General features: G+C 35.0%; 7 protein-coding genes across 13 annotated transcripts in view; 3 read left to right on the plus strand and 4 right to left on the minus strand.

Moving 5' to 3' along the window:
* Window positions 1-2439, minus strand: part of LOC125222742 (telomere repeat-binding protein 4-like) — a 4362-nt gene extending 1923 nt beyond the window's left edge. For 2 of the 3 annotated variants that reach the window (XM_048125522.1, XM_048125519.1), the window contains exons 1-6: window positions 2251-2439; window positions 1474-1627; window positions 541-1387; window positions 265-435; window positions 108-155; window positions 1-16 (exon numbers count right to left, since the gene is read on the minus strand). The exon at window positions 1-16 is cut by the window's left edge and continues 64 nt beyond it. In XM_048125522.1, the coding sequence (XP_047981479.1) occupies window positions 1-16; window positions 108-155; window positions 265-435; window positions 541-1387; window positions 1474-1554 (1163 nt within the window). In that variant the 5' untranslated portion in view covers window positions 1555-1627; window positions 2251-2439. The remainder of the gene's footprint in view (window positions 17-107; window positions 156-264; window positions 436-540; window positions 1388-1473; window positions 1628-2250) is intronic. The other variant, XM_048125520.1, reaches the window with a different exon arrangement.
* A 15991-nt stretch (window positions 2440-18430) lies between these two features.
* Window positions 18431-21628, plus strand: LOC125218902 (protein CfxQ-like). Of its 4 annotated transcripts, none has more exons than XM_048120702.1 (9): window positions 18431-18552; window positions 19030-19169; window positions 19296-19406; window positions 19510-19608; window positions 19705-19815; window positions 19920-20223; window positions 20309-20448; window positions 20553-21136; window positions 21459-21628. In XM_048120702.1, the coding sequence occupies exons 2-8, from the start codon at window positions 19041-19043 to the stop codon at window positions 21087-21089; spliced, it is 1431 nt and encodes a 476-aa protein (XP_047976659.1). In that variant the 5' UTR covers window positions 18431-18552; window positions 19030-19040; the 3' UTR covers window positions 21090-21136; window positions 21459-21628. The 4 variants fall into 4 exon arrangements, with proteins under 4 accessions (XP_047976659.1, XP_047976658.1, XP_047976656.1 ...); XM_048120701.1 differs by lacking the exon at window positions 21459-21628 and adding an exon at window positions 21271-21380; XM_048120699.1 differs by lacking the exon at window positions 21459-21628 and having other exon boundaries at window positions 20553-21380.
* A 10560-nt stretch (window positions 21629-32188) lies between these two features.
* On the plus strand, window positions 32189-35645 carry LOC125223078 (serine/threonine protein phosphatase 2A 57 kDa regulatory subunit B' kappa isoform-like). The gene is made up of 2 exons (XM_048126045.1): window positions 32189-33981; window positions 34954-35645. The coding sequence occupies exons 1-2, from the start codon at window positions 32860-32862 to the stop codon at window positions 35290-35292; spliced, it is 1461 nt and encodes a 486-aa protein (XP_047982002.1). The 5' UTR covers window positions 32189-32859; the 3' UTR covers window positions 35293-35645.
* A 714-nt stretch (window positions 35646-36359) lies between these two features.
* Window positions 36360-38653, minus strand: LOC125219055 (photosynthetic NDH subunit of subcomplex B 3, chloroplastic). The gene is made up of 6 exons (XM_048120917.1): window positions 38420-38653; window positions 38100-38201; window positions 37713-37766; window positions 37193-37255; window positions 36915-36977; window positions 36360-36636 (listed from the first exon to the last, which is right to left on the minus strand). The coding sequence occupies exons 1-6, from the start codon at window positions 38627-38629 to the stop codon at window positions 36604-36606; spliced, it is 525 nt and encodes a 174-aa protein (XP_047976874.1). The 5' UTR covers window positions 38630-38653; the 3' UTR covers window positions 36360-36603.
* Window positions 38654-39976: 1323 nt separating this feature from the next.
* On the plus strand, window positions 39977-45260 carry LOC125223373 (T-complex protein 1 subunit eta). The gene is made up of 14 exons (XM_048126496.1): window positions 39977-40128; window positions 41079-41339; window positions 41584-41709; window positions 41820-42023; window positions 42512-42681; window positions 42773-42908; window positions 43118-43234; window positions 43472-43591; window positions 43675-43773; window positions 43860-43949; window positions 44271-44358; window positions 44512-44600; window positions 44693-44767; window positions 44950-45260. The coding sequence occupies exons 1-14, from the start codon at window positions 40114-40116 to the stop codon at window positions 45037-45039; spliced, it is 1680 nt and encodes a 559-aa protein (XP_047982453.1). The 5' UTR covers window positions 39977-40113; the 3' UTR covers window positions 45040-45260.
* A 3238-nt stretch (window positions 45261-48498) lies between these two features.
* On the minus strand, window positions 48499-54152 carry LOC125218021. Its single transcript, XM_048119614.1, has 5 exons — window positions 54041-54152; window positions 52509-52779; window positions 52332-52424; window positions 51297-51353; window positions 48499-49008 (listed from the first exon to the last, which is right to left on the minus strand). The coding sequence occupies exons 2-5, from the start codon at window positions 52619-52621 to the stop codon at window positions 48627-48629; spliced, it is 645 nt and encodes a 214-aa protein (XP_047975571.1). The 5' UTR covers window positions 52622-52779; window positions 54041-54152; the 3' UTR covers window positions 48499-48626.
* Window positions 54153-55301: 1149 nt separating this feature from the next.
* LOC125224494 lies at window positions 55302-60569 on the minus strand. 2 transcript variants are annotated; one of them, XM_048127900.1, is made up of 4 exons: window positions 60094-60569; window positions 58965-59240; window positions 58510-58605; window positions 55302-55824 (listed from the first exon to the last, which is right to left on the minus strand). In XM_048127900.1, exons 2-4 carry the CDS (start codon window positions 59075-59077, stop codon window positions 55470-55472), a joined length of 564 nt encoding a protein of 187 aa, XP_047983857.1. In that variant the 5' UTR covers window positions 59078-59240; window positions 60094-60569; the 3' UTR covers window positions 55302-55469. The 2 variants fall into 2 exon arrangements, with proteins under 2 accessions (XP_047983857.1, XP_047983856.1); XM_048127899.1 differs by lacking the exon at window positions 60094-60569 and having other exon boundaries at window positions 58965-59620.
* Window positions 60570-60948: the final 379 nt, after the last annotated feature.

A 60948-nucleotide genomic window follows, 5' to 3' on the forward strand; every position in this document is an offset into this window, starting at 1 on the left:
TTAATGCTAAATGTCACTGGAGGAAAATTATAACAAATGCCTCTGAGAATTTTTTGCACAAAATAAAATTTTAAAGCTAAATCTCAGCACATAAGAAAAAAATGTACCTTGAGGATCCTTTGCTTTTGTGTGACCTTTAACTGAAGCTCCACTAGCTGCATAGTTACAACATCATTAAGAAATCTGGTTATATAGAAATTGTCTAATACGCAATAGCACATAGGAAAAAGGACTATCAAGTTATACCCAAAATATTCATTTCACCTCTCATACCTTTCTCAGGCAAATTGTAGATGCTATCACTACTCTCCTCTCGATCAATTGTAACACCAAAGCTACGATCAAACAATTTCCTTTTCTTGAGGGGTGCTTGTTGACATCTTTCCCGTGTATACATGCTCTTTCTATATCGATAAAATGATTTCATTCCTTCACCTGCAGATAAAACAAAAAAAATTAGGATGGTTATCATATATAAATCAACTGTAATATGTGCTGGTTTCACCATCAATCGCATATAGTCACGCAACTTTTACTTACAAGTGTTATAAAGTTCGTGATCCATCTGCTTGGGAGCTGCTTTCCAGCATTTGGACGCCATCATCTTCCTCATTCTATGGCGTACACTACGAGGTTGAGGCCTCAAGGGCCTACTCTTGGTGCTAGACTTCTTGCACCTAAAAGAATTTTCGTCATCATCTCTAGACCCTAACTTTACATTGTTGTAACTATTCTTCAACAAAGCATCAGGTTTCGAGTCTCTGTACAAGGGGAACTTTACACTACTCTCTGGGTTAGACAGAATATAAGTATTCACATATTCACCGATTGGATCATTTACAGTCGATGTGTTAGCCATTGATAAGTGACCTATCTGATTTTTGTCATCCTGTGATTGCACTTCCGATCCACTTTCCACTTTGCTGTTAAGACTCTCACCAATGCAATTGGAACTTTCAATTTTACATGGACCATTTTCATCCAGACTCTTGTCCTCGGAACTCCCTAGCTTTATATCACAATGGAGTTTCTGTTGGAAATCAGAACTTGCACGTACAGCAGTCTGTTCGACAACCTGATCATTTTCTGCTTGAGGAATACCATTACAGTTGAATAAGAGATTACCCTCCTCAACCGAAATTTTTGGAACAAATGCACTCTCAGCGCAACTTCCATGGTCAAAGCTTTCCGATTTCAGAGCTTTATCGTCTTTCGGCTGCACTTTCTCATTTCTGCCTCTGGAACTGCCAGGCTGGGATTTCACTTCTGCTACATTACTAGAAGCAGAACTTTCATTCTCCAGTAACAACTTGCCAGCTACAGCTGCAAGCAATTCGAAGGCACAGAGTTGGCTGTCCTCAACCGTTTTCTTGCGTGGGCCTCTCTTCTGAGAAGACATACAAAAATTAGGTTCTTGGATACACGGTGAAATATACGGATGGCAGAAAATAGATAATTCAGAAACTTGGTTACCCTAATAGATCTAGGAGCTCTGGGAATAACAGGACCTCGGTAGCCGTTGAATCCATACTCCAGTCTCCTTTTCAGCACCATAACTCAGCAGCAGCGTAATATGGAATTTCAAATGAAATGAAGCTACACTGTAATATCAACCACAATCTTGAATCTACAAAACATCAATCAGAGATATGATTAGTGCACAGCCACAGGAAGTGAGATACAGCAAAAGAGAAAAGAAGAAAACTTTTAAAATGAAGATGATATGATCTCTGACATTCAGAAGCTCCAATAAATGTAGATGACACAAAACCCAATTCAAAACCCTCATATCATCATTAAAAACTAAAGTTTCTTAAAAAGTCAATCCAAACGAAAAAAAAAGGCCTGAATTCCTATGATCCTTCTTCTCCATCGTCACAGGATACAATTAATTCACCAAGTTTCCATTCCACAAAAATGATCAAATTTTGAAATTCATCAGATCCTATTGTTCGATCACGGAGTCTGATCAACGATCAGACAACCTCCAATAACAAAACACACGAAATCAACAAAATGCAAAATCATGGAATTACATTAATCAATTTATGAAAAGTCTCAACTTTCTTCGTTACTTCAAATCAAAGCAACGGAATTTCAAAAACTAGGATCAGATCTCCGTAGGATCAACTCAACTCAAACCAACAAATATGTCACTTCAAACAAACTTAAACCCCGAAATCAGAACACCCACCAAATTCCAAACCAATCCCCACCAGAAACAAAGCAAAAACACATAACCATAATTACCTGAAAAAAAACGCTTGATTGATCCGGCAGAGAAATGTAGGTGTGTTTTGATTCTGTTTTGCACATGAAAGAATCCAACGAGAATTTCGAATTTACGTCACGCAGTTAAACTGGAATTAATTCAAATTTTCTATACAGAGAAGGAAAAAAATACGTGCGTGGACAAGAAAAGAAAATGAAAAAACAAGACAAGAATAAAACCTCATGGGTTTTGGTTTGGGAGAAGAAGAAACGACGCAACAACCGGATGGGCCAGTGGCAGGGGCAGAATTGTCCGGTAATATTAATTATCTCAATCTGGTTGTATTTGTGGGCAGGAAGGAGCACTGGATCGGCTTCGGTGGGACCCACCCCGGCTAACTCTCTTACCACCACATGTCTCTACAACTATAAGATAGAGTAAAAAAATGGATAGAATAAAATGTGCCACTTCCTTGGAGTTGGATGAACAACCATATTTATTTATTTATTTAAAAAGCCTCTTTTATTTTAGCCCCATCGATCTTCATCTATGAAATTGTTTATACTTTATAACATAATTTTGATATTTTTTACTTCCATCTATTCCACAGTAATAGAGGCATTTCTTTTCGCCACAGAAATTAAGAAAAATTGTGTCAGGTGAGTTAAGTAAAGAGAGAGTAAGTGGAAAATGAAAAAAGTAGAGAGATAAAAAGAGAAAAGAGTAAGAGAGAGTAAAGTAGGTGTGGAAAAATGTGTTAACTTTTACTAAAAAGAGAAATGACTCTATTACTATGGAACGTACCAAAATGACAAAATGACTCTGTTACTATTGAACGGAGGGAGTACTATTGTTACGTGCTGCAAAATTTTATCATGGCATGTTTCTGAATTTATTAACATAATGTGTAAAAATATGAAAATTAAAAATATAATTGGCTGAATGTATTAAATGAAGCCATTTAAATAGTCGAATGTTTTGTCCCCATGATATTTTTCATTTGTAAGAAGCATACATAATTTTTTCAAAATCATAAACTATAGGACATTGAAAAAAAAAAGTAAAAGTTATTACCTAATCAGCCATTTTTTTAAATAGCAGAAGATACTAAAACTTGATCAAACTTAATGATTTTGTAGGACATTTAATCTAGTTATAATAGTTGTTATTTTTGTGTATAAGAACCGTTATTTCTATACTGTTGATTTCTAGTTTCTACTGTATATACTATAAATATTGATTTTTAAATGATTATCACTTTTATTTATATCAAGACCTTGCACATTTTAGAGCAAGTATATCTTTGGGAAGGTAGGTTCCGTGTCTCAACTCTCAAGATCTGTTTGCGCATCATTTTCGTAAAATTAAATCTCATATGCTTGATGGAATTATGATTGAATATTATTCTTCTTTTTGTTCTCAAAAAAATAGCCATGATTTTTTAAGAGCCACGAATTAAAAAATATAATCATCTTTTGTCTATAGTAATAGAATCGCTATAATGCATTACTCACCATGAGATCATTGAGATGTACTAGTATTCTTCCCATTATATAGTGTGCGATATTTTTAGGAGAAATATAATTTTATATAGTTAATAATTTAGATAAGAATATTCCTTTGAAAGAGTAGTAGGCCAATGGTTACCGAAAGGGTTACAAAAATGAAAATTAAAGCTAGTATGCCACGTGGTGGTGGTGTATTTGTTTGGACATTGGGGTAATTTAAGATGTACACAATTTACGTGTGTTTTGAATACTTTGATTTTGTCATAAGAGTAAGTCAAACGCTAAAATTTACTAGTACTATAAATTGGAATGTGAACACGATATATGACATATTATTACGATAAAAGAACTTGCATTTAGGCATTCAAGTTTTTATTCGCATGTTTATCTATAAATATTTAATGCGAACAGTTATTTATAAATCCTAACTGAGTGATGATCGAGAGCTGCAAGATGAAATAAATTTTGAAAATTTAAAATTTAAAAGAATTGCAAATTTGTTGTATCATAAGTATATAAAAAGTGTGATAAAGGAAATTTACTATGCCATCGAGTGTGATTTGATTAGGTACTCCATCCGTCCCATTAAATATGTAACATTTGGGAATCGACATTCATTTTTTTTAGTGTTGTTTTGTGAATTAATAAAAAGAGAGTAAAGTAATAGTCTAATAGAGATGAAAAAGTATAGATAGAAATATTTCCATTTTAGGAAACATTTTATTTTTAATGTGACTAAAAAAGAAAAAGTTTCATTTTTAATGGGACAGAAGGAGTATTTATTTGTACAAGTTAATACTCCTACTACCTCCAATCGATGAATATGTACCTATTAATTACTCATAATCGAATTTACATAATATGACATAAAATACAATATTTGGTTTTGATAAGTGTGGAAATTTTTTCAAATTGCAATGTTCATGCATCACAAATTAGTTCTTTTTAAATTTCAGTTGCTTGTCGTCAATTATCCTCTATTGCATGCAGTTCAATTGCTGTAATATCGTACTCCTACTCTCATAGTCATAGATAATATAGGTAATTAAGTGTGTGATTTTAGTCATAAACATCGGTAAACGGTATTTTATCATCTTAACTTTTCAAATTTGACCTACCAAAGTATTTGAATTTAACACGTTAAATACGTTGGGTTGTTACACATTTGATTGGGGGTCAAAATAGGGATACTTTGAATTTTATTTTTGTGTAATCTTCTGGAAATTTTATTCGCATGTTTTACTTATAGGAGGGTGCATGGAAGCTGTGAAAAGTATATTTAATTACTTCTTACAAGCTAGGAAGCGAGGTAGTTATTTGAATTGAATGACTGTGCAATTGTCTTGATTAAATATTAGTAGTTCTATTTAGATAGTAGGAGTAACTAAAATTTAGTTAGATAGTAATGACGACCCAAATTTAGGTACACAGCTATGAATGCAATAAATAAGTGGATGGCTAGACAAGGATTAATTACAGTACACCATCGTCAAAATGAAAATCCAAAATGGCGACAAAATAACACTATGCGAACGTGGAGCCGAACCCATCTATTGCGTTGCTTTACTCATTAATCTGAATATGATCATTACATAAGTAGCGAGACGGCTAGCGAATAACGGGTAATTATTGCACATAGTTATTCATAAATGTTGAATATACTGCAGAATAATCTAGAAGATATGAAGAGATCATAATAAAAATTTATAGAATCAGCTATTTTAGGAGTATTATTTTCTTTATTTTCTTCCGTTGTAAATACATCTCCTACTCCTATATAATGAGGGAATTAGCGTGTAATTCATCATTCAGAAATAAATGAAATCCCAATTCAGTAGAATCAACATGGTATCAAGAGCAGTTTTCGATCCTCAATAAGAAAAAGAGGATTCTCGAACTCAGAAAAAATTCATCATCATTCATACCTTCCTCAAACCTTTCAGCCAAGATCAGGGCAAACATCCATCCCTGTTTCTCAACCTTCAACCTACAAAAACTAAGCCAAAATCAAGTGTAGCCCAAACATTCTCAAAAAATGGCTAAAACTGTCGAATAGATCCATCTAGGCATCAAACTCGATGGAACCAACTTCCCAACCTGGTCAAAACTCATGCGAATCAACATAGGTAGCCAGGAGAAACTCCACCACATCGAAGGGAATGAGGATCCACCAAAGTACGACGATTCAAAGTTCAAAGAGTGGCAAGCCGCAGATTTCACCGTGTTTTCGTGGATTATCCTGAAAATGGAACCACGGCTTGTCACACAATTTGCCCAACACCAAACGACGAAAGCCCTATGGAAGAGCCTCGTCACTACGTTTGGAGTACGGGCAGATCCGATGCAGGTGTACGACCTGGACACCAAATTGGGCAAAGTGGTTCAGGGGAACCGGACTCTTGAAGAATACTGGACGGATCTCCAAGACTTGTGGGTGAATATTGAATCCCGCAAGCCCTGTCCCTATACCTGTTGCGAAAAAGGGCCAGTTATATGAAAACGAGACCAAGAAGTTGTAGGAGTACTGATAAGGCTAATTTCATGCATCGGTAATGTGCGAAAAATGTTATAATTTGCTGGGTCTAACACGTTTCCTAAGCCAGGTGTGTGAAGAAAATCGCTAGATCAAGGAAGTAATGAAGGAGATGGTCTAGCGAGAGAAAGGAACGGAATGAGCAGGATTTCCAAGGAAAATTGGCGTGACAGAGGAGTTTACAGCTGAGGGCAACAAAGTCATTATCTATACCTCGCTGGGCCCACTCAAACGCCTGTATATAGAGAAGAGCATGCAACGCAAAGAAAAAAAGGGGGCCGGCTACATAGTTTTTTTACTCTTCTTAGCTCACACACTTTACACACACACTTGGGAATGGATCTGGGGTAATCGTGATCGGGAGGGTACTTTCTAGAAGATTTCGTGCTTGGCAACACCGTCCTAGTGAGGGCGAAGATACAATCACCTTTAATTTCAGTTGTTTTTGCTAGTTTTCACCGTCGAACTTCACTTTTGGGAGTCGACCTTGATGTTGATGATGTTTAATTGTTTATCGTTCGTGGATTTGCGTTTAGCTGTTTAATTTCAAGTCATTTTGCATAGATCTCTCTGTTGTTAGTTTATTCCTTCAATTGCTATGTCGATCTCTGTTTATTTTGATGTTGAGGTGTTTGATGTGGAATTTGGTGACAGATCTGTGGTTGTTTGAGTATTCGGAGTTCTTACTTTTAAAATCTGACGTGATGGAGAGTTTCTTATGTTTGGTTTTCATGTCGGACGCTTGGATCCGGAGTGGATTTAGCGTCTGAGGTTGGATTTGGCGTGTGGAAAGACAGTAGTTCGATAGATTTGTTTCATTTCCTCTTGGTTTCTATTTTACTTCGTCTAGGGTATGCAGATCTGCTGATCGATCCCTACTTCCCTATACTAGGTTTAGTAAAGTGGTTGAGGGTTTTTGAAAGAAAAAGTGCTCTGTGTGTCCGACGACCGGGATTCCTCGCGACCCACGAGTTCCTAGACCGAGTGATCTGGTGGACTTGCTGGATCCAGGGAACCTGCTATTTTCTTATTTGAACAGAAATAACACACAAAAATAAACCTTTCAAGTACCAATTTTTGAGGGGATTGGACGACCGCTATGACGGACTCCGCAAGGAAGTGCTCAAGGAGACGCCAGAGCCGACCGCCGAGTCAGCTTTAGGCATTGTGAAACAGGAAGAAGGCTGCACGCAAATCTGAAAGCCGGAGTTGAACCCAACAGGCATCGGGTCAGGTTTCGGGGTCCGATATGACGGCTCATCGGCGCCACCATCCCAACTCCACCGCCAAAAACCGTCGGCGTTCCCACCATCGCTGCCGCACAGAGCATCTCAGTCATCCAATCGGGGGCCCTCCTTCAACAAAACCAAAATCGACAAATCGAAATTGATTTGCTCACACTGCGGAATGTCCATACACACCAAGGAGACTTGTTTCCATCTGGTAGGATTCCCGGACTTGTGGGAAGACGAACACAAGGGAAAATCAATGGCGAGAGGACGAGCTGTTGTCGGGCAGGAGAATGAACCACGATGAGAAAACCCACCGGCGGGCAACCAGGAGGTCGCCTATGCTGGAGGTGTGGGCGGACGATAAGAGGAGACACCGAGTACGGCTGGCTGGTGGGCTGGGCAGGCGACGACCTCCCGTGCAGAGGAGGCAACGGCTAGAGCTTCATTTGTGAATGGCAGTTCTCACGAAGGTAAAGGGTTTGGGCATTTTGTCCCAAACCCTTCTTCTTTACAAAATTTGCTATATTCACCCCATGTTTTGCCTGCCACCCCCAGACTTGCACATATTTAGAAAATGACCCCCCACAATTGACTAAATGTAGTTCCAGCCCTGATTATTTGCAGAATAAGCCCAGAAAAAATTACTCGATGATAGTGCTTGTAGTAATCATTTTCCTGTGTTAGAAAATGACTCTGAATCTGATATTGCTATGTCATGTCAAGTTGTGAGTGATGTTAGTCGGAAAAAAGATAAAGAGTGGATCTTTGATTGTGGGGCGACTGATACAATGACGTATGATAAAAATGATATTGCAAGTTTACATAAGTCTAGACGGACCCATGTAGAGACAGCAAGTGGGGAAATATCTAATGTAGAGGGTGCTAGTACTGTCCAAATATCTCCCACTCTAAAGGTGTCAAATTGCCTCTAGTGCTATCTCTCACCCAAAAATTGATGTCTATCAGTCATGTTACTTGGGAACTCAATTGTACGCTTCTGATGCATCCCATGTTTTGTTTTCTGCAGGATATCCAGACGGGAGCGATTATTGGGCGTGGCACTGAACGCCACGGGTTTTACTATGTGGATGAGGTGGCTCAAACTGGCAGGGCAATGCTGGCTAACAGAACTACACAACGAGAGACGTGGTTGTGGCATAGGCGGTTAGGGCATCCATCATTCAGTTATCTGCAAATTTTATTTCTTCACTTTGCTAAACATCATTTTATTAGTTGCGAGACTTGTGTTTTGACGAAAAGCCACAGACATTCTTTTAAACACAGTGATACTAGAGTTGACTCTGTTTTTTCTTTAATTCATTCTGATGTTTGGGGTCCTTCTCCTGCTGTTGGGGGTAACGAAATAGGGTATTTTGTTTTATTCATTGATGATTGCACACGGATGACATGGGTGTATTTTCTTAAAAATAAATCTGATGTTTTCTCCAAATTCACTGAATTTTACACCATGATTCAAACCCAGTTTCAGACAAAAATCAAGATTCTCAGATCTGACAATGGGGGGAATATATTACTACCCACATGAAACAGTTTTTTGTTGAAAAAGGCCTTATACATCAAACATCTTGTGCTTATACCCCCGAACAAAATGGTGTTGTCGAGCGAAAAAACAGAGTTGTCTTAGAAATGACTAGGGCGCTTCTTCTTGAATCAAAAGTCCCAAAGTATTTTTGGCCAGAAGCTGTAGCCACATCTATTTATTTGTTGAATCACCTTCCTACCCGGATCTTAAACCTTAAATCCCCAATCTTTGAATTATCCACCCTTACCAAAGTTCCTACAGCCCTTTCCCTCTTTCCTCGTGTTTTTGGAAGTTCTGTGTTTGTCCATATTCCTAAGCATGAGCGTTCTAAATTATCCCCATGTGCAATTAAATGTGTTTTCCTTGGGTATGTGATAAATCAACAAGGATATAGGTGTTACGATCCAAAAAATTGGCAAAAGAAAATCCAATTTCGGTAAGACTTGATCTGAATCGTAGTTCAGATTCAAGTTGGTTCAGTGAGGGAAAGAAACCAGAAGACTCTGTTGACCCGTCTAGTTGGTTACCTATGTCCTTTCCTATGCCAAACAATCATACTCCTACTGCGGTTCCACCAGAGTCAGTGGATACTGTCGCCAAGCGGGCCTCACCTACATATGTACCTGTGGAACCAAGTGCAATGTCTGACGCTCCCACGGTATCCGAGGTAAATGTTACTAACCCTGGAGATAATTCTGTTACATCTAACCTGGTGACACAGAATCAAATGCTATAGATGGGGACACCGTAGATATATCATGCCACCACGGAGTAATCGTGGGATCCCACCCAAACGATACTCCCCTGAGAAGAACAGCACCCAGTCTCGATACTCAGTTGGAAGTGTAGCCAGGGCTAACTTAACAAAAATGGCTTGAGCCTTCGAGGAGGCACTTTACGAGGAAGAGGAAATCTCACAGACAGTGGAGCAAGCTTGGAAGAGTAAGCACTGGAGAGAAGCAATGAAACTTGAAATGAAAGCATTAGCTTGAAACAACACATGGGAAAAATGCCAACTTCCTGAAGAAAAGAGACCAGTGGGATGTAGGTGGGTGTTCACAATCAAACGAAGACCGGATGACAACATTGAAAGATATAAAGCTCGTCTCGTTGCAAAAGGGTATACTCAGACTTACGGAGTAGATTACTCTGAAACATTCTCCCCAGTAGCAAAGATGAACACCGTGCGAGTCCTATTGTCCATCGCAGAAAACAAGGATTGGCCGCTACACCAACTTGATGTGACCAATGCCTTTCTCCATGGTCAGTTACAGAAAGAAGTGTACATGGAGGTTCCCCCAGGTTTTTCGGGAGAATTCGGCAATGGAGAAGTATGTAAGCTAAAGAAAACCCTCTATGGACTCAAGCAGTCTTCAAAAGCTTGGTTCGGGAGATTCACTGAAGTGATGAAGAAATATGACTACTGTCAAAGCTGTGCTGATCACACACTGTTTACCAAGAGGAATGGAGAAAAACTTACGTGCTTGATAATTTATGTGGACGATATGATCATCACTTGAGATGATTTGGAGGAGATAGAAAGGTTGAAAGTAAATTTGGCTTCATCGATATGAAAGACTTGGGAAACCTGAAGCATTTCCTGGGAGTTGAAGTGTTAAGATCACCACAAGGCATCTTCATCAACCAGAAGAAGTACATCTTGGATCTACTGGCAGAGGCATGGATGATAGACTGCAAGCCTGCAGAAACCCCCATATCTCAGAATCATGGCCTTCAGATAACCGAAGGAGCACCTTTGGTGGATCGCGGAAGATATCAACGTCTAGTTGGGAAGTTGATCTATTTGTCACATACCAGACCAGATATAGCATATGATGTGAGTGTGGTAAGTCAAATCATGCACCGACCACAAGTTGACCATCTTGAGGCAGCAGTGAGAATCGTGAGGTATTTGAAGGGATCCTTTGATCACGGAATTATGTTCAGGAAAAATAACCACTTGGAAATTCATGGCTACTCAGATGCGGATTGGGCAGGAAATCCGATCGATAGACGATCAACAGCTGGATATTTCACCTTTGTCGGTGGAAATTTAGTTACTTGGAAGAGCAAGAAAGAAAAGGTAGTTGCATTATCTAGTGTAGAAGCAGAATTCAGAGGAATTAAAAGTGGATTAACTGAAGTCTTATGGTTGAGAAGACTAATGAAGGAACTGAGATTGGTGTCACAGAAGACTTGTCAACTCTTTTGCGACAATAAAGCAGCGAACAGTATTTCAGAAAATCCGGTTCAACACAACAGAACCAAGCACGTGGAAGTTGACCGACATTTCATTAAAGAAAATATCGAAGCTGGAATTGTAGCATTCCCGTTCGTGAAATCGGAAGATCAACTTGCAGACATCCTAAAAAAAGCAGTGGGCACCAAAAGTTTTCTGAATGTTCTTAGCAAGTTAAGTATCGGGAATCCCGTCACTTAACTTGAGGGGGAGTGTTGAATATACTGCAGAATAATCTAGAAGATATGAAGAGATCATAATGAAGATTTATAGAATCAACTATTTTAGGAGTATCATTTTCTTTATTTTCTTCCATTGTAAATACATCTCCTACTCCTATATAATGAGGGAATTAGTGTGTAATTCATCATTCAGAAATAAATGAAATCCCAATTCAGTAGAATCAACAATAAACTCATCTTCCGGCCGCATCCGAAAATGAATCGGTATGTCAATAAGAAGTACTCCCTCCGTCCGCGAATAAGAGTCCCGTTTTTTTCATTTTAGTCCGTCCGCGAATAAGAGTCCCAGTTCACTTTTACCATAAATGGTAATAGGGTCCCACCTTCCACCAACTCATTCCACTCACATTTAATTTAAAACTAATATGTACAAGTGAGACTCCTATTCCACTAACTTTTTCCCACCCACTTTTCTTAACATTTCTTAAAACCCGTGCCGCCCATGAATGGGACTCCTAATGACAGACGGACTAAGTAGTACGAATTGTTAAGCAGCTGAATCAAAAGAAAGAATAGATTAGTTGTCGTCTTAAATAAAATATGTATAAATTTTAATTTTAATTTTAATTTTAATTTTAATATTTTTGTATGGTTGATTGCTTTGTGTTGACTTGACTTGAATATTTGGATTATATGATGTAAACCTGATATGATTATGTGTTATTTGATATTGATGGTATACCATGATATAGATATATAATTGGTGCAATGGATATTTTTGGCATATGGCATTGGAATTACATTTATTATTTGATTAAAGAGGATCTGTGACGGTCTTGCACTGGATCTGAAATTTTAGACGACCTACGGGTCTAATATAGAGGGACCTAGTCCAATTACAGAGGGACCTTTGGGTCATAGAGAAATTCCGCGCAAATACTAGTATAATAAATGTAACAAGCATATACATTTGGGTATAAAATTGTTTGTGATATTTGATGTTTATGGTTATAGGGGAGTGTTATATTGTTAACTCAATACTTAATTGCTAACTACAATTAAATAATAGCCATTAGATATTCAAATTAAGAGCCTAAATCATTAGCCCCGGAATGTCAATATGATAAAAAAAACGTCAATAAGGGTATTAAGGTCAATTTACAACAAATTAGTTGTAACTATCTTTTGAAAAATATCTCATAACTTTAAAACACATATAACCTTCTCGATTTAAATTATTTTTTCGCACAACATATATCAAATTAAAGATAATTTCATAAGTATTCTAACGAGATCTCACTTGCATATGTTACGATGTCAAAATTTGAAAAAAAATTAAAAAAAATTCAATTTTTTCGTACAGCAACAAATGTCAAACATGATATATAAAATATGTCAATATAATACATGTAGAATGTCAATATAAGCTACCTGTTAACATTCTTAAAGCATTGTGTTGATGTTCTCAAAGCATTGTGTTGATATATTCGAAGCACTATATTGACATTTTCATCCAAAAACCCTAATTTGGTAGTTTTTTTTATCTTTTTTTATTTAATTAATAAAAACAAAAATTATACGTGTCAAATTGTAGACCACAAGTTTTACAAAATCCTATGGTCTTAAATTAGTTGTAGTTAACAATTAAATGATGAGTTGGCAATTGATCACTCCCCTATGGATATATGTATAGATTTAGAATTTTTGTAATTATAATATTTGGATGTTAGATATATTAATAAGTGATTTCTTTACTTACAAAATTTGTATATATTAATATACATATAAATTTTGTAATTATAGTAATTTTGTAATTATAGTACTTCCTCCGTTCTATAGTAATGGAGGCAAAACTTTTTGGAACGAAGATTAAAAAAAATTATGTTAGCTGAGTTAAGAGCATCAACATTGGTGCCCCGTCCGTCCGTGCCAGCGGCGGGGACACCGCTCGTCCGCCAATGCAGCTTGTCCGTCCTTGCCAGCGGCAGGACGGTGCTCTTAGCTAAGAGCACGTCTGTGCCGCTGAGCAGCTCGACGTGGCAAACTGTGATTGGCCAACGGCTTAGCCATTGGAATTTTTTTTAATTCTTTTTTAAAAAATTTGAATTTAATTTAAAAAATCATTTTTAAATAAAAAAAAATATTTTCCCACTTCCCAATAAATTATATCCGTTTTCTACACACTATTTTTCAAATTTTCCCTAAAATTCACATTTTCATCTATAGATATTCTCACTTCAAAATTAAAGATTATGTAATTTTTAATTTGTAGAATTTTAATTATATAATTTTTATTTTTTAGAATTTTAATTATGTATTATTTTTTAGGGTTTTATTGATATAATTTTTATTTTTTAGGATTTTAATTATGTAACTTTTATTTTAAATGTATTTTTATATTGTAGAAATGTTTTTAGTAATTTAAGTATTTAAATTGAATAATAGAATGGTGAGACCTTTGAGCTTGTCCTTGCGGAAGAGCACGGATGTGAGTGTTGTGTTCTTGCCTAAGGACAAGGAGTAAAAGTGGGTTCGGGTCCACCTCCGTGTTCTTATTTAAGAGCATGGATGGGGATGCTTCTAAGTAAAGAGAAAATAAAGCGGAAAATTAAAAAGGTAGAGAGATGAAGAGAAAAAAGTAAGAGAGAGTAAAGTAGGTGTGGAAAAATGTTTTGACTTTTAAAAATGACTCTATTACTATGAAATGTATTAAAATGATAAAATGACTCTATTACTGTGGAACGGAGAGAATAGTATTTGGATGTTGATACAACCGATTAATAATTAGAGACGAGGGATGGGAGTTCGAGACTTGAGAATCCAACGACGTCAATTGAGTGAGAGGGTTAAAAAGGTTACTGAGAGCGACGGCGGCTGTGGGGCCCAACGTTGAAACGAATGGCTGACGAACTGTTCATTATCAATAAGCAAATCTATGTAACCGGCGCTCCCGGTCAACACCTCTTTATGGGCTTCAATTGGGCTTATGAGGCCCATGTACAGTCTGCAACACTTCCACTTATATTATTTGATCTCAATTTCATAGTCACAGCGGCATATAGCATAACTAGATTGATTAAACGTATATGCTGATTTACCAACTCATCATTTTCCCGTTTGAATGTGTCTAAATCAAACGTCATGTTAACTAAGGCATGGCCTTAAAATCTTTTTGCATCGTTAAAGTTAGAAAGATTCAAGAAACTATCACTACCCCAGTCTTCCATTTAAATAATCATTTTGGCAGTCTTCCATTTAAATAATCATTTTGGCTTGGCACTAATTTTAAGAAATTATCTAACTTTATATAACATGATGAACGTAAAAAGCTAGTGAAATCTGAATTATACTTTTAGTATTTTATATTAGTTTTATAGTAGTTGAGTGAAAAAAGTTAGTAAAATGTGTGATCGAAGAAAAAAGAAAATGGACTTTAAATCGTTAATTATCCAAAGTGGAAAATTAGAACTTTAAATTGTGGATGGTTCAAACTCATTTTTCAATTATTTACATCAATCTCAAACTCATTTTGGAGTGTATGTCATATTTAAAGGAAATTTGACTTCAACTAGTACTATTTACAATATACTCAAATGCACAAAAAAATATTTTTTAATATTCACGTACTTTTTAAACTTTTTAATCATACCATACATACTTATTTCCATTACACATTAATCCCATGAACACTAATAATAATCTACATAAATTTAATAATGAACACTAATAATAATCTATATAAATTTAATAATTAATTATAATTTTCTTATTAATATATTTATGTAATAAATAGAATACTTTATATGTAAAAAATTACACTAAGTTGAAAATTAAAATACACTAAACATGCTATAACAAAATTAAAACATAAATTGAAGCACATTTAAAAATATCACAATTCCAAAAAATATATCACAATGTGCATATAAATAAAAATTCAAGACTCGAAATTTGTGTATTGTACCCACAAATGAACAACTAGCGCATTTCGAAGTTCCAAACGAACATTTTTATTTTTAATTGCTTCATATCAGATCAAATACTTGTCGGAGACTCACAATAAGCATCACATGGAATTCAATTTTCTGATTAAAAAAGTAAGACTCAGATTTTGCATTGTTCTTAAACTTTGTCTTCATTTAAACCTCCGGCGACAACGCGCGCCGCTTCATTGATCTGGCGATGAAGTGGTTCATCTTTACCTCGCAATTTTGGGGAAATGAAAATGTTTGGCGTAAAAATGTAATCTTGCTTCATTTCTGGATCTCCCATATACAAAAACCACCAATTCACTAAGATTTCATTTTGCCCAATTCCTTGATGAATAGTACGGGCCTTGCTGTTTTCTAGGGCCTTGCTGTTTTCTAGGGCTTGCAAGAAATAATTCTTACACTGAACAACAGCAAATGCCCAGAATTGGGCTCAATTCTTACTATAACGTGAAAACTTAACACATCCTTAGGGTGTGTTTGGTTCATATAATAGCATTTCTTAAGAAATTGTGTTGAGCAAGAAATGATAGACTTTTTCAAGTTACAAAAACTATATCTCTTGTTTGGTTTCACATTATCATTTCTTGATTTTTAGTATATGTTGTTTGGTATCTATGATACTTAAAAAGTGAGATAGTGAAATGACATTTTTACTCTCTCATTTATTTTTGTATTTACACTAATATCCTCCGATAACCTAATACTACATCCTAATTAGATGGACTCACCCAATTTTGTCACCCAAGCCGCCACAGCTTGCAAAGTGATGATGTCTTCACTGGTTCCAAATCTCTGGGCATTATGACCTACCAATTGTAAGTAAAATTAGTTTTTGTAGTATTCTGTTTTTGTAAATGTGTTCAAATAAATACACTCCCATATGATCTAAAGGCTAATTTTCATGCTCCCAAATTTTACTCTTCTCCCATCACAAGTACCTTTTATTTTCCTACGTAAGAGCATCCACAATAGCGGCTAGCCCACCGGCTAGCCGATTCGCGTCGCTAGCCGGTCGGCTAGCTGAACTATTGGAATCGGTCAGCGCAAAATCGGCGAAGAAATCGGCGTGGGCTAGCCGATTTGAGGGCGCTGGCCGATGCGCTGGCCGCCATTGTGGCGTGCCGATCGGCCAGCGCTATTTTTAAATTTTTTTTTTATTTTTGAAAAAATATATAAACGCGATTTAGTTTCATTTTATCCGGTTGCATTTTTTTTAAATAGGCACACAGACGACGGGTTAGGCCAAATACAAAATTAAGACCTAAAAACAGCGAGACCTCTATTCGGCTAGCGGCAAACTATAACGGATTCAAGGCATACTAACATTTTTTAATGTATTTTTTTAATAAATTAGCGAGGAGTCGAGTGGGGCGGTGACTCGTGTGTGGAAGCCCGGATTTTTTTTTTATTATGTAATTTTTTTGATTTTTAGTTGATGTACTTTTTTTATTTAAATAAAATTAACGAATTTTTCCCGTATATGTGTCGTAAATTTAATTCCGTAATTTAATCGTAAATTTTATTCCGTAAATGTAGTTGTTTTTGAATTATTTTTATTGCGGCTGGCCTATGGCTGGCCTAAGACTAGCCTATTTGAGTAAAATGTTGATATGACAGGTGGATTTTTAGTAGTGATGACGTGGCAGGAAGAGAGAGTGGCTGGCCTATAGCTGGTCTATGACTGACCTATTCTTATTGTGGATGCTCTAATTGAGAATTCATCTCTCCAGAAGTTGATGGCAGCGCATACAAAGTATAGCAGTCAAATAAGTTCTCATTTTTGCTTCCATGCACAACAAGGTTTCTGCGAAATAATTGAAAATAATATTTACAACCCTTCAAGGGTAGCGATAAGTAAATAATACAACACCCAAAATCAGAAAGCAACTGTCAATGAAAGAGTTTCCGATGGATATGGCCGCCCTTGCTGGATTGAGTGACCTTTCTCATTGCAGAACCGTGGGAAAATCCGATGCGAAGGAAGAGAGATAGAATTGATCTGGGTTGAAAATAGGCAAATTTGGGGTTATCTAGGTAAGTTCCTACCTATGAATTCCTTAACTCACCTGTGCAGAGACGCAGAACCACCGATTTGGAGAGATTGGGTATCTAAAGAAATAACTTATTTTTGCCAGGCCTTGGCCAAATACTAGGGCCATATAGAAATGGAAAGTAACCAACCAAACATATAATAGTTGAAGATAAGGCCCAATTAGAGGCTCTAAATGACCAACCAAACACTCCCCAATGATTTGGTTTTAAAATTTAATGGCAAAAAAATTGAGAATGTGTTAAGACAATAAATACAACATTCCAAATTATCCAGCCTATCTCGATCATTATTGGGCAATTATTGATAAAAATAAATGATCACGCTAAAATAACATAACCAGCGTGACAACGGAATACAGAGGCATAGACATTTATTACAACATATTCACCATTATATATATATATATATATATATATATATGTATATATTCGATTTAACTTTCACGATGACAGCAAAATTCAGCCTAGATTTAGTGATTCTATTTTCTACGAGTAAGTATTCAATACTTACTAGATAATTTCTTTTATGTAAAATAAAAACAAAAAGAGACCACCATTCAAAGTATCGATCAAATGAAAGTGAAAGTTACACCATCTACTCCATAAATGAGTTTTGGTGTAGAAATCTTCTTCAATCATATACTAAACTCAAACTCATTTTTGGTGTTTTTTGTGAAACAACACCAAATATGGTGTTAGTGCAAAAATTTTGTTTAACAAAAATCTAAAAATGGTGTAAATTTTAAATTTGATGTAAATGATTGGAGTAAAACTACTTTTTAATGTGAGTATATTAGAAAAATGGGTTTGAGTTTGGTGTAAATGGTTGGAGATGTCTTATAGACATAGTAGCACCAAAAATATGTAAAAATCTGGTATAATTAAAATAGAAAAATTGGAGTATATATATCCCAATTTTTGTTCCAGTAGAGAAAGAATCAAGGTCAGAGAGAATACCAGATCATCTCCCAGGCGACGGGACAGCAGATAATTGTTGTGTAGCCCGTCGTCGCCAGAGTATAGGGATTAGATCGAGGGTTTCTCGAGCTCAAATTTAAGGTTCGATCATTTTTTGCTTCTTGTTTCTCACATTTTTGTCGAATCTTCTTCATTCAATCGATTATTTCGCCCCATTACATTTCATTTCCCATGTTGCTTTAGCTATATGCCAACCAGCTCCGGAATTCGGTTCGGTTTATGCAATTATTTTGGCTGAAATTCCTGTAAAGTTAGTAGAAATATCCTTTAGATATCATATTCTTAGGCTTCATTTTTTAAAGGCAACTACTTTTTAAATCAATCTGGAAAATTGGACACTTGCTTCTGAATTTCAATCGGTTAGGACTTAGCTGCATTGTGTGTTTTCCAGTAGTAGTAGCTATTTGGGTACGTTTGAACCTTAGAGTACATGGAAAATTTCAGAGTTTTGTGTGGCTTGAAACAATGGGGATTTCCACTGTTTATGCCATGGAATAATATGAATTTGTGCTTCATTTATAATCAATCTGTAGATATTTTCACTGAAATCAATCATAGTGGTGCAGAAAATGAAGGACCAACGGCCCAGATCTTTGAAGCCTGCCACAATCCATGGCTTTGCGCAGTCTGGAGATGTCAGTGCATTCCAGAGGTTGCTTCACAACAACCCTTCCCTTCTCAATGACCGGAACCCCGTGGTATGATCCACATATCTCTTTCTATCCTTCCACGTTTTGTATTCATTATGCCAGAAAGTATTTTGCTTATTCAGCTAAAGTGTATTTTTATTGTTAAGCTGAAGTCTTTTAATTTATGGCATATAGATGGCACAGACACCCCTTCATGTTTCTGCTGGTTACAACAATATTGAGATTATAAAACTTCTTCTCGATTGGCGAGGACCTGAGAAAGTGGAAATGGAGGCCATGAATATGGTACATTACGAGTATTTAAATTAGCATTGCTTTTGTATTTTCTTCAAGAAACAAAACATTTTTATTGACTTGCTTATGCACCTTCATCTTATTAATCGGAAAGTATGGAGAAACTCCATTGCATATGGCAGCAAAGAATGGGTGTAATGAGGCTGCAAGGTTGCTCCTTGCTCGTGGTGCTGCTGTTGAGGCAAAGGCAAATGTGAGTTGTGGCTTCTTTAAGTTGTCTTTTGCAACTCTTATTTTGTCTCAGGTTTTTAATGTCTTCTCACCTCATCTGGTCCAATTTATCTGGCAGAACGGAATGACTCCTTTACATCTAGCTGTCTGGCACTCGCTTCGAGCTGAAGATTTCTCAACTGTTAATACATTGCTAGAGTATAAAGCCAATTGCAGTGCTGAAGATAATGTATGATCTGTTTGATAAGTTTATTCTATGGACTCTTTTGAATTTATTCCATTCTTGATTGTATCCTCTTGGTTGATGCTTACTCTAAATACCCTCAAGTGCAGGAGGGAATGACTCCTTTGAATCATCTGTCACACGGATCAGGTAATGATAAATTGCGGGATCTCCTCATACGACATCTTGAAGAACAGAGAAAACAAAAAGCCATTGAAGCATGCAGCGAGACCAAAGCCAAGATGGATGCACTTGAAATTGAATTATCAAATATAGTGGGCCTAGATGCGCTGAAGCTACAGCTACGGAAATGGGCAAAGGGGATGCTTTTAGATGAGAGGCGACGATCCCTTGGACTCAAAATTGGAGCCAGAAGACTGCCTCATATGGCCTTTCTCGGAAATCCTGGAACAGGTAGTGAACTGTTCTCTGGAATTACTCCTTACTTTTTTTTTATTTGTTTGGTATGCCAATTGATCTTATTGATATTCTCTTACAGGTAAAACTATGGTAGCCCGAGTTTTAGGGAAACTACTGCACATGGTGGGAGTACTTCCAACAGATAAAGTAACAGAAGTGCAAAGAACAGATTTGGTTGGAGAATTTGTTGGGCATACAGGGCCAAAGACAAGAAGAAAGGTAAAACCTTCTAGAAAATTTGTACTTTTTCATAAAAATAAGTAGCCATCTGTATTTCAACTATCTTCGCTTCTTAAGAATTCTAACTAGGTGCACTTTTACAGATTCAAGAAGCCGAGGGTGGTATTCTCTTTGTAGATGAAGCATATCGCCTGATACCAACGCAAAAGTCAGATGACAAAGATTACGGATTAGAAGCATTGGAGGAGATCATGTCTGTCATGGACACTGGAAAAGTGGTTGTCATATTTGCTGGGTATAGCGAACCCATGAAGCGTGTAATAGCTTCAAATGAGGGCTTCTGCAGAAGGGTGACAAAATTTTTCCACTTTGATGACTTCAATAGTGAAGATTTGGCCAGGATCCTTCATCTTAAAATGTGCAATCAGGGTGACAGTAGTCTTTTGTATGGATTTAAGTTACATCCTTCGTGTAGTGTAGATGCCATCCAAGCGATGATTGAACTGGAAACGAGTGAAAAACAGCGTAGAGAGATGAATGGAGGTCTAGTAGGTCCGATGCTGGTAAATGCTAGAGAGAATCTGGATTTGAGGATTGATTTTGAATGTATAGACACAGAGTCTTTGCTTACCATCACCTTGGAGGATTTGTCAGCGGGGCTTCGGTTGTTGACGCGTTGAGTGACGAGAAGTAGGAGCTGTTCATTCTTTGTCTACTATCTCAGCAGGTAGACCTTACATATTGGTTTATTTTCTGTACTTTGGTTTTGTTTTCATGAGTATTAACTCAATTTGTAATTCATGTTCATTCATCTGACTAACTCTCATTGATTCATTTTTTATTGATTTGTATGTTATTAAGTCTTAATGCATCACTGGAACTATTCGACTATACCATATCTAAGAGGTCATTGTTTCATGGCAATGTAAGAACTTTCTCTTGTTGAAATGAAGTTTCTCTTTGTTAATTCATATAGTACAGTCTGAACATGAAATTACAAAGAAGTTCCGTTGACAATTCACACGGTCCGTTTGATATGTTCTATGTAGAATAGTGGCTTCTACACGGGCTGCGTCTTTTCATCTGGACAGAATAGTAGCCTCCATGTGAGCCGCATGGTTCGCTCGCGGTCCATGTGAATTTTTCTGGATTGATAGAGTCATTCCACGCGGCATGTGTGTCTTGTTTAACAACTTGTGTGGCTCGTGTAACTTGTTTTTGGGTGAAATTTCGTTTAAGGACATGTGCACAGCTTCTCGACAATTCTTTTACGTTCCAAACTTCATCATTTGTCCATTTGGCTCGATCATGGCCTACAAGAGCAAACTTTATACTAAAATGAGTTTCAAAATCGCTAAAAAGGTAAAACCTACTATTTGATTCACATCGATAGCCGAGGAATTAAAATATACTAATGTGCATATTTCTAGAAACGAACTATAACCAATTATTGTAAATGAAGTTTGTGGGGTTTTAATATTCGTCAATATTTTGAACTAGTATAACACAGCCCAGCCCAGCTCACAACTGTCTTGAACAACTTTTACCAAAAACATAAATGCTGGTGTAGTAAAGATTGTATTTCACTTCTTCATCGTCTCCCCTCACTCCATCATAAATTTGCGGCAAAAGTAAAGATTTATTCACATCATGAAATTCGCATTCCTTAATGTCTACAGCCTAACAATACTTCGTCAGTGATTCAAGTGTTGTGCATGCATATTTATGTTCATTAAATGTGGACAAAACAATGTAATCTTCTTGGAATATGTGTTCCACGATCGGATGGTATGTGTCAGTGCTTAGCTTATTACTAATTTTTAGTTATTTATCTAAAACTAAAATCATTCATTGTTTATAAATATGTATCATTTGCTAGCTTATAATTCATTCCTCATTGTCATGTCCAATTGCATCACGGATTCTTTGCAAAAGGAAGAATTTTTCTCGATATGGTTATTACTCTTTACCTATGGTAGTACATTTATTTGAGATTAATTTGTTTCAACGATGTTAGTTCATATTTCAGTTTTTTCTTGATGTTAGTTTGTTTTATTTTTATTAGTTTTATTTTAATTTTTTTGTCCATACTATAATAGTTCTATTTTTACAAATATAGAAATCACATAAGCTCTGACTATCTATAATATTTTGAAGCTACAACATTACACATTTGTCACCAACTTCGTCACTTCATAGTTTTCATGCAAAGAAAACACCTAAAGCAACGAAATGACGAAAGGAAGCAAAGAAGACGAAGATCATAAATATCACATTTGTTTTTGCGCATATGCATAAATCATTAATTTGGAGATTAAGGAGGAAAATAAGGTTGAGGAAGAGTCATCGGGGTATTGGAGTTTATGTTTTATTATTTATTTTATTTTCTTTATGCTGCTATTCGTATTATTGTACAATTAAGATTGTTCACATATAAGTTTTTTAATGTCTTACAAACTATTGTTTTATTGTTCTAATGTTTATGTTTTATTTGTTTTGTACATCATTTTATCTTTGTATGACGATGTTATTGTCCTCCGTATACTTTTTAGTTGCATATTTAATATTTTATATCAATTTAATATTGAGTATTTTAGTACTGAAGTATGTATGTTGTAACTATAAGTGTCGTAATTAACAAATATTATCATGTTATTTAATCAAAAAATTATTTAATTTTATATCTATAATTATTTAACATATTATTGTATATAGTACTATATTTTTTATTTTTTAATCGTATGTAATGATGTTATTTTTAATTTATTTAATTTATTCAAAATATCTAATTAATAGAACAAAAATATTATGTGTCGCGCATAGCGCGTGGGCTAACACTAGTATATATAAAAGACGAGTTTGGGCCGCTTTTTGAAATATTTATGAATTTTGGGTGCTATTGTAATTAATATAAATTTACATATTCATATGTACTACTCATACATACGTAACTTTCAATAGTCCACAATGTAAAAAATTAATATCCTAATCATGGTTTCATTCATTATTAGTTCTCATATATGCGTTTCTTCATACAATTAATATTGATTATTTATCATATAAACGTTACTTCCTATTATTGACTGATCAGGTAGAAAGAAGGATTTAGGATTTAGCTATTTTGGTGGCACAATAAATTTTAATATGAAGAATCTTATTTATAGGTGATTAAACGTGCTGAATAAAATATACTCCTTATAATTAATAAATATTTGGCTATAATTATGTCATAAAAATAAAATCTTTATCGAGAACAACTATAAACATGCATAAAATATAGGCTAGACTATTCATATTCCAATAAGTTACACTTAAAATGTAATAAAAAATAATTAATGCACCAATATTCAAAGGAACGGTAATTAATGTAATAATGTTAGCACATTTATACGGATCTCTCTATAAATACTTATTCACCCAACAAATTTCTTCAATCAAAATTTCAGATGTGTTTCAATGGGTGACGGTGCTGAGAATGAGATGTGCTCAGTCGAGTATAGGGATGTCAATGTAGCCCGCAGCCCGTGGGCTGGCCCGAATAGCCCGCCAAATTTATAGGGTTGGGGCTGAAAATTTCTAGCCCGATAAAATCGAAACCCGATTAGCCCGCATCCGATTAACCTCGACCCGTTAGGACCAGACCCGAAAACCCGATGGGCTGGCCCGAAAACCCGATAAAATTTCTATTATTCTATTTTTTACTCCTAGTTTGATACTTCATTAATTAATTTTATAATATAGATAACTAAAAATATAACTTTCAATTTTATATTAAATATACAAATGATATATTAAATTTTTATTAATATAATAATTGATAAATAAAATAAAACTTCAAATTCACTTAAAAAAATATTTAAATTTCTAAAACATACATTAAAATTTGACGAAATATCTCAGATGTTAGTATTTCACCATGTTTATGATTGAGTTTGAGCATATATCTCAAATTTATCATAATTAAATATTTTACATTTTATGAATATAACTAATTTTCATCATTATTTATTGGATTGATCGCATGTTAATTTTATCGGTAACAACCCGATGGGCTAGCCCGAAACCTGAACTTTTAGGGTTAGGGTTGAGCTTTTATAACCCGAAAGAATTCACAACCCGATTAGCCCGCACACGATTGACCCGCAACCCGAGTAGGACCGGCCCGAAACCCGATGGGCTGGCCCGATTGACATCCCTAGTCGAGTATAGCGGCATCAAAGATGGAAGATTTGACAAGAGCCGAGATAAAGAATAAGGAACGGAAGATTCAAGAAGAGTGGAGACTAGACTCTCATGCATCCCTTGATTCCCTTTTATTGTTTGCAAATAATTCTAGAATTAGTGTAGATTCTTGAGTTATATTATGATTGTTAGTTATGATATACAACAATATTTGTTTATTCAAGTTTCATTTTTCATTATTCTAATATGAATCATTTCTTCATCGTCTAGAATTAGTGTGAATAAATGTCTAAAATTATATACGTTTAACGTTATTATAATGTAATAAAGTTCTACCATTTTATGTTCCATTTTTAGTGCAATGAATTGATATTTAGTGATATTATTTTTATGGTAGAAGTGTTAAAGAAGTCCATAATCTCATTTTCATTAGATGTTATTTTAGCTTTTGTAGTGAAATCCAATAATTTTCTATTTTGTACTATACGACTTGAGTGCATTAAAGCGTTCCCAATTGAAATTGAAAACAAATAAGTTAATAGTAATGGTGATTATTATTAATCAATTATAGTTGTGTCAAAATTATTTTTTTTTATAATTTTGATATTTTGAATATTATAAGTCGTGGATTAACTATTTGTTAGAAAAATTTGTGTTTTCGTAGTATAGAAATGTAAAGGTTTGTCAAAGGTATTTTTCACAAGTGCCTAGACTTAATGTACTCTTATTAAATTGTTAATTGCCAATATTAAATATACAAATATAGAAATAAGTTAATTCGTGCATCGCACGAGGGTTAATACTAGTTCAATTATTAAATGCCAGTAGTACTCTATAAAGATTATAACTACTAGTTTCAATACATAATGATCAAATACACGCTTATATATATACTTACGAAGGATTTAATTATAGTTTGAAGATTGTTTTTTAAAAGTAATTCATCCGTCCACGATTAATTAGCATCTTACCTCAAGTGATTCATACTCCCTCCGTCCACGATTAATTAGCATCTTACCTCAAGTGATTCATACTCTCTTCGTCCTAAGATAAGCAAAACACTTCTTTTGAGCACGTGATTTAACGAATTGGTAAGTATTTTAACAGTTAAAGTGGAGAGAGTAAAGTATGAGGGAGAGAAAAGTAGAGGAGTGAAGAGAGAATAAAGTAGGTGGAAAATAAAGTAAGGGAGATGATTTTTTGCCAAAAAGGGAAATGTCTCACTTATAATGGGTGAAGAGAGGGGTTTCGCACGTGTCCCTACTTCAACAAGATTTATGGTTTCCCACTTTTGTAACAAATATTACTAAGAGCATCCACAATGGGGCGCCCTATAGCCCGCCCTATCCTCCGCCACATCAGCATTTTATCCCCCAACACATTCACCTGCAATGGGACCCTCTATAGCCTGCCCTATAATTTTAACTCCTATTTTGTATTTGTTTTTTTTGTTTTTTATGTTTGCAAATATATCAATTAGCAAAAATAAATATAAAAACACCACAAATTAAAGGCAAATCCTATTGTCAGTATTTATTTTTTATTTTTTATATTTTATGCTTGTATGGAAAATCGTCGGAATTCATTATTGAATTTAGAGAGAAATTGAGATGGGGAAGAGAGTGGAGTGAAAGATTTGAAATGAAGTAAAAATATTGGTCATATATATAGTAGAAAATACAGAAAAATATTTAAAAAAAAGTGAAAATGTGTGCATCGTCTGGACTATCCTTCTAAACCCCCCCTTCCCCCCGGGCCGCGCATAATGGGGCGGAGGATAGGCCGGAGGATGCAAGTAATGGTTCATCGTCCGCGGACTATGCATAGGGCGCGGAGGAAGGAAATGGCATAGGGCGTGGAGCTGTAGTGGCGCCCTAAGGTGCGCCCGATGCATCGGGCGGGCTTTAGGGCGCCCCACAGTGGATGCTTAAGTATAAGTGGAAAGAGTGGGGTCGAATCATAGAGACCATGGACCTACTCGAGATTGTTTCTACGACACGGGGTTGGTGTTAGCCACCACGCTTTAAGCACTTGAGCATGGATCTAAACATTAGAGTGGGAAACTTGAACTTTAAACATGAAAACTGAGAATGAGAGCTTAAACTAAATCTAACTAAGAAAACATGAATGGAAGAGTGTTTTGAAAGCTTTGCGCGAAGCAATTAACTTTAGAGAGAGACTTAGGCATGGACATTCCTAAACTAATGTCAACTTGAGACAAAAAAATGCTTGAAATCATTTCAGAAACATGAGTAATGGATTTGTAGCTTAAAACGAGATCGAGATTGACTAGTTGCAGGAATAAAATAAGCAAGTTTCGGAGCACAATTTACTTCTAAACTAGAACAAAACAAGAACATCTACTCCATGAATCTTGAGCAAATCCTACGCAACAACTAGATCTCAACATCTTAGCTACTGGAAATCATGTAAACAACATGGATCTAAACATCTAAGCCACCAATTGCGAAAAGCATCCAAAAAACATGATTAATAACACCATCAACATGAAAATAAACCAAAGCTTTTAAAACTGGAAATAAACCGAGATCCAACGGCGGAGTCGTCAATTCTTCTGTTGAATCCATTTAATCTAACTAGAAAGCAAGGTGTGAAGGAGCTTCTAAGATGGAGGCATCAATTCCACCGTTGAAACGGCCAAGACACTGTAAATCTACCCTAAAGTCTTAAAAACATGAAAATGAAATGTAATCCCGACCTCGGAGTTGTCAATTTCTCCGTCGAAACTACAGAGCTAAGCTAAGAAAGTAGTAACTAAACTAAACTAAGCATAGAGAAGGTGGCGTTAAGCGCCTATTAGAGCTCCCTACCTAAACTACAGTAGCGTTAAGCGCGCCCTTCTATATTGTGGAAAGTTTCTATTTATAGAGCAGCTTAAACTTCAACCCTAAGGCAACTTCTCGTCCGATTTGACCATTTTATCCTTGCAGTAATTGAGGATCTTCATGTCAGCACGCCATTCTGTCTCCTTGACCAGTTAAGCGACTTTTTCTGCACTTTTGCTCCATTCTTGCTTAACCTGAATCTGCTCGGTCAGTTTGCTCCATCTACTTGATCCAACAGATACTTCTTCATGTGGTGAGCTCCTCTTGATCAACTCAGTCATCTTATGTCTTCATGTGGTGGGATCCTCTTGATCAACTTAGTCATCTCATGTGGCAAACTCCTCTTGATCAACTTGTTAGTTAGCCAGGCTCCATTGCTCCACTTGTCTCCAACTGGTCAATTTGTCTTCAACTTTAGCCATTTTTCACTCCTTTTTTGAGTTGATCAAGTTGTTCCTACACTCTGCCACTTCAACACTTTTTAGCTCCTGCACACTTAAATTCACAATTTTTTCGTACATTAACAATCTGATTAGTTTAATAAACCCCTATAAAATCATGCTTGTAACGAGTCCTATCAATGGGACATCCCAAAAGAGAATGACTCGCTTATCTTGGTTCGGAAGGAGTATTTTTTTTTTAATCGTCCCAACTAAAGTGATGCATTGCTTTTTTAGGCAAAAACCAACGCTTTCTTTTTCTTTAATCAATTTTACTTTATTATATCTCATACTTTATTTTCTCATTATTTAACTATTAAAAAACATTTTCTAAAATCACATATCCAAAAGAAGCGCCTCACTGAGGTGGGATGAAGATAAGTAGTACTTTTCGTAGTAGTACGTCCCACTTTAGGAGTCTCGGTTAAGATAAATTAATAAAAAATGCTTATAAAGTGTTAAAAGTGGGTCCCAACATCCGCTACAACTAATAAAAAAATGTTAAAAGTGGGTCTCAACATCCACTACAACTAATAAAAAAGTGTTAAAAGTGGGTCCAACATCCACTACAACATTTATTTATTGGACACTCAATTAAAAGTGGGTCCTAACATCCACTACCATATTTATTTATTACACAATCAAACACTTTTTTCTTAAAACATGTGCCCGACTCAACCGGGACTCCTAAAATGGAACGGAGGAAATATATGAGTCTAATATCTTGGGACGGAGGGAGTATTAATTATTATTATGAATTTGTGACGGTAATATTGTTGCTCTCCCAAACACTGTCGATTGTTTTGACGTAAAAATTGACTATATATATATATATTGTCAATAGTTCTCTATCACTATCATATACAAGTAGTAATTATTTTTTCCTCATTACCGCCTATACTTAAGTACTTTTTCAGCAATAAAATTGAAAAACTATCCAAAAACTTTTAATAGTGATTTGCATCTTATCTTAAATTTTTAATTATTTTTCCCTCATTATCGCCTATACTTAAATACTTTTAGGAATAAAATTGAAAGACTATCCAAAAACTACTTTTTTTCCTCATTACCGCCTATCCTTAAGTACTTTTTCAGCAATAAAATTGAAAAACTATCCAAAAACTTTTAATAGTGATTTGCATCTTATCTTAAATTTTTAATTATTTTTCCCTCATTATCGCCTATACTTAAATACTTTTAGCAATAAAATTGAAAGACTATCCAAAAACTTTTAATAGTGATTTTACATCTTATCTTAATTTTAAAATTCTTACTACATGCAAATTACACGTAACTATAATGGTGGATAGTGATAAAATACAAACTCTAAATACTATACAAACTCCAAACTATGATCTGGACTATTCAAAAATGTCAACATAATATCAATCATTGACAATGTGTTGACATTTTATGTTGCTGTTATTTTTTCATCTGTTGATATTTTCTAATCGTCCAGATCATAGTTTGAAGTTTGTACAATATTTAGAGTTTACATTTTGATTACATCCCCAATCATAGTACAGTAACTTATAAATATATCATCTTCACTTTCGCTAACTTGCTAAGTAAATCATATATTAAGAAAATGTAACTTATAAATATATCATCTTCACTTTCCCTAACTTGCTAAGTAAATCATATACTCCCTCCGTTTCACCATAGTTGAGGTGAAACTTTTCGGCACGGAGTTTTAGAAATGAATATTGAGTGTGTTAAATAAATAGATAAAAAAGTAAGAGAGGGGAAAAGGTAGAGAGAATAAAGTATAAAATAAATAAAGTAGAGAGAATAAAGTAGGAGAGAGTAAAGTAAGAAAGAGAAAAAAGTTACTCCATATAAGGAAATGACTCAACTATGAAGAAACTTCCCGAAATAGTAAAATGACTCAACTACAGTGAAACAGAGGGAGTATTAAGAAAGTGTATATGTATTCTTGCATGCTCCACTCCATCATATTGTGCGCATGAATGAGTCTCTTGTGTGCCCCATTCCATCATTACGACTAGGAAGAAGCTATTAGGGCATCCGCAGCGCGGCTCGCCATCGGCGAGACGCGACGGCGGCGAGACCGCATTGCAACAGATATCTCGTCCCGACGAGACGGGATATCCCGTCGCGCGCGGAAGGGATCGGCCTCGAGCTGGCTCGCCACGCGCGCGGTGTGACGCTCACTCGCCGGCACGCGAGTGGGCGTCGCAATAATGATGTCATAATTCGATTTTTTTTATTAAGAAATTCGATTTTTCGAAAGAAAAAAAAATTAAAAAACGGTAATGTGACCGTTCAACCGTTGAATTTTAAATTTTTTTAATTTATTTTTTATTCTATAAGTACTTTTCTCATTCTCCATTTTACACACAAACACACATCTATTCTTCTCTCATCTCTTTCTTTTTTCTCCAATCACTTCTATAAATCATTCCTTTATTTTTTTTCTTCTCCCAAATTTAATCCATTCATGGATCCATTTGAGCAAATGCGTCGAATAATGGAAGAATCGTTAGAAGCAGATCGACGTAGGGAGGAGGAAGCCGCTGCGCCTCCTCAAAGGCGACCCTGGACTTAAATCCATATTAACCGGGAGGAAGCCGCCGCAAGGTTGGAACGTGATTACTTCAGTCGGAACCCGGTATGGGGAGATATCTACTTCCGTCACTGTTTCCGTATGTCACGCGCGCTATTTTTGCATATCGCGAATACATTGGTGGCACGGGAAGAGTACTTCAGAGAAGGGTTCGACGCTGTTGGCCATCCTAGCCACACAACGCTCCAGAAATGTACGCAACGATCCGTCAGCTTGCTACTGGACAAACGGCGGATTCGTTCGACGAATACCTGCACGTCGGAGAATCCACTGGGAGACTTTGTTTGTTGAACTTCTGCAAAGGCGTCCGGGCAGCCTTCACCGACGAATTCAGAAGAAGCCAACCACCGCAGATTGTCAGTTTCTGCTCCAACTTCACGAACAAGCACACGGATTCCCCGGGATGCTCGAGAGCGTCGATTGCATGCATTGACAATGGAAGAATTGCCCTGTGGCATGAAAGGGGTCATACACGAGCGGCCACAAAGGCACCCACCCCATTGTTATACTCGAGGCCGTCGCCGACTACCGGCTATGGATTTGACATGCGTATTTCGGGGTCCCCGACTCGAACAACGACGTCAACGTGCTCAACAATTCCAACCTCTTCAGCGAAGTTCTGAATGGTAAAGCGCCGGCCACCAACTTCATCGCTAACAATCGCCAGTATAAAATGAGGTACTATCTTGCCGACGACATCTATCCGAAGTGGCCAACCTTCGTGAAGACGTTCAACAGGCCTGCAACGAAAAACAGTCTCTTTTTGCGCAGAAGCAAGAGGTTGCTCGCAAGGATGTGGAAAGAGCGTTTGGGGTTCTCCAAGCTCGATTTAACATTAACAAAGCCCCGGCTCGTACGTGGTTTATGGATAATATGGTCTACAGCATGTATACGTGCATAATCTTGCACAACATGATTGTCGCTGACGAAGTACTTGAGGCGGGAAATTGGTTCGACCCTGAAACCCCGGGAAGCTCAACCGCAAGTAGTTCGCCTTGAAGGGTAGTGCATCCGTCTTTGCAAGAGCGGTTGTCTATTCAGGCAAGGACACGTGATTCTACCGCCCACGCCCAACTCCAGGAGGATCTAATGGAGCACATTTGGGTAAAATTTGGCACCCGTTAGATGATCGTCACTAGAGAACTCCTTCTGCTTATTTGCCTCCATTTTTTTGTGATTTGAATTTAAGTGTGCAATTTGTAATTTCTAGTTTTTTAAATTATGTCTTTTTTTTCAGGTATTTAAATTGTAATTTTATTTATTTAATGAAGTGTGTTTTATTATTAATTGAATTAGTTGGAAATAAAAATAAAAAATGAAATTGAATGAATAGTTAAGAGATGAGATAGTTAAGATATGGAGGAATGCATGTGCTGTCTTTTAGTTAAGAGATGGACTGAAAAGTACAGTGAGACCCATTAAGAGATGAGATGGATAAGGGAGGAATAAGAGATAGGCGGATGACCTAATAACCTTATTAGTTAAAGTAATATAATCAATAGTATAACCTTAAACACTTTGTGTGCTCCAATCCATCATTATTGAATAGTTTGTCTACGCAAATCAAATCACCATCTAATTCGAAATTAAATCCACTAATTTCATCTCAACACCGAAAGGAGTAACTTTTGACTAGTTCGGCGGTGGTGATGATTTGTACACAGTGAAAAACAAAAACAGCAATTGATGTTCTCATTTGGATGTTGCTGCTTTTGCATACAAGAATAAGCAAACAAACAAAACAAGCTCAGTTGAAATAATTGAATTCATTATTCATCCTCTTCTCCATTTTCTTCCCCAATCTCTGCCCATCAATGGCAAATTATCATAATTAAGCCTGACACACCCACACCTACACACACACGCACGCACCACTTCTCTCTCTCTCTCTACAAGCACACACACACACATAGGTGTTAATCGTTTCCGCATCTGAAGTCTGAAGATCCCTAACTTTTCACTGTAACTTGCATGTGTGTGTATGCGCGCTCATTTCCGCATCCCTAATTGAACAACCCTAGGTGTTTTCTCCCTTTTTATACTCTACTTAAGTAATTTGTGAATGCACCTTCACTCACAAACGATTATTGCTGGAAACTCAATTTTTGGCATCTATCTACTTTTGAATCTCATGCTGTGATTTGAAATTTATGACTTCTGAGATCTTCAAGCTGCGCCTTTTAGGCCTATTTTTTTGTTTGGAGATCTCGTCTCTGTACAGTTTGTGATAATTCGCAAGGCATTCTGGATCAGATCCTCATTTTTATCTATAATTGAAAACTTGAAAATATTTGAAATTCACTTCACTTTTTTTATCTTCTTCGCGTAATTTGCTTGATTTAATCACCTGAGAAGAAGAAAAAAGGGGGCGGGGGGAGAAATTCGAAAAGCCAGAATGTGGAAGCAATTTCTGAATAAGCTCCCGCGGAAATCCCAGAAATCGGCTCGAGATTCGGCCAGAAACCCTAATTTGGATGCGGGTTCGGGCCGGGCCTGCACTGGCAGCTCTGCTGCGAAACGGGCTTCGGCTGCGGTGTTCCCAGCCAGCGTGATTTCGGGAATCGAGCCATTGCTTGCGTTTAAAGATGTTTCAAACTCAGAGAAGATGAATCTGTTCATTAGTAAGTTGAGTCTTTGCTGTGTTGTGTTTGATTTCACTGATCCAGCTAAAAATGTTCAAGAGAAGGAGCTTAAGCGAGCTACATTGCTCGAGTTAGTCGATTTTGTCTCCGAAAACCCCCTGAAATTCTCAGAGCCTGCTATCTTAGCTTCTTGCAAGATGTGTTCCATTAATTTGTTTCGTGTTTTCCCACCCAATTGTCGGTCGAGAAGCTCAAGCTCCGGTGAAAATGAGAATGACGATGAGCCCACGTTTGATCCTGCGTGGTCACACTTGCAGCTGGTATACGAGTTCTTGCTCAAGTTTGTGACCTCGTCTTCTTTGGAAGCCAAGGCGGGAAAGAAGTATGTGAACAATGACTTCATATCTAGGATCATTGATTTATTGGAGTCTGAGGATCCGCGGGAGAGGGATTGTTTGAAGGCGATTCTGCACAGGATCTACGGGAAGTTTATGATTCATAGGCCTTTTATTCGAAAGTGCATAAGCAATGTGTTCTATAGATTCGTGTTTGAGGTGGAGAAGCATAATGGTATTGCAGAGCTATTGGAGATTTTTGGGAGTGTAATCACGGGATTTGCTCTTCCTTTAAAGGAAGAACATAAGGTATTCTTCTGGAGGGCATTGATTCCCCTGCATAAGCCGAAGTCGCTAGGGGTTTACTTTCAGCAGCTCTCGTATTGTGTAAATCAGTATGTTGAGAAAGAGCCGAAGCTGGCTAGCCACTTGATTCAGGGGCTGCTCAAGTATTGGCCTATTACAAATAGCCAGAAGGAGGTTATGTTTCTGGGCGAGGTGGAGGAGATTCTCGAAGTAATCAGCATGGGTGAGTTCCAAAAAATGATGGTTCCGTTGTTTTGTCGCATCAGGCACTGCATAAATAGCTTCCATTTTCAGGTAAATCCTTCCATTCTTGATCTTGTGAATCTGTAAGCTTCATTTACTCACTATGATGGTACATGCGATATTTGTGTGAATATTAATTATGATCTGTAGTTTTGAGGCGTGCCATAAGTATCCATATTTATGAATATGATGAAGTGAAAGATTACGATGGGAAACGAAAAGGCATTTAATTTCGCTATTTCTTATCCAGTATGATACTATTAAGCATTGACCGATCTTTGGCTTGTTTAGATTTTGCCGATGTAAATCTTTTGAACTTGTTCATTTTGCTTAATAAGACATTAGGTGACAGAAAATCTATAGATTGATTACATAGGAAAATAGACATTGCATAGAAAGTGTTGAAAAAATAGCTTCACTACTTTGAGTCTATTTTTGAGCTTTTATAGGAGGAATCTCTTTTCATGAAATCTCTAGGGAGAAATGTGTGGAAATAATTGGAATTTGGCTACTAGATTTCCACACTTACCAAAAGCTCGATTCAAACTCAAGAAAGGGAAGTAGATCGAGTGTGTAAACATTCAAGTCTTTGGGGTTAGGTACTTGGAACCCTCAAGAATAGTGTCCATTATCGGATTCATGATACTTGAGTTCTACTCTTGACATATTTCCTAGACAGTTTTATGCATATTGAAATTAGTTTACTTGATTCCAAAACCATAATTTCTCCATCATACCATAAACAGATTCGAAAGAATTCTATATCACTTTATCTACTATGTGGACATATTCTCTACAAATATGATCGTGTAAGGAAACTTGGAGATGGTAGCTTTCACACACCTTTAAGTTTTCTGGCTAAACCTAACTACAAATTTTATGGCTTGAGATGTTAGGACCTACCCATGTATAGAGCTCCGGCTGTCAGATTGGTCTTAGCCAGAAAACTTCAACTCTGAAAATTTGTGTTAAGTTTTATACCAATGAAATGACTCAACTTTTACTCTCTCCTTTACGCTGCAGGTAGCCGAAAGGACTCTGTACCTCTTGAACAATGACCAGATCCTTAGCCTGGTTGCTCACAATCGGCAAGTTATACTGCCGATAGTATTCCCAGCTCTGGAAGCCAATGCTCAAAACCACTGGAACCAGGCGGTTCTAAACCTAACCATGAACGCAAGAAAGATGCTGACAGAAATGGATGACGCCCTAGTATCATCTTGCATCTCCAATAACCAAGAGCAGCAAGAGAAAGTGAGCTCATTGGCCGAGAAACGGAAGCAGGTCTGGGAGCACCTGGAGAACACGGCCAATCTCCAGCCGATGATGGCCAGGAACACTGCCGTTCTGGTAGCTCATTGAACCAACCAGCTCTACATCCTGGTAATATATTCTTCGCCTCCATCTCAGGTGCCTGTTGCAAAGTTGTCGTTCTTGTTGCTGCGGGGGCTGGGTGATCGAGATGGCATCATCGTGGTGTTACAAAATCTCATCTTTCTGCTTTTAGAGATGGCATGGGAAGTGATCTCCAGTGGATAGTGTAAAGTAACATCTTTTGTCAGCTCTTCTTCTTCTTGGTTTAGACTGGATATTGTTGCCATTGTATCTTTGAAAGTAGCTTTGATAATCTACAAGCTTACTCTGCCATTTGTGTCTGTTTGTATGAAAATATATAGGGAATGTTTGAAATTATCTGCGAATGCTCTTTCGTCTCATTTCCTTTTTCTTTTCTCCCATTTTTCATTTTATAAATGTCCTCAACTTCATTTTGGTTAGAAATATGCAATTACGCGTTGAAACAATGCCCACCTGTTTCTTTACCTTTTAATTCCAACTAGGAGTGTTTTTATTGTTATTAAACCTCAAAAAATATTGTGTATGTATTTAATAGTACGAGCTTGACTTAGGAAGTTAATATGCCCCATGTGTTCTCCCTTTCTTAGTCCACGACTGCCAGCTAAAGCAAAATTATTTATTTTCGATCATAATTGCATAAACAACATTAACAAATTTATTCTTTTTTGTCTAGAATGGTGCTTTCGGTTTTCCAAAATAAGCAATCTTGACCAAGAAAGTAGTTATTCATCAAATCAATGTACTCCTTCGTACTTGAACCAAGTCCATTCCAATTTGCAAACTTTCGCGACGAAATCTCTATATACAATTATGGGGAAATGATATGGTATATAACTTACGTTGTGCTCACATAAGCAGCTCATATAAGATATGTAGCATGACATTTCCTTACAATTACGTTTGCTGCTCTAATTTATCTAGACTCAAAAAACGAATGTCACAAAAAGATCTATGTATTCTAACTAGGTTTTTTTTAGTTGGTAAGCTAACAAGGTTTTAAGCCTCTATACTCATAAATCTCAATCTAGCAGCACCCTAACAGACTATCAGTAAATGAATGAATAAGAGATAAGTTCCATCAAATCGTGTTCGTTTCATATAAATTTGAATGTCATAGAAGATCATATTGTAAAATAAGAATCATGAACTAGTGTATACACAATACAATGGTGACTATAGTACCATATATCCCCAATGAAAACAATCAACACTAAACTAATATAGTTCCCTATGCAAACCTGAAAATGTTCCAGACAATCTACCATATTCCAATGAAGATAAAAGCAGCATAGAAGCTTGGATCCAGAATATTTTTGATCATTTCTGTTGGGGCAGCCTTTGGACAACCACCTGCAACAAGCAAATAGGTAGCTCAGTTTCTGCCGAAACAATGAAAAATTCATAAAAGTAGTTTCAACAATATTCTTGAGTTGACAATATCAACAAGATGCAGTTTCTTGACGATGTATTGATCATTGATGTGTACTGAAGTTTACTCCAGCTCGATTCACACCTTATAATTCTTTTTATTAAATAAGTTTCGTATCTCTTTCCATGCAACAAATTTCAAACAACAGGAGTGCACGATAAGAGAGAAATTAACTTGGAGTAAGATACCACAGCATTACCTTTCCAGAGTTCTCTTTATTTCCTACAATAGTTTGACATGCAAGTCTCCAAGAGTCCGGCTTCTGTGAGAAATACAAATACAGACTCAAATATGCAAATGAAAAGAAAAAAGAGAACTAAAATTCTGAAAAATAAGGAAATATTTTGCTATATTACATTAATACATGCACATAATTCACAAGAAAATTGACAACCCTTGAGTGATCATACGTAGCAACACAAATGAAGTTAGAAAGCGGAGGGGGAGTAAAAACAAGGACGTCATGTTAACACTTGCCTTTTTGAGATATCGAAGCTCTGTATTCGTTCTCTCATTCAGGAGATCCTTTCCATCGATAATCTACAGGTCAGGTAAACCATTTGCTCATAGGTATATTTCAATAAAATCTAAGCTCCAGCTAATGGAAATTTAATACTCAATAATCTAAATTGTTCTCAGTCTCCTTCGGCATAGACAAGGACAATAACTTTCATTACATTAGTTTAATTGCAACTTTGCAAGTAGCTTTATTCTCATGAACTGAATTTTCTACTTACAACCAGCATATCTTATATGCCCGCAGCCCACTACTCTTTTTTCACCACCAGAAACTGATTGACACACGTTATCAATCGATTAAGAATTTCACAGTGCATCAAGCAATGAACTATGCAATTACACCCATCAATCATCATGGCATTGCGTTCGTCTTATCAAAACCACTAGCATCTTAACCAACTAAGGAACTGAGTAATGCCGAGGCTCTAAGCCTCTAAGCATAAGCAATTAGAGTAGAACACGAAGCTCCTCATCTTACCTCGACTATACAAGTTCCACAGCTTCCACCACCTCCACAATTCATTAGTTTCCCCTGGTGTAAAAGAGAGACTAAATGCAGTTAGAAAAAGTAAAATAAGCAGATCATGAGGCCTTCTGTTTCCACCATTCAGTCAAACCAACTCCACGTGATATCTATAATCTATCTATGAACAACGATATCTTGATTCCTAAAATACACTAATCCAACGGATTAAGCGATCAAATGAAGCTGCCATGAGCATAAACGAGAAGATAAAATAGAGACATTTAGCTTACATAAATGATAGTATCTTGATTCCTAAAATACACTAATCCAACGGATTAAGCGATCAATGAAGCTGCCATGAGCATAAACGAGAAGAAAAAATAGAGACATTCAGCTTACATAAATGGCGTAGAGCTCAATTTTGTTATCCAACATTATGTTCCTCAGCAGCTTCTCTCCACTTATGGCTTTGGCTCTGTTTACTGCATCTCCTGATTTAGGCTACAAATCAACCAAGTATAATTACTAAATTATTCATAACAAATCGACGATCGCCATTAAAACCCCCAATTCGGTTTCATAATTCCTATTTTCACAAATCCAACGCTTGTGAAGTAGTAAATAACTATGAATTAGCATGAATCGGCTAAATTTAGAGATATAACTAATGTGCGTAATGATCGCAGCAAAATGTGTGTGAGAGAGAGAGTTATACGCACACCAAGGAATTCTAGCTCGATTTCAGGTTGTTCCGAAGGTGCGGTGGAGGTTTCCGGCGACGCAGCGGCGGAAACGGAAAAGCTTCTGGTTGTAGAAGGAAATGCGGCGGAAGTGCGGTAATTGGAGGTGACGCTGGAGAGTTCCGGTGGGCGGAGTGACACGTGGCAGAAACTCATGGCAGCCATACTGCATGAGAGAGAAGCATTCATCACTCACTATCCTTCCCAGCCTCCAGTTTATAATTTTAGATTTTTAGTATTTGTGGCTCAAAAAATTTCAAGATTTTCACTTGCTCCATCCATCCCAGAGAATATCCAATTTGAATTCGTCATTAGTTTTAATATAAAATTAGTAAAGTAAATGGAGTACAAGTACTTTTTCCGTCTCTGAATATGTGTCTCACTTTAATTCGACACGGATTTAAGAAATGTAATAGTTTAAAAGGTTAATGGAGTATAAGTATATTACTACCTCCGTCCATCAAAATTTGTCCCACTTTGACCCGACACAGATTTTAAGAAATGTAATGTTACGTGAGTTGAAAAAGTTAGTGGATTGTAAGTCCTACTTTTATATATTAGTAGTTTTATAATAAATTGTGAGTAGGAATGAATTATTGGAATATGAGGTCCACTATCAAAAATGGTAAAAGTGAATGAGACAAATTTTGGAGGATGGACGAAAATGGAAAAATGAGACAAATTTTGGTGGACGAAGGTAGTATTAGTTTTTATTTTTTATTTAAATTTTTTTATTTTCTTTATGACTATTCTCTTTATTAAAGTTTTATATCAATACTTTCTGAATTTTTTTTATCTTACTACGTTCTATAAATATCCCACTCCTCTCCCACTTTATTCACACCTCAAAATCACCATCTCCTTCTTCAATTTCTTCACATATTTCTTCCAAATTCTCTCACTATTCTCATTTTCATAGACAATTTTTTTTTTCAAATTTCATTGTTTTGGATTCTGACAAACAATTCCTACATTGCCTTATATCAGAACACTTTAATCTAAATAATCGATCAATTCATCCAAACAATTAATTTCCATTTCCAGTGTTTTCCTAACATACATACTCGTGCTTTCATAGCTATACTAGAATAGTACTTCGTATACTTGTATTAATGTATTAGTACTAATGAAAAGTTCATTCGCGATAGGTGTTTGACTTGATGTCCACTTGTTGGGTGTGCGAGTAAACATTATTTTATTTATTTTAAAGTATAAAATATTATCAAAAAAATGAATTACATTTATAAAATTTGTTTTATTAAATAAATAAAGGATTTTTTTTAATTACAAAATCATGCTTAGCCTATTAATATATGTGCTTGCTTTTAATGAATTATACTATATTTTAATTAAATTAAAAAATGAGTTTGATTAATTCGCACATAAATTGAATAAAGAAATAGGAGTACAAAACGAATGTTATGAGTTCGTTGGGGAAGGGGAAAGATGAGGAGTTATTTTAGAATAAGAAAAAATATATATAATGGATTAGTAACAACATTGATTCAGTGACATAAATGAAATGACAAGATAAATATGATTACCTCATTAACAGTGAAGTTGTGGAAAATAAACAACTCCTTTGAAACCCCTCGCCTTTAAACCCTAGCGCTCCAACTTCTCGCTCTACAAAAGCAACGATAATCTTCACCGAGTAACTCAAATTATTCACAATGGCATCTATGATGGTGAGCTCGATCTGTTATTCTTTCTCTATGTGATACCGTTTTATGTTTCTGGATGTCAAAGTTCCCTCTTTCTAGATTTATGCTTCTTCGCGCTTCGCGATTAGTGCATCAACGCTCCCTTTGTTTGTTCGACTTGTTCGATGTTAGATTCCGTTATCATTTATGAGAAAATGTTGCTTGGATACTTAATTACTCTCCTTCGTCTGCATAACTGTGTCATTTACCTACTCAATGGCTGTTGTTCTGTTCAGCTACAAGCAATGAACATAGTGCAATATCTGTCTCCGGAAGGAATTGACCGAACCTCAATTGTGTTTTGCCACTGCTGCTATTTTCATTTTTGTATTAGTTCATATCACTGGCATCCCAGATCTTGCTAGTGTACCAGCTCATACCTCTGTTGAGAGAGCCTTGGAGTGAACCTGAAAGATTAGGTGGATACATGAATGAGAACTAAGTGAGGAGACTGTGTATAGGTTCTGTTAAGGAGTGTGATGATATTCATCCGGGGTGCAATTGATGAGATCAACTAATACATTGGATGATACATCTCCTACTACATAACTATAAAAGGACACTTGGGGATGTATTACCGAATGTATTAGTTGTTTGAACTTTGAAGACAATATATAGCCATACAAACATGCTTTGCCAAGTTAGCCTTTTGCATTGAGATGATCAATGTATAGAGCCTTAAACGGTTACTTAGAAAATGTTTGAGCTATGTGGGAGAGTTTGTGAATTTAGTACATTTCTGCTGAGGCTAACAAAGGATTAGTGTGGGTAAATTATTTGTTCAACTGTGTGTAATTTCCCTGCCTGTTTATATCCCTTCTTCCTCGAGTGCACTCCCTGAACCAATTTTGTATGATTTGTTGGTATTTTAAGTCTTGTATGAATGCAATATTTTCTTTGCACTAAAATATTCTATGTGTGGTGATAAACAACAGCAACCACAAATTATACTGCTCAAGGAAGGCACTGATACATCCCAAGGAAAGCCGCAATTAATAAGCAACATAAATGCGTGCGTGGCTGTGTCTGATGTTGTGCGAACTACTCTTGGCCCAAGGGGAATGGACAAATTGATCCATGATGACAAGGGGAATACCACCATCTCTAATGACGGCGCCACCATAATGAAGCTTCTCGACATTGTTCATCCTGCTGCCAAGATCCTTGTTGACATTGCGAAATCCCAAGATTCCGAGGTAATATTTTCATTATATGTTTGCTGCCAGTTACTTTTCCTTTCTCCTTTTTTATCTAACTTTTAACTTCCAGTGTACTTTCATTGACATCCATTCAAGATAAGTTGAATAACATTATGTATGTAACTGATTTTATTTAAAAGTTCCACATGCTGCTGCATTTGTTTAAACTAATTTTGTACCAGTACTCCTCTATAGTAAACTGGCCAGCTAAAGTTTGTTATTCTATTTATTTGTTTCTCAGGTTGGTGATGGAACCACAACAGTAGTTCTGCTTGCAGGAGAGTTCCTAAAGGAAGCAAAGCCTTTTATTGAAGATGGAGTTCATCCTCAAAACCTTATAAGAAGTTATCGCACAGCCTCTTCATTGGTAAGATTTGAGGCTACTTTTGTTTTGTCTGTTCAAATTAGGTAATACAGTAGGTTATAGGTCTTACATCAAAGCCACTTGAATTTCCTGTGTTTCTTTTACTCTTCTAGGCTATTGAGAAGATCAAAGAGTTAGCTGTTAGCATAGAAGGTAAAAGCTTGGAAGAAAAGAAAAGTTTACTGGCAAAATGTGCTGCTACAACTCTATCTTCGAAGCTTATTGGTGGCGAAAAGGAGTTTTTTGCAACTATGGTTGTGGATGCTGTCCTTGCTATCGGGCTTGAAGATAGGTTAAACATGATTGGGATGAAAAAGGTGCATGAATTAAAAATTTACTTTGATACCTATTTAATTCTCATGCCTGTTTATTAGAGCCTGCCATTATTTTGGTCTCCTGCTGTTTGCTTATGCTACACAGTTATGTATTGTGTCTTCGAGCTTTAGTCTTTACTCTGTAAACGGAGTCTATGGAAGTTTCACAAATTCTTTTAGAATGTTTGGGTTTCAGTGTTTTGAATGACAGGAACCATGTTTAGCATAATAGCATCAGAACGTATTATCTTGAAATTGACTGGGGTTAATGATGTTATTGACATTTCTTAGTTGAAGCACTATCTAGTATCTGGACATTAGAATGGGTTGTGAATACTAAGACTATTCTTTATGTTGCCACTGTTAGCATGTTTACATGCAATGTTATAGTTTAATGGAGTTGTTGCTGATTTATCATTTGCCTTTATCCTTAATATCCTCTTGGATTGCTGATTGTCGGATTGCAGTTTCATGCTAATTTACTTTTATAGGTTCCTGGAGGTACCATGAGGGATTCTTTTCTTGTGAACGGTGTTGCCTTCAAAAAGACATTCTCATATGCTGGGTTTGAGCAGCAACCAAAAAAGTTTCTAAATCCCAAGATACTTCTGCTTAACATTGAACTAGAGCTCAAATCAGAGAAAGAAAATGCTGAGATCAGGTGCGAATGCTCTACCTTTTTGGATCTGCCTCATGCCTAGCAAAATGGCTTCCCACTTTCCCTAGATTTCTTATTTTGGGTGTTGTGATAGGTTGTCGGATCCGTTGCAGTACCAATCAATTGTAGATGCTGAATGGAATATTATTTATGACAAATTGGATAAATGTGTGAAGAGTGGAGCCAAAGTTGTCCTCTCCCGTCTCGCTATTGGTGATCTGGCAACTCAGGTACTAGATTTTTAAATATTTATAGAAAATAAATATGGTCATTGTGAGGAATTCATAACACGTAGTCCATATTAGGGTTAAATTTACTAAAGTTGAACATATGGATTTTACTTGCCAATTCATTCAAGAATAGTGTGGCTGTAAATGTTAGTCATGAAAGGATTAAAATGGCTTTTGATTAACATTGTAAATTTATTATCTATGTGCAGTATTTTGCAGACCGCGATATCTTTTGTGCTGGTCGTGTTGCAGAGGAAGATCTGCATCGGGTTGCAGCAGCTGCTGGTGGAACTGTTCAGACAACTGTGAACAACATTATTGATGAGGTATACTCTTTCCTTTTTTCTCCCTTTTCCTGCCTTGATAATAATAATAATTATACCCGTATAATAATACTAAAACAATTGTGACACCCTTGACGCCTCTCAGACTCAGTTTTAAAGTTTTGTTTTATATTGACACATTAATACAGAGTATATATTATTTATTACCTTGTGTTCTAGAAATAAACTGTTAATTTCTCCCTGCTGAATCCTTGGTTTTCTCCATTCTTTATTTGAAAGGTCCTTGGTACATGTGACGTATTTGAAGAGAAGCAAGTTGGAAATGAGCGGTTTAATATATTTAGTGGATGCCCCTCTGGTCGGACTGCCACAATTGTTCTTCGTGGTGGTGCAGATCAGGTTCGGTCTTTATCATCTTCATGCTCTCCTGACTGTTGTTTATCTAGACTCGCCTCTGATCACTTTCTTTTTGATGACTTTAGTTTATTGAGGAGGCAGAACGGAGTTTACATGATGCTATAATGATTGTCAGAAGGGCTCTGAAGAACTCAACTGTAGTTGCTGGTGGTGGTGCTATTGATGTACGATCTATCTTCTGCTTTGGGGAATGCTTTTACGTTTGAAGGAATTTATAGTTGCAATTCTAATCTTTAATTTGCATCTGCAGATGGAGATTAGCAGATACTTGAGGCAGCATGCACGCACCATTGCTGGGAAGTCACAGCTCTTTATAAACTCCTACGCAAAAGCCCTTGAGGTAATTTTACTAGGAAGTATGTTCAATGATTTGGAGTCATATTTTCATATTCTCGAATAGAAATGCATGAGAGGTAAAGATATGGGCAAACATATGCTTCTCTTATGATAGAGATAATTGAAACTAAACAGTTTGATATTTTTAACTATTTCTTGCGGAATGCTAATTGAAAATAAAGAAGCTTGAATATAAAAAAGAGCTGGTATCAGTATCTATATCTCAATTCAAACTATCATGTGTAGATTGCAACGTCCTTAATTACCATTTTCCACTATTTTGTCCTCTGTGCTATCTGATTCAGTGTTTGCCGCCATGTTACAGATAATCCCACGACAACTGTGTGACAATGCTGGTTTTGATGCAACTGATGTGCTGAACAAACTAAGACAAAAACATGCCCTTCCATCTGGTTAGCTCTCTTTATTGAGTACTACTAAATGTGGTAGGCCTATTAGCTGTGTTCTATGTAAGTGGAGATGATCAGTTCTAGTGCGAAGATGTCCAGCATCTTTCTCCAATGGTAAAACCAACCGTTTATTAACGAAATATGGATTATAAACAGGAGAGGGTGCACCTTATGGTGTAGACATCAATACTGGTGGAATTGCTGATTCATTTGCCAACTTTGTTTGGGAACCAGCAGTTGTCAAGGTATATCTCATTCCATTAGTTAATTGGACGTGTTGGTTGTTTTGTCATTACACTCATAACACTTACAGCATCTCCAAACCTTTGTTCCACAGATAAATGCCATAAACGCTGCTACTGAAGCTGCTTGTCTTGTCTTAAGTGTTGATGAAACTGTCAAAAACCCCAAGGTAATTTGAAAATTTGGATTAATTTCTTTTCATAATGCACCTAAATTTTACGGCCTAGAAGAGGTCTGGTAGCAGAACTCAGATAAGATTCGTATACTCAAATTTCATCTATCTTAGCTGATTTTGTTACATTTTTCACTCCAATATGGTCATTGCATGATGCCACATTCTTTATGTTGCAGTCTGAGAGTGCTCAAGGAGATGCTGCTGCTATGGGAGGTAGAGGTCGAGGAAGAGGTGGCTACGGAGGTCGTGGAATGAGGAGGCGATAAGTATTTGGATGGATGTTTAGTGGTGCTCTCAATGTATTCTGTCGAATATGTGCGGCTGCTGTTTCGATCTCCATTTGATTCCATTTTTAGTGTGCTTTTAGCAGTTTCGGATTGATCTATATCTCTGAAGTTTTAGTTTGGAGGTTTTTGTGTTGACTAATGAACTTATTGTAATACTATCATTTGCGCTTCTGTAGTGGAGTACGAATTATTGCCATTTATTCACATTTTTGTGCATATTCTTGTTTCTCTAATTTAATCATGAGTCATTTGTAACATTCTCAATTCATGTACGGTTGACTTCCAATGAACTCCGATATTTTTGCAGAGAACTTCGATATTTTTGGGTTATTTGTAAAAAGATTTCTGATTTTTTGATGATGAACATTTTCAATCAAAACAAATTTTTATTTTGTAATTGTTCTAGTTTCACCCTTTTCTAAATTGTACTCCTTATCTCCTTAATTGTTTTATTATGTCATTTTCGTTATGTCTTCATTTATTGTCTCATTTCTTATTGTATTTGTTTTGTGAATTTCAATTTCAATTAACTTATTTTACTCACAATTATATAAAAATAAAAATCTATGTGTCTTATAGAAATAGATACTTTGGAGATAATAAGAGTTATAAATTTTAATATATAATTGTTTAAGAGAGCAGAAGTTAATATAATTGAAATATTGTTAGTAGTTTAAGGAGCCCACATTATTAGTAGCGTGTGTTTATCACTAAATCCTTAGTTAAGAATCAGAATTAAGAACTGAATTTATTACAATGATTAATGAGGTAATTGCTCTATGAATATCCTACTAAAGCAAAATTATGGAAATTAAACTGGAAAACCAAATCACTATTCATTTTAAAAAGAAATTTTACATTAAATAATCAGTAAGTGATAAACATGTTACATATCACTACAAAAGCTAAAAGCTGGAAATTTACAATACAAAAGCCAAATCAGATGGAGGTAAAAGTTCTCTATAATTTTGAAAATCCTGCACAATCCAATTCATAAATACTCCGACAACAATTAAGACCCGTCCGCATAAAAATATGATTCATATTTCACTAATTTTTTTTTCAATAAAGTCAAATAACATTTAAAATTCACTAATAAATCATGGAACCATTAACTGGTATTAAATATAGTATTTTTTGTTGTTTTAAACAGTAATTTTTTAAAATTATAGTGAACTGTGTCTATTATCTTTAAAAATTAACAGTTTTTAAGAAATGTTGTGAATTGAAATATTTGTAATTTTTGTCTTTTAATTGCATTTGATTAGAATGATGATTATTTCATTTTTATTTACTATAGTACTCTATTTTAGTGATTCAATATGATTATTTTTGAATTTTCGCATAAATTTTATTTTAAGGGATATGGACATGAAAAAAAAAATCTCGTTTGAAAAAAATCACTTTTTAGTCCTTGAGATTTGCATTTTTTTAGTCACTGAAGTGAGAAAAATCACATTGTAACGGAAATGGACACGAAAAAAAAAAAATCACATTTGCAATGTCCCGACTGACTATTTTGGCATTAAAACCATGAAAGGTGTATATGTAATTTTATTCATCTCATTTTTACTCCATAGGTCTGCCATTTATAGTTTTATTTTGTCTCGACATAGAGTTTAAGAAATTGTTTGACTTTGTGAAAGAAAAGTGAAGAAAGATGATAGTCGAATGCAAATCCAACTTTTATACGATAATAATAATTTTATAATATAATGTGAGTGTAATGATTTAAATGTACTTAAAGTAGAAATATGATAGTGGAAATTTTAATTAGCACAAATTTAAATGTAAAGTTTATAAAATAAAAAAGATAGTGAAAATATATAGTTAAAGTTATTAGTAATAATAAGACACATATTACTAAAACTTAAATTTATTACAAGCAAATAGAAATTGATTCTGGTTGTCGGGCAAAAATAAAAAATATACTATACACTATTTTTTATTGACAGAAGTAGTAATAAGGATTTTAATTATTGTCGGTAAATCGTTAAATGAGAGACGCATTAAGACAACTTATATTTGTTCTAACTCCTGATTAGATCATTGAACCTTTAAATGGCCATTTTCCAACCTAAAACCTACTACTACCATTTTAGTGCATTTTCTAAGATGTTCAAATTAAATAAGAAAAGAATATACGACAATGCACATCATCAAAATCCCACCAAAAAGTTAGTACATTTCCAATAAACAGTTATGGACAGATAGCGGCGGAACTAGAAATTTTACTATGGGGGCCCAAACTACCACTAAAAAATTTATTGAGTGTGTTCAATGCAAACAACACGAAAATAGCTCGAATATGAGCAATATAAAAAGCCACGCGTGAAAAATGAAGGAAGAGAAAAGTAATTAGTGACTAAGCAAAGCACAAATATTACTAATAATAACATATTTATTACATTAAAGTGTTATTTTCTATTCCAAATATTTTATAATAAAGGGCATCACATTAAAATTGATTTTATTAATATCATATAATATTTTAAAAATATTTATGCAATAGAAGAACTATTTTTTATTCTTAAACTATAAATTTTTTTTTTTATAAAATGATTTATACATTACTTGTAAAAAACATCAATGGAAGTTTCTAATGTGAGAAAATCCATGAAATATAAATGAACGTGAAAAATCAACAAAAAGTACTAATTAGAAAAGAAAAGATAAAGCAAATGAACTGCAAGCATGCTTTAAAAACAATTTTACTAATATTATAAATCTAATAAAATATGAATTTAATTAACAAAAATGAACCCATAATAGGAAGAACAAATTCTTAAATAATAAAAATGCCGCAGGAGGGAGTCGACCACACTATCTCACGGACATGAAGCTGAAATTTGGACCAACTGCACTAGCTCTTATCATGTTCGAAACTGCATACATATAATATACTATATAGGAATTACGCCAATGGGTCCTTAGGGCCCTCCAGCCCCACCATAGCTCTGCCACTGAGGACAGACTTAAATACGCACACACACCATGCATGATGCTTAAACAAATAAATTTGTCAATATTACAAAATAAAATAAAACCCCATGCATGTACGTAAATGAACTATACTGAGTAAAATTAGGGATGTAATCAAATGCAAACTCTGTATATTGTGCAAACTCTAAACTATGATCTGGATCGTTGGAAAATGTCAACAGATGACAAGAACATCAACAGAAAATATCAACATAGTGTCAAAAGTTGACATTGAATCAAAATTTTGAAATTTTACACTATGTTGACATTGTGTTAACGTTGTGTTGACACTATGTTAAAAAGTTTAGAGTTTGTACAATATATAGAGTTTGCATTTTATTGCTACCCGTAAAATTAAATGTTAAAAATACCTTAATTCTGTGGCCAAACTTAATTCAACGTTGGTCTACAATTCCAATAATAAAAATCAGCGCACGTAATGTATCTGGATGACCAACAAAAATGAAAAGCTAAATAAATAAAGTCAATACATTACACTTGCACATTATAGCAATATGCCAAAATTTATTTGTTCCACGCGCACACCTTGCAAATATAGTAGTAGCATAATTTTTGATAGCACATCAAAAGAACCTCAACCATATAAAAAATATTAATGCGAATACAAGTAGCATACCGTGGACAAAACTATCCTTCTCAAGCACATTGTTGGATGATGGCTCATCATGGATTGGAGGCCGAGGCCGAGGCTGAGGTTGAGGCTGAGACCGAGGCCGAGGGGTATTACCTATCCGCCCTCTTGATTTTATTGGCGGGTCCAAATGCGCATTGGCATTCTTCGTCCTCTCTTTTAGGTTGTCCCCTACAATTTTATTATTAGCCTCAGCCGGAGAATCGGAGACCGATGATCGGACAATTTCCTCTGCTTCTGCCTCACTTGTTGAGCATTCATTTACATCTTCCTCTGCACCGCTGGATGAGCATTTTCTTCCATCTTCTTCGCCTCTAAAATAAAAATATGGGTCAATAAAAGTTTAATATCTCGCAAAAGTTGGGAGAGAGCACCAATAAATAAAGTTCTAATATTTCAATTTAGTCAATAATTACAACGATCAAGTTTAATATACATGCAATTTATGACATTCTCTCTCTCTCACACACAGGGCATAATCAAACGATAACTCAGTTCTTCCATGACGACTAATACTTCATTTTCATATTTCATAAAAATAGAGATTCTTTTTATTTTGATCCGGTCATAAAAATAGTGATTTCGATTTTTGATAAATTTTTTTCTTTAATGAGGTGATATGCTCCAATATCTTTTTCTTTCTATATCTTTCATACATTACCAATTGTGCATTATAATTCGCAAATGTCTCTATTTTTATGAGATGGAAGGAGTAACTATTTTGATGATACTCTGAAAAGAGAAAAATGATATAGGTATTCATCAATAATGATATTGAATCAAATTGAAAATGATACTGAATTTGCGTACAATCCTTAAAAAAGAAAAATGATGATGTGTTTTACCAATTATGATATTATATCGCACAATTTGGGAAAAAGATAAATGATGACTATTTCACCAATAATGAAATTATTAATTTTATAATAGAACGTGAGTGTAGTGAGTTAGTGGAATGTGGGACCTACGTATCAAGTAAAAATGAAATGTGAATCTCTGTGGGACGAACTGAAATGACAAAATGTAACTCTTACTATAGAACGGACACGAAATCATGTGAATCGAGATTAATATCTAGATCCTTCATAAGATGTTAAGCTAATAGTATCATTAATGTTGATTAAGACCAACGTCATTTTTTACTTTCATTGTATCATGTCAATACATTATCATTTTCAATATGATACAATACCATTATTGATAAAGAGGAATATCATTTTTCCTTTTACGGAGTATCATTGAATACTTCCCTCCTTAGAAACTTTATAAACTTGTAACATTTCACTTTTACCATTTTTAGCAGTGAATTTCACATTTCACTAATTCATTCCCACTCCATTTTATTACAGTACAAAACTAATATATAAAAATAGGATACATATGCCACCAACTTTTTAACCCACTTTTTATAACATTTCTTAAAACCCGTGATGGGTCAAATAGTGACAAATTATTAGGGACGGAAGGAGTAGTTATTAGTTACTCCTTCCATCCCACTTTGGCAGGCTCAGTTTTCTGTTTTAGTCCGTCTTACATTAGAAGTCTCAATTAGAGTTTTCCATAAATGATAATAGACCCCACATTCTACTAACTCCATTCACTCACATTTTACTAATTAATATATCAAAATGCTACCCACATTCTACTATCTATTTTTACCAACTTTTCTTTTAATTTCTTAAAATTCCCTCATAACTCAACTACGACGGCTAAAGTGGGAAAAATGGATTTTTGAGGAAGATATGAGTAATCAAGGTAGTAAGACCTATATATTATATATGCATATACTAATAGGAAAGCGATAAAAAAAAATGATCTCAATACAAAACGTAGACCAAGTCTTGACCAAGTAGACCAAGTCTTGACAAAGCGATAAAGTAGACCAAGTCTTGACCATGAGTTTGTCAATCTGATGATCAATAATTAATCAAAATCACTGAAGATCATTATTAATTAGTTTGAGGTTATTTTATAAAATCTAGATTTTAGGTCATTTTTAGATTATTTTAGGTTATTCTTACTAAAATGACCTAAAAATAAACTAACAGTTCACCTTCGTATATTTGGTTCTGCATTTACTTTATCTCTACTTTATTCTCCCTCTCTTATTTTACTCTTTCCACTTTACACACAAAATAAAGTTTTATAAATTCCCGTGTCGCTCAAGGAAGGGGTCATCTTCCTTGGGACGGAGGGAGTATATTTTAAAAAAAAACTTAAATTGAGAAAGTTGTATCGCATTTGATATATTTTTATTAGATAGAAATAGTTAGCTTTAATTATGCCCAACCTATATTTTCTATCTCCTCATTTTACCTCTATACAGATATCGGTTAATAAATGCTTATCGCCGTAGAATAAATTCACACCATCCATTTCATTATGCAATTATCGATAATTGTTCTTAGTTATGATCCAAAGAAGTGCTGTAAAAATGTTCATTTACGATAAAAATGTTCAATATGCACACATAGTTTATATAAACTAATAGTATAGTACTACTATATATATGGAGTATTAAGCATACATAAAATTTCTCTCTTAAGGAGACAAGCAAAGCAAGCACAGTAGAGATTATAAATAGTGAGTGTAAATTAATTACCTATTCTGCAATCCAACATATGGAGGCAAATGCTGATGACAATGGCCTTCTTCATTCCTGCGTCAATACAATTTGTTTCGACTTTCAATCAGAAAATAATATTGGAAATACATAGCATTCAGTAGCAGCAAAAATGCAAAATTCATCCTATTAATTACCGTTGTCCTTTTATTTGTAATTCTATAAACCCATTAATTCTGTATTCATTTTGAATAACTATAGTCGGAATTTTTCGTAAAAATTCAAAAACTATATCAATTTGTCGACCTTCTACAATTTGTGGTCTATGTATATGAACACATAGTTTGATACTTTAACTCGAGGTAAGTGCTAGCTAGCTAGATCACATAACATAGACTCTATCCGTTCGCGAATAGGAGTCTCATTTCTTTCCGATACGAATTTTAAGAAATGCTAAGAAAAGTGGGTGAAATAGAGTTAGTGGAATATGAGTCTCACTTGTGTATATTACTTTTAAATGATATGTGAAGGGAATGAGTTAGTGGAATGTGAGACCTCTTTACTATTTATAGCAATATGAAACGAGACTCCTATTCGTGGAAAACAAGACTCCTATTCGCGGACGGAAAAAGTATATGCCAAAATACGCCATGAATTTATATTTTGCAGTGTAAACATCCTCACTATATACAGGTCAAAAGTACATTTCTCCTATGGCATTTAATTATTCTCAAGATTTGCACATAATGAACACCAATCAATATACGAGCTTCATTAATCTCAAGATTTACATGTACGCATGAAATAAGGGATGTAATCAAATGCAAAACTCTAGATATAGTATAAACTCTAAACTATAATCTGGACCATTAGAAAATGTCAATACATTATCAACTGTTGACGCTGCGTTGACATCAAAATCTTGAAATTTTACAATGTGTTGACACTGTGTCGAGGAGTTTGGAGTTTGTATAAGAGTTTGCATTTTATCACTACGAAATGATATGTGCTAATAACAAAGTAAATTCATACCTCAGACTCATCTTGAAAAAAACAAAACAAAACAAATCATACCTCATATTTGTAGGCATTTGTGTGTGAGGTGGATAGATTGATTCAGGTTGTCCTCTACGATCCCAGAAAAAGTTTCGCATGCACCCAAAAAACCTAATTTGATCACAGTTGAAATAATTTATTAGTGATTATTTATAAAAAGGAAGTAAAAATATAAGTTGGGAGAAGTTAATAAACCTTAGTCGGAAGAAGGCGTCGGCGCGCCTCTCATGTATTCCCTTAACGCAGAGCACACCTCCTTCAATACTGAACACGATACGAACACATGTCATTACGACCTGGGGATCCATCTCTATACCCGTGAACTTCCCATCAACGAGGACCCGGAATTTCCAGGCCCGGTCGGATCTATTCAGCCGGTGGAGGACCGTGTTTTGCTTGGCGAATCGGGTCTTGCCTGGACGCAGCCTCGGCAGCAAACTGCGGTTGCCATCCGCGTCTTCGAATTCTATTTTCGAATTGGTGGTGTTGATTAATTGAGTTAGGAGAGCGAAGATCAGATCCATCACAGATAGGTATTCAATTAGCAACAAGTGGATTAGGGTTTTTAATAGGGAGAATAGTAGATAAGCTCTTTTTTGACTCGGACAGTTAAGTCAATTCTAGTAATATGTCATGCATTATTCCATAGCTTATGTCATGAATAGAGGAAACGTGTACAGACACATGTATATATGTATGTATGTATGATTTGGATGACTCTCCAATCATGTCACTCTCTAATTAATTACTACTACTAGTAAAATCCTAATTTATTGGCCCACTAATTCAGTCTCACATATGCTAAAAGCCTTTTAAGTAGGCCTGCTTATTCTGCCGATCCGATTAGATTGGATGAGTTTTAAAACATGTCACTATCTAATTAATTACTAAAATCCTAATATATTGGCCCACTAATTAAGTCTCACATATAACTACGGAGTATATCAAAAGTGGCCCGACCCAATGGGTTGACCAAATTTCCCATGCTGGCCTTTTGCGCCAAATGTCCTTTAATTAAATGTAGATCTAAGTGAATTTGAGTCGAGTCAAAAGTTAAGCTTGATAGAAAAACTACCTGTGCCAAACCATGATTCTCCAAAATTGTAAAGCATAATCGATATGTCCTATATAAGAAGAATTAGTATCACATCTATCATTGATTCACTTGCCTTAACAATCCTTTTTTTTTTTTTTTTTAGATTGGATGAGTTTTAAAACATGTCACTATCTAATTAATTACTAAAATCCTAATATATTGGCCCACTAATTAAGTCTCACATATAACTACGGAGTATATCAAAAGTGGCCCGACCCAATGGGTTGACCAAATTTCCCATGCTGGCCTTTTGCGCCAAATGTCCTTTAATTAAATGTAGATCTAAGTGAATTTGAGTCGAGTCAAAAGTTAAGCTTGATAGAAAAACTACCTGTGCCAAACCATGATTCTCCAAAATTGTAAAGCATAATCGATATGTCCTATATAAGAAGAATTAGTATCACATCTATCATTGATTCACTTGCCTTAACAATCCTTTTTTTTTTTTTTTTTCTCTAGCTATCTTGATGCAATTATATATTTTGGTGCAAATATGAGATTGAGTTGCATCTATGCCGTATATAGTAAGAGTACGGTTTGATCAAGATCTAAAGACAATATCATCGATAAACATTGAAACATATCAAATTCCAGAGAGAGAACATGTGTGTGTTGTGTTGTTAATTCATACCTTTTATCTTCGCTAGATGCTAGCTACCATGTGTCTTCCAAGAAGTCTCGTAGCGTGATCATAGAGACAGAGACAGAGACGGAGACGGATAGTAGGTTGTTGATCTCCAGATTCATCAAAGGCTCTTTTGAGTTTTAGAAATTCCAATTCCTAAAATATACTAATATTGCATCTATGAGATAGAGAGAAGGAGGGAGTTGACTAGTTAGCTCAAATAATATTACTGCACATCACATGGCATGATTCATTCATTAACCTCTAAAATATGTACAATCTCACACGTAATTAATTCTGAAACATATTTATAATCCACTGGTTCAAACTTTCCAAAAAAAATGCTGACAACGACTATCTTATGTCTTACTTTGATGTGTTGCCAGTGTTAATTAACGTGCAATTTTCTTCTCCCACCTCACACACCTCTCCTTATATAAGTTGAAAACTTTGAAGGATTCCTTTCCTACTTATATACTAGTACGTACCGTTTTCCTCTCTAAAGGATTTCAACCAAACCTTTAAAAATGATTGTTGTTATAAATAAAAAAAAACTGAGATAATTCGACGAACCAATTTAATGTCATTAATTCCACAAGTTTTGCACAATAATTCGTTTGGTTGACAGTACAATAATACAAATGTCCTTACAATTAGTTGCTGGAATGGAGGGAGTGTGCGTGACGTAGTACAAACTTCAAACTATGATTTGAACCGTTAGAAAATGTCAACAAATATGACAAAATAACAACAACAAAAAATGTCAACACAATGTCAACGGTTGATGATGTGTTGACATTATGTTAACATTTTTTATTGTTGTTATTTGGTCATCTGTTGATATTTTCTAACGAACCAAATCATAATTTGGAGTTTGTACAATATTTAGAGTTTGCATTTTCTAACGGTCAATGTCATAGTTTGGAGTTTGTATAATATTTAGAGATGGCATTTTATCACTAGATAATGTTAAAATTAAATAAGAAGAAGAATATACGACAGTGCACATCACCAAAAAGTTACTAGTACATTTCCAATTAACACGTATGGACAGACTTAAATACGCACACACACCATGCATGATGCTTAAATAAATTAATTTGTCAATATTATAAAACAAAAGAAAACCCCATGCATGTACGTAAATGAACTATACCGTACCGAGTAAAATTAAATGTTAAAAATACCTAAATTCTGCAGCCAAATAGTAGTACTCCTATAATTCAACGTTTTTACAATTCCAATAACCAAAATGTGCACACGTAATGTAACTGGATGACCAACAGCGTAGCCCAACAAAAATGAAAAACTTACGTGAATAAACACGATACATTGCACATAATTATAGCACTATGCCAAAATTTATTTGTTCCACGTACACACCTTTGCAAGTTGCAACAATACGTATATGGAGTAGCATATTTTTGATAGTACATCAAAACAACCTCAACCATATAAAAACTATTAAAGCAAATACAAGAAGCATAATGTGGACAAAACTATCCTTCTCAACCACATTGTTGGATGATGGCTCATAATCGATTGGCCGGCTTCTTCGAGCCGGCACCATGTTATCATCCGGAGGCCGAGGCGGAGGCGGAGGGGTATTACCTATCCGCCCTCTTATTGGTCTTTCCAAATGCGAATTGACATTTATATTATTAGTCCCGGCCGGGGAATCGGGGGCCGATGATCGGATATTTGCCTCTTCTTCTGCCTCACTTGTTGAGCATTCATTTCCATCTTCCTCTGCCTTTCTTGTTGAGCATTCACTTCCATCTTCTTCGCCACTAAAATAAAAATATAGATCAATAAAAGTTTAATAAGTATCTCACAGAAGTTGGGAGAGAACACCAAGATAAAGTTCCAATATTTCAATTTAAACAATAATTACAACGATCAAGTTTAAAACACATGCTATTTATAACTATTTTGATGATACTCTGAGAAGAGAAGAATGATATTGGTATTCATGAATAATGATATTGTATCAAAGCGAAAATGATATCGAATTTGCATACACTTCTGAAAAAAGACAAATGATGATATCCTTCATCAATAATGATATTATGTCGAATTGAATATGATATTGAGTTTTTTGTTTTTATCTGAAATAAAAATAGTATATTTATCTACACGAAATAATACGAATCGAGATTAAAATCTAGATCCTCAATCAGATATCAAGCTAATATCATTGTTGATGAAGAGCAACATCATTTTTACACTTTCACATATCGATACATTATCATTTTCAATTTGATACAATATCATTATTGACAAAGACGAAAATCATTTTTCCCATTTTAGAGTACTAGTACTCCATTCGTTCCGTTGTAGTGGAAGTATTTCTTTTTCGTACGGAGATTAAGAAAAAAGTTGTAATGTACTAAAGTATTAAATAAAAAGATAATAAGGTAGAAAAGAAGAAAAAGTATAGATAATAAAGTAAGAGAAATAAAAAAGTAAAAGTGGAAAAATGTGTTACTACTTTTTACTAAAAAAGAAAATGACTCTACCGCTATGGAATGTTCAAAATGGAAAAATGACTCTACTACTATGAAACGAAAGGAATGATTATTATGAAATATGTGAGTTATCATGCTAGTAGGAGATACTAATCAGTGGCGGATCCAGACCCCGAAAATGGCGGGGGCGAAAATTTAATATTTAATATTTAATATTTAATTTAATATTATTTTTAATAATAAAATAAATAATATTGTATTAATATTTAAGTAACACTAGCTTCGTTAATAAAATATAAACATGCATTAGCTTGCAAATATGTATTACTCATTTTAAAATATAAAATTATTGTAAATATTATATACATTCAAAATCATCATAAATATTATATACAAAAGTAATATAAAAGTAAATATTTAGATTTCAAAAATATTAAAATGTTTATTTTGTTACATAGAAAATAATTAAGATGCATGGATCACAAATTATAAGTACTTTAGGAAAAAAAAACATTAACACAAAGATTGAAAATAGTTTTAACTAAAGAACAAATATAACAACCTAATATAGGAAAATTAGTAAAAGTTTAGATTTTATAAAGTATTTAAAGGTATTATTTTGATGATAAGAAAGAAATATGAATTGATAAACTAAAAGAATAAAAAATGAAAAAAGTATGCTCTTGTTGATGATTGATCCTTAGACCTCTTAGAAAAAAATCAACACACAAACCATTAGACCACTCCATTTTATATGCCATTTATTGAAAACAAAGTATATTTCTACACTCTACGGAGGGGGCGGATATACTATTTTCGGCTCGATTCAAGGGAAAGTTTAGGCTCTCCGAACGGCCGGGAAGGGGCGACCGCCCCCTCCTGCCCCCCCCCTAATCCGCCACTGATACTAATTAATATTATACATGTAGGTGGTGTTCGATTTTTCAAGATAAAATAATACCAAGATATAATCTAGGATTGAGTTGTGAGATTATTTTAGTCATAGGGGGTTAACTATGACTAATTATCCCATAATTATCCATCTTGGATAGAGTTGTGGTATTGAATCTCATGAACCAATCACACTACGGATTTAATCTGGGATACAATCTTGCAAACCGAACGCCCAAGTAAATTACTGATATAGTGTATATATACTGATATTATGTGTGAAATTATAATCATATAATATTGATATCATAAGATAGATATATTGATATTACACTGATTTTCGAAAATATATGATATTCAACAAAATATTATCAAATCGGTTGATGAGAACCTATTCAATTATGATGTTGTTAGAATCCCCAATAGAATTATCATTAATTTGATATATTTTGAGAAAAATAATTTAAATTGATAGAGCAGATATTTTCAGGAGATCTCCTCATTTTACCTCTATAGTTAATTAATGCTTATATCCGTGGAATAGAATTCACACCATCTATTTCATTAATTAGCTACATATATTGGTTCGTAGTTATGATCTAAAGAAGTGTTAAGAGATCATGGCCATATATGCAGTACTACAATATATATATATATCCATTAATTTACGATAAAATGTTCAATATGCATATGTATGTATAAACTAATAGTAGTAGTAGTTCTATATAGCTGTACATAAAATCTCTTAAAGAGACAAGATAGCACAATAAGGTTTAGAAATAGTGTGAGTGTGAATTGATCAATTAATTACCTATAGTCGGAATTTTTTGTGAAAATTCATAAACTATATCAACTTGTCGACATTCTTCAGCTTGAGTTTAGATTTTGCAGTGAAAATATCCTTACTATATATATGTATGTCAAAAATATAGTTCTATGCCAAATTGACAATTAATCAATCTCAAGATTTAATTTACACATAATGAACATTAATATATGAAATTATATGTGCTGTTAATTACTCCATATAAAGGAAATTAAAGACATATATCTATACCCCAAAGTAAAATACATACCTCAACTCATTTTGAAAATTTAAAAAAAAACAAATCATACCTCTTTAAATTTGTAGGCATTTGTGTGTGAGATAGACACATGGATTTGGCTTCTCCTCTACGATCCCAAAAAAAGTTTCGTAGGAACCCGAAATACCTAAATTTGATCAAAATTGAAATAATCAAATAGGGATGTGATCAGCAAACTCTAAATATTGTACAAACTCCAAACTATGATCTGAACCGTTAGAAAATATCAACAGATCATGAAATAATAGCAACAAAAAATGTCAACACAATGTCAACGGTTGATGTTGTGTTGAAATTGTGTTGATATTGTATTGATATTGTATTGATATCAGAATCTTGAAATTTTAAACTGTGTTGACATTATGTTGATATTGTGTTAAAAAGTTTGGAGTTTGTACAATATATGGGTTTGCATTTTATCACTATCCTAATCAAATAAATGTATCCATTTTTTTGTAAATATATAAGTTGGAAATAGTAAAAAACCTTAGTCGGAAGAAGGCATCGACTCGCCTCTCATGTACTTCCTTAACACAGAGCACGCCTCCTTCGACACTAAAAATGACACGAACACAATTCATGACGACCTGAGGGTCCATCTCTATCCCCGTGAACTCCCCATCAATCAGGACTCGGAAATTCCAGGCCCGGCCGGATCCATTGAGACGGTGGAGGACCGGGTTTTGTGCAGCGAATCGGGTCTTGCCCGGACGCAGCCTTGGCAGCAAGCCGCAGTTGCCATCCGCGTCTTCGAATTCTAGTCTGAAGGTGGTGGTGTTGATGAGTTGGGTTAGGAGAACGAAGATCAAATCCATCGTTTATAGATAATCAAATCAGAGTAACAAGAAGTGATTTAGGGTTTTTAAGAGTGAGAAAGTAGTAGACAAGATTTTTTTTGACTTCGATAGTTAAGTCTATTTTAGTTGGTATGTGTGTTTTGTAATTGTGGAATGAGTCAAGACATATTTACTAGGATAATGGAAATGTGTTTAGAAATAGTTAGGAAATGATAATGCTCTATGTAATTGAGCCCATGTGTATAAATACACTGACTCATGTATGTATGATCAATGTGTTCATTTGCAATTAAACTACGACCTGAGTGATCATTCATTATAGAATCACTTTTGGAAAGGTCACGCCATAATTAATTAAAACCCAAATATATTAGCCCACTAATTAATTCTTATTCGCTTAATAAGCCCTAATTAACTATATTCAAACTATATCAACAGTGGCCCAACCCAATGGGTTAGACAATATTTCGGGCCTCAATTATATGTAGATCTAAATGAATTTGAGCTGAGTCAAAAGTAAAGCATAACCTAATGATCAAAAAAAAAAAAAAAAAAACCTTCTGCACACCTGATTCCTATAGTATCCAGAAATTGAAAAGCATAACCTAAAAAGTACGTTATGATCAAGATCTAAAAACAATAATCATATGTAGCTATATATGTGCAAACAAAAAATTACAATATAGCCTCACATCTGGCTAGTAACCATATATCTAATTACATATTAAGACAGTTTTTGTTAAGTTCTGTCCTATCACCGATAAACACTGAAGCATATATCATTTCCAAGAGAAAGAACATGTGTGTATTGTTCATACCTTTTATCTTCACTAGCTAGCTAGCATTTGCCTTCCAAGAAATGGGTGTGTGTGTGTCTGCATGCAGAGAGAGAGAGAGAGGGAGAGAGAGAGAGAGGCTTGTTGAATATCTTCAGATTCATCGAAGGCTTTTGTGTTTTAGAAATGCCAATTCCTAACATATAATTGCATCTATGAGAAAGAAAGGGGGATGGAGTTGACTAATTAGCTCAAAGCCTCTAACAATATTAGTGCACATGGCGGCATGATTCATGACTAATTAACCTATAAAAAATATAAACAATTTCACACGTAATTAAGTTTGAAAACATACTAATAATCCATTGATTCAAACTTCAAAAAAAAATAAAAAAAAATAAAACTGCTGACATTAACTCTCCTCATTGCGCTAATTTGATGTGTGTTGCCATTTTAAATTTCTGTCACCACACACATCTCTCTTAAAATTGAAAATTGCGTAGGATAAGCAACAGTAAACTATCACCAAACACAAATTGAAGTCAGCGTAGTGTCTATGGAGATGGAGTGGGGAGTACTACACTACCAAGTCTAAGAGAGAAAAAATTGCAGTATTATAAAATGTCGGAGTACTTTCCTGGAAATTAATGTAAATATTTAATTAAGCATGGTAATGCCTGTCATCCATTTATATATTACCATCATAAATATTTAATTCCAATAGGATATATAAAATTCCTAACAGGATAGGTGAGTTTAACACCTAACCTTAGCTACTATATTCAAGTATATATTTCTGTCATTTTTTTTTGTACACTACTTGATTTTATTTTTAATTGTACATAACAAATTAAAATGATTAGGGTATACATGGTTTACCCTTTTCCATTTCTTGTT

This window comes from Salvia hispanica, chromosome 4 (genome assembly GCF_023119035.1).
Source record: "Salvia hispanica cultivar TCC Black 2014 chromosome 4, UniMelb_Shisp_WGS_1.0, whole genome shotgun sequence".
Taxonomy (NCBI): Eukaryota; Viridiplantae; Streptophyta; class Magnoliopsida; order Lamiales; family Lamiaceae; genus Salvia; species Salvia hispanica.

Coding starts and splice junctions, on each gene's coding strand:
- LOC125218902 (XM_048120702.1), top strand. CDS start 19,041: ATGAAGGACCAACGGCCCAGATCTTTGAAGCCTGCCACAATCCATGGC. Junction 19,407..19,509: donor AAATGGAGGCCATGAATATG/GTACATTACGAG, acceptor TTAATCGGAAAG/TATGGAGAAACTCCATTGCA. Junction 20,224..20,308: donor TCTCGGAAATCCTGGAACAG/GTAGTGAACTGT, acceptor ATTCTCTTACAG/GTAAAACTATGGTAGCCCGA.
- LOC125223078 (XM_048126045.1), top strand. CDS start 32,860: ATGTGGAAGCAATTTCTGAATAAGCTCCCGCGGAAATCCCAGAAATCG. Junction 33,982..34,953: donor TAAATAGCTTCCATTTTCAG/GTAAATCCTTCC, acceptor TTTACGCTGCAG/GTAGCCGAAAGGACTCTGTA.
- LOC125219055 (XM_048120917.1), bottom strand. CDS start 38,629: ATGAATGCTTCTCTCTCATGCAGTATGGCTGCCATGAGTTTCTGCCAC. Junction 37,767..38,099: donor TTGAGCTCTACGCCATTTAT/GTAAGCTGAATG, acceptor CTTTTACACCAG/GGGAAACTAATGAATTGTGG. Junction 36,978..37,192: donor AGCTTCGATATCTCAAAAAG/GCAAGTGTTAAC, acceptor TATTTCTCACAG/AAGCCGGACTCTTGGAGACT.
- LOC125223373 (XM_048126496.1), top strand. Junction 42,682..42,772: donor AAAGAAAATGCTGAGATCAG/GTGCGAATGCTC, acceptor GTGTTGTGATAG/GTTGTCGGATCCGTTGCAGT. Junction 44,601..44,692: donor GGGAACCAGCAGTTGTCAAG/GTATATCTCATT, acceptor TTTGTTCCACAG/ATAAATGCCATAAACGCTGC.
- LOC125218021 (XM_048119614.1), bottom strand. CDS start 52,621: ATGGATCCCCAGGTCGTAATGACATGTGTTCGTATCGTGTTCAGTATT. Junction 52,425..52,508: donor GACGCCTTCTTCCGACTAAG/GTTTATTAACTT, acceptor TGATCAAATTAG/GTTTTTTGGGTGCATGCGAA. Junction 49,009..51,296: donor TATGTTGGATTGCAGAATAG/GTAATTAATTTA, acceptor TTTTTATTTTAG/AGGCGAAGAAGATGGAAGAA.
- LOC125224494 (XM_048127899.1), bottom strand. CDS start 59,293: ATGGATTTGATCTTCGTTCTCCTAACCCAACTCATCAACACCACCACC. Junction 58,606..58,964: donor GATGCCTTCTTCCGACTAAG/GTTTTTTACTAT, acceptor GATCAAATTTAG/GTATTTCGGGTTCCTACGAA. Junction 55,825..58,509: donor ATGCCTACAAATTTAAAGAG/GTATGATTTGTT, acceptor TTTTTATTTTAG/TGGCGAAGAAGATGGAAGTG.